The sequence below is a fragment of the Capricornis sumatraensis genome, chromosome 1 (assembly GCF_032405125.1).
Source record: "Capricornis sumatraensis isolate serow.1 chromosome 1, serow.2, whole genome shotgun sequence".
Taxonomy (NCBI): Eukaryota; Metazoa; Chordata; class Mammalia; order Artiodactyla; family Bovidae; genus Capricornis; species Capricornis sumatraensis.
In genome coordinates, this window is record NC_091069.1 from 166070615 (window position 1) to 166142703 (window position 72089).

Here is a 72089-nt window from a genome sequence, read left to right on the forward strand (position 1 = left end):
CGGGAAACAGATAAAAGGCAATAAGGAAGGAAAAGGAAATCATATGATAAACACCCGTTAATCCAAAGGCATAGTTGGTCTGTCTAGACTTTAGGTCACACTTGCTCTAATAAAGCTACAGAGTGTAATAAAAGCTAAGCCTACACAATAATTCTGTATGTAAAATTTCTATTATTATTGGCTACCACTTGAAACAATTTACTATCAAATTTTATGTATAAACATGATGAATTTGGACTCTCCATAGGACCCTGATCCACAATATACTTAATATTAATAATTCTATCCTGTAAGTCACACTTTGGAATTTATTAAATAGAAAATAGTTATTTAATAGATGACTTTTAAAACTTAACTTTGTATATTAAAGTTTAAGGGTTAGTAAAGAAAATTAACAAAATTAAAGCTTAGAAAAATGTTAAAAATAATATTTTCAAAATATTCTCAACTTGAAGCTATGATTATGGAAAAGATTTATTTTTATGGAATGTGATAATTCTACTGACCAGCTTGTACACATTCCTGGGGTCTTAATTTAGGTGTTACCTCCTCGAGAATCTGATGTCCTGTGTTTAAACTTGTCATAATAATCATCACACATTGTAACTAACTGTCTTTCACATAAGACTGTAAATAAAATAGGAAACACAGGTTTTGTCTTATTCACCATTATGTCATTAGTTCCTAGTACAGAACCAAATGAATTAATAGTAGCTATGGGTTAAATGGGGCTTGCCTTGTGGCTCAAACAGTAAAGAATCTACCTGCACTGAAGGAGACCTGAGTTCAGTCCCTGGGTCAGGAAGATCCCTGGAGAAGGGAATGGCTACCCACTCTAGTATTCTTGCCTGGAGAATTCTGTGGACAGAGGAGGCTGGCGGGCTATAGTCCATGAGTTCACAAAGAGTTGGACATGACTGAGTGACTAACACACACATGGGTTAAATATTGGGTATTTGGGTTAAATATTGGGTATAGGAATACCGAATGAATTGTGTTACATCTATTCCTAATGATTAAATAATTCACAATGCATTGAAAAATTAAAGAGCTACATCTCTAAACAAAATATTTTTCAATCTTTAAAGGCCTGATCTTGCAGCTTCTTTCTTTGACTCCTCTTTCCTATTTTTCCTCTTAATCAGTACAAAACTAAATTATCAGAATCTGAGTCTCAAATTTAATAACAGATCACAAAGCCTGACTGGTTTGATCCCGAGGTGGACAGGTTGATCCTTATCTCCCTCTTCAGCAGAGAGTTGGTATGCTAGAATTTGACACACACAGGTCCCTGAAAGAGTTCTGCAGTTCCTAACCAATTGTGTAGTTCTTCTCGGTCTCAGAGAGACTGGATCTGACTACTGTTCCTGAGACAGACCCAACCATTATTTTATTCTTTCTGGAATCCACTGCAGTTTGAATTATCCATGTGGTTACTGGTTTAGTTGTTTATTCCCTCTCCCTCACTAGGTTGTACATGCTATAGAGGCCAATTATTTTGTTCACCACTCTGTACCCAGGGTCTGGTTTAGTGCCTGACACACAATAAAACACTCCATAAATATTGGTCAGATGTGTAAATATAAGGTTTGGAGCAGCAGTTTTCAATCAAGAGAGACTGTAAAATTAGATAGGTAACAGCTACCCCTACTGTTGTTTTCTCTACATTCCAAGTCTATCTGCCACATGGAAGACTTGAAGCTATAGGCACTCTTCTATTATAAATTTTGTTCAATCAATGGGAAACTTCAACGGCAATAGTAGGGAGGCTGGAGGTACAATATCTAGGAGATGCAATGGAATTATAATAAGAACAGCAACCATTTCCAATAAGAAGTTTAGGATTTGAATTCCAGCTTACTAAGTGTGGATCCTAGGGGAACTTACATATTCTCCCTAAATACTCAGTCTCATCTTATTTAAAATGGGGTGGCTTTTGTCTAACATGCAGAGTTTTTAATGGTAATTGAATAAGAGTGTATAAATGAAAGCAACTGATAGTATAATTCATGGCATTTAGGAGAAGGGGCTTACTACAAATTAGTTCTTTGGTGTTGGCCAGACAATGTCTGCAGCAAAATAGAGAGATGATTTGACTAAAAGCCCAGGAATGGACATTTTGGGTAGAGAAAAAGAAAAGAAAAAGGATTTAAAGGCAAGAAAAAAGTAAGTAGATGTGAGGGACAATAACTTTAAAAAAAAAAAATAAGAGCAGTAGGAACATAAAAGCCATTAGAAATGGAAAGAATTTTAACATAAAGAAAAAACTGAGAAAAAAATCTATTAGCTTTTTCTTAGGTGACACACCTTTCCCACATATAAATAAAATAATTACTACAATTACAGTTGGTAGAAAAATCAACTGAAATGTATATTAAATACCTATTAAAGATTTAACAGGAGAAAGCAATGGCACCCCACTCCAGTACTCTTGCCTAGGAAATCCCATGGACAGAGGAGCCTGGTAGGCTGCAGTCCATGGGGTCGCTAAGAGTTGGACACGACTGAGCGACTTCACTTTCACTTTTTACTTTCCTGCATTGGAGAAGGAAATGGCAACCCACTCCAGTGTTCTTGCCTGGAGAATCCCAAGGACAGGGGAGCCTGGTGGGCTGCCATCTATGGGGTTGCACAGAATCGGACACAACTAAAGCGACTTAGCAGCAGCAGTAGCAGCAGAGATTTAACATTCTTCACAGGAATTCACATGCTGAAAACTCAACCTGTGTAAATATAGCTGTGAACTTTATTATTTACTATGATAAGGCAAAAGCATATCCTCTTCTGTGTACTACCTGCAGAGTTGTAAAAAGCAAATGTGTACCAGCTCTTTAGGTACAATTACAGGGCATCAGAATTTGGCCCCTTCTTTGCATTTGTGATTATCATACAGTGGGACTGGAAGAAACTGAATATTATGAAAACTTTATTGAAAATTCATTTTTCATGTTGTCGTTGTTGTCACTCAGTCACATCTGACTCTTTGTGACACCATGAACTGCAGCACACCAGGCTTCCCTGTCCTTCACCATCGTCTGGAGCTTGCTCAAACTCATGCCCATCAAGTCAGTGATGCCACACAACCATCTCATCCTCTGTCATTCCCTCTGCTCTTACCTTCTTTCTTTCTCAGATCAGGGTCTTTTTCAGTGAATCAGGCTCTTCACATCATGTGGCCAAAGTATTGGAACTTCAGCTTCAGTATCAGTCCTTCCAAAGCATATTCAGGGTTGATTTCCTTTAGGATGGACTGGTTGGATCTCCCTGCAGTCCAAGGAACGCTCAAGAGTCTTCTCAAACACCACAGTTCAAAAGCATCAATTCTTTGGTGCTCAACTTTCCTTATGGTCCAACTCTCACATCCATACATGACTACTGGGAAAACCATAGCTTTCACTAGATGGATCTTTGTAGCAAAGCAGTGTCTCTGCTTTTTATTATGTTGTCTAGGTTTGTCATAGCTTTTCTTCCAAGGAGCAAGTGTCTTTTAATGTTACAGCTGCAGTCACCATCTGCAGTGATTTTGGAGCCCAAGAAAACAGTCTGTCACTGTTTCCATTGCTTCCCCATCTACTTGCCATGAAGTCTTGGGATTGGATGTCAGTTTTTTGAACGTTGAGTTTTAAGCCAGCTTTTTCACTCTGCTCTTTCATCTTCATTAAGAGGCTCTTTAGTTCCTCTTTGCTTCCTGCCATAATGTGGAGTCATCTGCATATCTGAGGTTATTGATATTTCTCCTGGCAATCTTGATTCCAGCTTGTGCTTCATCCAGCCCAGTATTTTGCATGATGCACTCTCCATATAAGTTAAATAAGCAGGGTGACAATAAACAGCCTTGATGTACTCCTTTACCAATTGTTCAAGCAACAATTGAACCAGTCCATTGTTTCATGTTCATTTCTAATTGTTGCTTCTTGACCTGCATACAGGTTTCATAGTAGTCAGATAAGGTGCCTTTTAGTCCATCCTAAAGGAGACCAGTCCTGGGTGTTCACTGGAAGGACTGATGCTGAGGCTGAAACTCCAATACTTTGGCCACCTCATGCAAAGACTTGACTCATTGGAAAAGACTCTGATGCTGGGAGGGATTGGGGGCAGGAGGAGAAGGGGATGACAGAGGATGAGATGGCTGGATGGCATCACTGACTTGATGCACATGAGTCTGAGTGAACTCCAGGAGTTGGTGATGGACAGGGAGGCCCGGCGTGCTGCGATTCATGGGGTCGCAAACAGTTGGACATGACTGAGCGACTGAACTGAACTGAACTGAAAGTATCAATTAAGATACTTTTCAGTATCATTTTTCATAATTAGTTGCTTTCATTTTCTTACTACTTTAGTCAAAACTTTTGTCAGCTTCTTCATTAAAATTGTTTTCTGTCTAAGTATTGTCTCTGATGTGTTTTTGTGTGTATTCTTTGGTCTCTTCTCAAAATAAGAAAAAGAATAAAAGGTCTTAGAAGCATTGCATATCAACAGTAAGCACCATGCAACCTCAAAGAATGCCCACCTGATATCAACAAGTTCATTAGAAGAGTTCATTTGAAATTACAACCTTTGTCTACTTGTGATAAACTGACTTTTAAGTCTATCTATGTTCTCTATAAGACTGCCATCTTCATGAGGGCTGGAATCTTGCCTATTTTACTTTCCTTTCTATCATCACCACCCAGTTCAGGGAGAGGCACACAATATACAGCCACTGAATATTTTACCCATTAAGCTAATATTTATTACATCTTTATTTTGAGCCAGTCATTATTTTAGATGGTAAAGATATAGGGATGAACAAAACAGATGAAAATTTCTAATCTCAAGGAAGTTATGTATTTGTGTGAGTAACTGCCAATAAGCAAGGAAAATAATTTGAATGCATAAAATGATAGACAATGGTCAATGCTAAGAATGAAAATGAAGCGAGGAAAGGAGAAATACATTCTAAGGTGGGAAATTTGTGGTTAAAATTTCAGATAGGATGGGTAGTGATGGTATCACTGAATGATCACATTCAGGTAAAGACCTGAATAAATACAAAAATGAGTTAGGAAGGTATCCTCGGGGAAAAAAATACAAACAAAAACATTTAAGCCAAAGGAATGGTAAAAATTCCCCTGGGAGAAGTATTCTCTACTCTTCTCTATAAAATCTTAGAAATGTTCCTGTTAAAACATATTGAAAACAGAAAATATACAAACATATACACTAACAAAACCTTTAAAATGTTTAATCTTTCAATAAATTAAAGTTCTAAAAAGACAGGAAGAAAAGGAATGTGAAGGACAAGGCCTTATGATGTTCCCACAACATCCCGGGGGTATTATCCAATTCAGTAATAATCAGGAAGACTCAGGGACAAAAGGCAGTTGTACAATAATGGCAATCACAGAGAATGGCCATCAGGTAATATGCATGGACTGCGTAGAGAAAGAAAGAAGAAGAAGGAAAAAAAAACAACTCTCTAGGAGGACACCTTCAACAACCTAGATCATGTGGGGGTCTCACAGGTAAAGCAAGCCCCAATTAAGAAGAGCTTACATATCAGAAATATCAGAGATAAAGGAAAGCTTTTCCGTATGAATCAGCAGGCACAAAAGTGCTTTGAGGGCACAGCTTTAAGAACTGAAATAAGAGAATATTAATATCAGAATTTAGTGGGATAAAATATTTAAAATGATAAAAAAATTTACAGAAAGAGGCAAACATAAGAAAAAACATGAAAAAGCAGATGTGATAGGAATAAAATTTATATTAAAGTTAACATTTGAAATGAGGCTACATCACATTAGATGCCAGACAAGGGAAGAATTACTGAAATGAAAGATAATTCTATGGAATTTACCTAGAATAAAAAGATTAAAATGAAAAATTTAAGAAAAGAGATTAAGAAATATGAAGAACAGAATAAAAATATCTAACATACGTCTAAAGTTTAGTTGGGAATGAGAAAATAAAGACAAATAGGCAACATCTCAAAGCAATAATGGACCCTTTTCAAAACTGAGAAAGATATGAAATGTCAGATGTATAAAGCAAGTCTTAAGAATAATAATTAAAAATAAATTCAAACCTAGAGACATTATAATGAAATCTAGAACACTGTATCACTGATGATCCAATCAAAGAAAACACAACTTATAGTGTTTAAAATGAGATAATATGAAGTAGGCAGAAGAGGCTGATAAGTGAACCAAGGTATGGTGACACAACCCAGAAATTTTTTAGCAATGATAAGGGACAGAGGGACAAAATAGGGAGTCCTGGTGAACCAGCTGGGTCACCACAGAGAAGTAGCGGTACTTGGAAATGTAACCCAAGTTGACAAAGGAGGAATATTTTTATTTCCTCTTTCCTCCAGTCAGTTACCAATGATTCCCATTGGATGAGCCCAGGCAGAAGAAAACTGATTTTGGAGCCTAGGAAATTCATCCTGAATTGTCAGCTATCTTCAAAAACAACCAAGAAGAGAAAAGAATGAATTTTAGAGTCACAAAATCCACAATCTGTACAAATACCAAAGACAGAGAGTAAGGACAAATTATGGAGGAAGCGCAAGTAAACTGATAGTTAACACCTCACCAGCAACAACAGTCTAGAAAACAGTGGAATAGTATCTTCAAAGTATTGAGGGAAAATAAGTACCGTAGTTTATACAGTGAATAAAATGTCATTTTAAAAGTGAGAATATCAAAATCAAAACTGCAATGAGACATAACTTCATACCAGTCAAAATGGCCATCATCAAAAAGTCTACCAATAATAAATGCTGAAGAGGGTATGAAGAAGATGGAATCCTCTCATACACTGTGGGCAGGAATGTAAACTGGTGCAGTCACTATGGAGAACAGTATGGGGCTTCCTTAAAAAATTAAAAATAGAGCTACCGTATGATCCAGCATCCCACTCATGGGCAGATGCCCAGAAAAAACAAAAGCTCTAATTCAAAAAGATACATGCACCACAATGTTCATAGCAGCATTATTTACAATAGTGAAGACAAGCAACCGAAATGTCCACTGACAGATGAATGGATAGCAATATATATATAATGTATAAATATAAAAATATAAAATTTAAATTTATGTATCTATAAAGGCTTCCCTTATATATTCATAAGGGATTCCATGGTGGCTCAGATGGTAAAGAATCTGCCTGCAATGCAGAAGACCAGGGTTCAATCCTTGCATTGGTAAAATCCCCTGGAGAAGTGAATGGCTACCCATTCCCGTGTTCTTGCCTGGGAAATCCCATGGAGAAAGGAGCCTGGCAAGCTACAGTCAGGGGGTCACAAAGAATCGGACATGACTTAGCAACTAACACTTTCACAAACTCACAAGTGCTTCCCAGGTGGCTCAGTAGTAAAGAATTTGCCTGCCAATGCAAAGAGATACAGAAGACACATGTTCAGTCCCTAGGTTGGGAAGATCCCCTGAAGGAGGGACTGGCAACCCACTTCAATACTCTTGCCTCGAGAATCCCATAGACAGAGGAGCCTGGCATGCTACAGTCCATAGTGTCCCAAAGAGTCTGACACAACTGACGTTCAGGAAATTCAGGAAACATGGGTTTGATCCCTGGGTCAGGAAGATCTGGAGGAGGAGATGGCAACCCACTCCAGTATTCTTGACTTGGAAATCCCATGGACAGAGGAGCCTAGTGGGTACAGTCACAAGGAGTCAGACATGACTTAGTGACTGAGCATACATGTACATGAACAACTGTATGCTATTTATTTGAGCCAATTATTAAAGCTATTTTAAAACTTAAAGGACATTTTTGTTGAAAATAATACTAGCTTGAGAGGAATTAGAAAACCTGGATAGATTTTTATAAATTAAAATATTACCTAAGCAGTTAGAAATCTAGATAAACACACATACACACATACACACACAGGCACCTACACAAGTCCAAGTATACTTAAAGGCAACACAATAAACCTTTAAAAACCAGTATAGTCTGTTACAAAAACTATACTGCAAAAACTGGAATAGCATCTTAACTTATTATACAAGACTATTAAATATTCATACCAAATTAGAAAAAGGCATTATAAGAAAGGAAAATTATTTTCTATAATAAGGATTAAGAAGTACAACCAAGCAAAGAGCATTTAGGAAAAAACAAAAGGTAACAAGAACTATCATTTATTTAACCTCCACTAAGTGATTTGCAAGAGTCCTGCATATATAATTTAATCTGTACATCATCCATATAAGGTAGAGTTATTTGCATCTTTATCATCATTTTATAAAGGCAGAAAATGGTGTTCTAAGAAAAGAAACTGTCTCAAGGTCATAGACTTAATAAGTGGCAGAGTGTGATATTAGGAGACTAAAGCCTATTACTTAAAGACTATATTTTACTGTTTCTTCATCTTTAAAAAATATATTCAAATGCAACATTGTAATATCTAAATAACACTAAATATAATTTTGAGTGCAATATTATTTTTAGCTTTCAGTAATTTTACTATAATATGCCTAGGCATTGTTTTCATCAAATTTGTTGTGTCTGGGGTTTGGTAAATTCCTTGAATATGCATGTCTTTCAAAACCTTTAGGAAGCTTTTACTTTTATTCTTAAAATACTTAAATAATTTTCCTGCCCATTCTCAACTGCATATATAGTAGATGCTTTAAAATTTTCCTTCAGGCTTCTGAGTTTCTGCTTATTCTTTCCATTCTTTTTTTTAATTACTCTTTTTCAGATTGGATGAATTCGATTTATTTATCTCAAGTTCACTCGCATCCTTCAGCCACATCCATTATGCTATTAATCCTACTTGGTAATTTATTTCAGATAATGTATTTTTCTGTCCTAAAATTTTCATTCTTTAATACAGATACATATTTTAGAATTTCTCTGCTGATATTTCCTATCTTTTTATTCACATTAACCATATTTTCTTTTATTTCATTCAGCTGTTATAATTAATAATTCAGCTTCTTTCCATTTCTTTTCTGATAATTTTAATATCTGAGTCATTTCAGAATTTTCATCTATTGATTTTCTTTCCCTTTGAGAAAGGATTACAATTTACCATGTTTTTTGTATCTGAACTACTTTGGGGTTGTATCTTGGACACTGTCAATGTTAACGGTAAAAATTCTGGATTCAGTTATACAGAAACAGAGAAAGCTGGTGTTTTCGTTCCAGCCAGTCATTAGCTTGGCTAATCTCAAGCTGCAAACTCTGTCCTATTCAGACCTGTTCCAATTGCTTTCAGTCTGCCCTGTGCGTGTATGGTTCTGGGGTCAGCAAAAAAGTGGTAGGCAGAGCTTGAATATGGAATTTGAGTTTTCCCATCTCTGTCTCTTTCTTTCTTTAAGTCACCTCTCACTCTCTGGCATCCCTGTCCCTTCCCATATTCCTCCAGTCTGAAAGCATCAGGCTCTCTTTTGAAGTTTAGTTTCTTTTTTTGCCACTACAACTGCAGACGCTCTCAAGAAAAGCCACAAAAATGTGAAACTCACCCCACCCTCTGCTAATTGCTTAATACAAGTTTCAACTCCCTTCTAAAAAGCTTCCTTCTATTATTGTTCATTCTCCAAAATGCTAATATCATTGTATTTTGTTTTGTTTTTCTTTGGTTTTGTTTCTGGTTAGAGCTTACGGTTGTTATTTGTAGGTGGGTTATTTGATTAGAGATTTATTTCTCCACATCAGAAGTAACTCATAAATTATGCTTAATTCTGGGAATAGAAGGATCTAAATAGGTACCAAGAAGTACAGATAGGATTTGAAGTCAATGGGCTAGAAACACATCACTTGCTTTTGGAAGAGGCTTAAACAATAACACATGAAGAAAGAGGAAAATAAAGTGGATAATAAGCAAATTTAACGAAATAATGTACCACCAAATAGCTAAGAATGCAAGTCAATATATATATACATATGTATGTATATATTTTTTTCCCCACTTCCCAAACTTTTGAGCAATATTTCTCAAAACTTTGGAGGGTGGGAAAAAAATAATGTCAGTCAAATGTCTCAAGACCAACACTCTTCATCAGATCCCAAAACCAAAGTAGGAAAAACAAAAGAAACTAAAAGAATCGTTGTCCAAAATTCTTTGCCAAGATTTACAGTAATCCATAACATATCTCAAAGCTTGAAAAACTATCTCAAGAACTAGTAATAATTAAGTTCCCAAGTAAATTATATTTTTTAAATTAAAAACAAGCACACACTCAAATGCAAAATATTTTTTCAATTGAAGCTAAAGCAAATTCACTTTATAGTTGACAATAGAGCCCATATATTTCTATCATTACAAGGTCTAGTTTCAGATCTTGATGCATTATAGGATATGGTTATATCAGATGGTAAGGAAAGAAAATCCTATTTAAAATTCAGCAAGAATATAGTCTCTACAAGAGATACCTTTTTCTCCTTTGGTATGCTTCTGGATCTAATTCTATTAGGCTACAGCAAAAAACACTGCCCCTACCACCATCAACCATCAGAAGATATGGTCCCACTACTAGGCAGCTGTGGGACTTTGGAAAAGTTCCTATCAAGGCTTGAGTTTACTTATATGAAATATGAGGCTAGAAGAGATTTTTTTTCTACTTTCCCATTGTATCATTCTTCAACTATACAAATAGCCTTGATCTGTTGCTGTTGTTGGCTGCAAAGCCTGTAGGATTTTAGCTCCCAGCCAAGGATGGAACCTATGCCTGCTGCAGTGGCAGTATGGAGTCTTAACCACTGGATCACCAAGAAAGTCCCTAAATAGCCTTATTTCTGGAATTTTCATATTTGAAGACTTGCATGATATCTACAAAACAAGTTTGGATAATTCCTCAGATTTCAGGACCATAGAGAATATTCAAGAGAGACAAAGAGTCCCTTGAAGAAAAGTGGGGGTAAAAATGCAGGCTCTCACATACAATCTCAAGTAAATCATCAACTGACACCCGAAGCTGTCATGCCATACAGAGATAAGAAGCTTGTTTACGTTTACATCAGTACTTCAGATGAGTGGGAGAACGCTGTGAATGGTATATTAAAAATAATTTTCAGTTTGAACATTAAACAAGTGGACACTGACTAAAAATTTCAAGAAAAGATGCTGCATATTAAGATTCTGAAATTTGTATACCTATTATCTGAATTTATCTATTATTATAGAAAATAATAGATAATTATCTGTTATTAATATTATTGTATTAATAATATAAATAATAACATAATCTATTATTAATATTATCTTTATATCTATTCTCTATTATTATTATATTATTATCTATTATCTAGAAGCAAAAACAGGATAAGTAGTACAATGTTGTTTATAACTGCTTGGATTCCGTTCAATCAAACAACATTAATAAGCATTTATTAAACACCTGGGGCTTCCTGGCGCTAGAGGTAAAGAACCTGCCTGTCAATACAAGAGACACAAGAGAAGACATGGGTTCGACCCCTGGGTCGGGAAGATCCCCTTGGAGGAGGGCATGGCAACCCACTCCAGTATTCTTGCCTGGAGAATCCCATGGACAGAGAAGCCTGTCCATGGACAGTGGGCTATGGTCCATAGGCTTGCAAAGAGGCAGACAAAGCGACTTAACATGTATGCACACATGCATTAAGCACCTGGTTGGTACAAGGTGCTGTACTATTCACTTGTAGACACAAACATGTAAGACAGAGTTTTGTGTCTGCCTTTAGAGAGTTAATAATCTACCAGCAGAGATATACGCAAGAATATATACATACAGATATACATATGTACAGAGAAGGCAATGGCACCCCACTCCAGTACTCTTTTGCCTGGAAGATTCCATGGATGGAGGAGCCTGGCAGGCTTCAGTCCATGGAGTCGCACAGAGTCAGACATGACTGAAGCGACTTAGCAGCAGCAGCAGCAGCATACCTATGTAAATAATAATGGTGCATAGAAAGAAGCAGTAAAGACTATGAAGAAGGGAACAGAAAGCCCTGTGTCTCAGGCTTGATTCCCTATAGGGAATTATGGTATCTGGGATCATACTGCAGAAGGTGGTCAACCACACAGCATGCTGGGCATTCAGAGCTAGTCCAGGAAGCAAGAGTCGGAGGGATTGCTGGAGGAATCTGGAGAAACCGCGGCAGAGCAGTGGACCTACAGGACAAACAGTCAGTTGAAGATCTAACAGGTGCCTGTCTCCTGTCTGGATGATAGCATCTAATTTCTGGGCCAATAGCTCAGTTGGTAAAGAATCCACCTGCAATGTAGGAGACCCCGGTTCAATTCCTGGGTCGGGAAGATCCACTGGAGAAGGGACAGGCTACTCACTCCAGTATTCTTGGGCTTCCCTTGTGGCTCAGCTGGTAAAGAATCTGCCTGCAAAGTGGGAGACCTGGGTTCAGTCCCTGGGTTGGGAAGATCCCCTGGAGAAGGGAAAGGCTACCCATTCCAGTATCCTCGCCTGGAGAATTCCATGGACTGTCAAGTTCATGGGGTCGAAAAGAGTCGGACACCACTGAGCAACTTTCACTTTCACTTTCTGGGACAAAATCAGGATCCAAGGATGATTCTGTGCAGGTGAGAGTTGAAAAAGGAAAGCAACAGAATGAGTACTCTGTTATGGAAAGAAGGATGTTCCAAGTTGAGGAAATAACAAGAATAGCAGAAGGATTTTTTTTCCTAGTGTTCTGTCTCATGAACATGCTATGTAAGCAGAAATTATCTGAACAAATAACAATTTCTATCAGTTTACAAATTCTGGCAGGCTAAATTAAACCTGAAGACGAGGACAAAATTACCTTCATGTTCCTATTTATAACTTTCTATCCCCTAAAAGGCTGTTTATATAGCTTATATGTGCAACTGACTTGCATCCTTTCCAAATCATTCTATTCAATTGTGAAATATTTGGAATCAAATATCATTGGTTTTCATTTTGTTTTAAGGGGCAAAAAGAATGAACTAACCTATAATCACACCAATGGCAAGAATAAGAATTTAGCTCCTTCTTTTGAAATGAAGAGACAAATAATTTAGCCAAGAGCTTCCAAGTTTAATTTACAAACCACAAAAATCTATAAACATAAATTATGTAGTGAAAATTTCACTTATTCTTACTTGAATATAACTATAATCTCTTGAATATCAGTTTTAACAAAATGAATAAGACTGCAACAGAGTTCAGATGAAGCTTATTTCTGGCCCAAATCCATATGAATGCCAAATACCTTCCAAGCAGGCTGTCCAGCCACTTAGTATAAATGAATCCTCTTGCTTTCCATTTGAAAAACATTCCTTATATTGGGCACTTGCAACTAACTTACAGTCTCCCTCATCACTGCTTAGCAGTGAACAGAACTAAGGGAGATAGAATGAACCCTTTAGGCCACATGAATACTGATAGCGGACCTCATGTATTATGTTTCTCTAGAGACAAGCTACAACAGCCAGAAAGATCAGGTGTATTATGTTTTACCTATGAATCCTGATTTACAAGATGGGGAAAGGAAGATTGGGAGAAAGGGAACTAATATTTAATTGCACCCTCTTCTGGGCTAGGCACTTAGCAAATATTTTACAACTTAATCTAATCACAATCAGATGAGGTATTAATACCATGCAATACAAAAAGAAGACCATAAAGAAGGCTGAGCACTGAAGAACTGATGCTTTTGAATTGTGGTTTGGAGAAGACTCTCGAGAGTCCCTTGGACAGCAAGATCAAAACAGTCAATCCTAAAGGAAATCAACCCTGAATGATCATTCGAAGGACTGATGCTGAAACAGCTCCAATACTTTGGCCACAGAGATGAACTGACTCAATAGAAAAGGCCCTGAGGCTGGAAAATATTGAAAGGAGGAGGAGAAGAGGATGACAGAGGATGAGATGGTTGGATGGCATCACCTAATCAACAGACATGAGTTTAAGCAAGCTTCAGGAGATGGTGAAGGACAAGGAAGCTGGAGTGCTGCAATCCATGGGGTTGCAAAGAGTCAGACACAACAGAGTGACTGAACAAAAACAATAATACAAAAAGAAATGAGATTCAAAAAGGCTAAGTTACTTTCATGATGTCATGTATTACCTAATTGACATCATGACCTAAGTCTAATTTGACCCTGATGTTTCTTTATTTCCCTTAAATTTATTATTGTTTATGTCCCAGTTTAAAAAAAAAAAGCATACTTCATTAGGGTCACATCTCTGACAGGCAAGAGATTCCTCTCAAGCTGTTTTGGGGTGAACTTATTTGCCAGGGGTAGTACTGTTTGTGTTGACATCCGCCGCCTCTTCAGATCTAGTGTTATGGATCACTGTAATACAAGCTGAAGGAGTATTTATCTAACGCACAACCTAGAGAGTTGACTTCGAAAGTGGTGAGTCTCACTACCACAGTGACGGCAGCAGCCTGTTCAAAGACTGATGAAATTTTGTCTTTGCCCCATTTGTGTCTGCTCCTTAGAGTCACCAAGGGTCACTCTACCATGGGTGAGCCTACAGCCATGGTATCCTTTCTCTTCAGGCTTTTCTCCCTGCCAAACTTAACACGCCAAGTTCTTTGATGTCATAGATATCATCAGGCCCTAAGTGTCTCAAGGCTTCTTTTTGAACCCTTTAACATCTTCTTTTTCATGCAGCCCAAACCCTGTGGCTCATCACTTTATTCTTTTGCTCATACTCTGTGTTCACACTCTGGCTTTCCTCTGTCTCATTTACCTCTACTTCGTTTGGTTAAGATTCTGAGATGAGAATTCTATGTAAGTAGTTTTTTGGAATCTGATCCCTGGAAACACTAGTGAAGGAGGAAAGTGAGACAGAGAAGGGAAATGAGAGAGTCTGTAAAGATCATCGTCAGTGGTTCTAGATCCCTATTCTTACATGTTGCCCACCCATCAAGAGAAAAATGTGTGTTCCCCATCTTGAATCTGGGTTGGCCTTGTACCTTGTTTTGGCTATTATATTGCAGCAGAAGTCACGCTGTGTCTGTTCTAAGCCAAGGTCAGAAGAGTTCTAGCAGTCTACTTTTTTTTGCTTTCTTGGGATGTAGACACCATATAAAGAAGTTCTGACTACATTAATGAATAACTAGAAAGCATGTAGATAAAAAGAAGTTCAGACTCCAGCTATTTCACCCTTTGCACTGAGGCCTCACACTTGTACATAAAGCCTCCATGGACGTTCCTGTCCCAGTCAGACTCCCAGTCAAGTGCAGCTGTATACGTGAATTCTGGTATTATTAGGCAAAGCAGAAGAACTCTCGGCTCAGCCCAGTCACCCTACAGAATTGTGAGAAAAAATAAATCCTACTGTTTGAAGCAACTAACAAACTACCTAAAGAGGTATTTTGTTACACAGCCATAAAGGAAATAAGTTAGTCAATAAAGGGTACATTTATTAAGCAGCTTACTACTATAATGAACTGGAGCTCAATTCTTTTGGGCTATTCTGGCAAACAGTATAGAACATGCTTCACAGTCATCCCACATAAAGGGTGGGGATGCTAGGATGCTGCTGCTGTTGCTAAGTCACGTCAGTCGTGTCCGACTCTGTGTGACCCCATAGACGGCAGCCCACTAGGCTCCCCCGTCCCTGGGATTCTCCAGGCAAGAACCCTGGAGTGGGTTGCCATTTCCTTCTCCAATGCATGAAAGAGAAAAGTGAAAGTGAAGTCACTCAGTCTCATCTGACTCTTAGTGACCTCATGGACTGCAGCCCACCAGGCTCCTCCATCCACGGGAGTTTCCAGGCAGGAGTACTGGAGTGGGGTGGGGGATGCTAGGATATTTATCCACTAACTTGCCACTAATTATTTGCTTAAAGCATCTTCTAGGGACATTAAATCTTTGACACTTTAAACATGGCCAGGACTTGAGCCAAACTTGCTGAATAACGAGGAAAGGAAAACGCTTAGAGAGTCAGAGTATCAGTTATATGACCTCTTCAGTGACAAGAAATGAGTGGTGGAGAAAAATAGAAAGAGTCACAATATTAGTGAAGACCCAATCCTGGAGCAGTCTCACTATCTGCCTTTCTCTATTCGTATATTTCAGAAGCTAAAGATGGTCTCACGAATCACTAACTATAACCACCACTCAGCCTCAGCCTCTCCACATAGCTGGACCCTAAATATTATTTAAAAATCCTTTCAGGTTTCCCTAATCAACTCCCTCTCGACTTCTATATATGACAGCTATTTCAGATCTTTGTTCTTTCCTGAAATCTTCTATTCTACCCCTCCTCTTTCAACATCTGCAAAGAAATTGGCTATCTGTACCAATGAGAAAATAAAGACCATTATGTCAACTTTTGGTATCTCCCTTACAAACAACTGCCTTTATACACTTCTATTTATCCTTGCCTACTATTACTACAGGAAAGGATCCACCTTACTCCAATGCTAATCCATCCACCTCTCCACCAGTGGAGCCCTCTACCTTTGGGATTTTGCCCCTCTTAGGTAACTGCCCCTACTTGTCTCTCTTAACACACAAATTCTGAGGAAATGGAAGGATATGATCTATTAAAATACTACACAGCGTTCCTATTGCCTGAGATTTACTCTTTTTTTCCCCCTCAGGCCTCCCTCAGACTCTTGCTGGGCAAACTCCTCATTATCCTTTAGGGCTCAGCCTTCTATTACAGCCTCTGGAAAGCCTTCACTAACCTTGCCACTTACCAAATCTAAGGTTCCCTCATCACAGTGCTTTGCTCTGTATTGAAATTGTACATTCCCTTTCCTGATATTTCTCCTTTCTCCTCCATTGAATGCAAGGTCCAACAGATCAGGTACTTAAAAGTTTTCAAACCACAGTCTCTATGTTTAGAACACAATCGGTGTTTAATAAATAATTACTGAATAAATAAATGAACAGGCTCCTCTCATTCTCTCCTCACCATACCAGAGTAACTTTAGTGAAAGTCACAAGCAGGACATACCATACTGTGGCCCTTTCTTTGCCATTATCTTTGCTTCCATTTAGTCTGCTATAAAGTATGATAATGTGGTCGTTTTTAATTTGCATGCAGTTTAGTGTTAAAAAAAAAAAAAAAGGCAAAACACACTTGCTTAGAAGCTCAGGAATCCATTGTTAACCTGGAACCTTTTGTTTTGTTATAATGCTGTGAAGAATCAGACTTCAACACTGGATTCTAAAATGGAATTTGTACTTCTCATCAACAGAAATTTGGAACTTTTTAAGTTTTAAAAGAATATTCAGAGGCAAAAATGCATACTTGTATATTCACAATGGGTTGCTTAAAAAATGTTTCTAGAAATGTAAAGTAACTTTCTTTTTTAGTAGTCAGATTGATGGGCTTAACTATATTAGTTTCTATAGGTATGGTTTTCACTTTCATCAAAAAATGAGCCCTCAATTTTGAAAGAAATGAGAAAAGAATCAATTTGGGGTTATGATCACTTCTGATCCCTCCTGTTCAGTTCTGTGCTGTGCGTGCTAAGTCACTTCAGTCATGATCAACTCTTTGCGACGCTATGGACTGTAGCCTGCCAGGCTTTTTAGAGCCTTCTTAAGCCATAAACCAGATTCCCTGGGAAAGGATTTGGAACAAAGAATATATACCTCTTTGCCTGCTCCCTCCTATGTTCAAAACAGCTGAAGAAAGTGGGTTAAGTCTTTCACATAATATTAATTCCACTGCTTTGGTATGCCTGAAATCTGCTCAGAATGATTCCCACCTTCCCCCTTCCCTTCCATTGACATCTTTTGGAAAAGGTGAGGGAGCTGAGGTGGCTTTTAAAAGCTGGTCTTCCGGGAGATAAAGACATTGAAATTCCACTCCAATTATTTTTTATTTCTTACCATTTCAAAACCTGAATATATACTATATTATGAAATATTTGTGTTCTTCATTAAAAACAACCTTCTAATTAAATGTTTAAGTTTAGATTAAAGCAAAATGCAGAAAAGAAGGATGTAATCAGATTACCAAATCATCTGAAAAGCTCTGTCATTTACAAAGTTGGTAGGATGAAGGAAGATGCATGTTTCCCAGTCTGCTTTCTTGGTCTACAGATACCTGGGATATAATTCAGTTTTTCATCTCCTGTTCCCAGAGCAGCTCACTCTGTTCAGCTCCATCTTCAGTCTGGCATATAATTACTTCTTCAGTTCCTGTGCTATTTGGTTTTAAGCACCTCTTACCCCCAAGGCCTCATCGCTCTAAGGGCTTGTTGAATTTAAACAAGCACATTTAAATCTTTGTCTTTAAATGAGTAAAATAAAAGTCTTAACACCTAACACAGAGTACTCTTCTATCCACCTACACTCTAAATGTGCATGTTATAATTGTCTACCAGATCATAATGAGTATCTATCCATCCTCAAAATCAGAGAAAGGAGGACTCATTCTAGAGGCAAATTTACAATAAATGGTTTTATTCTTGATTAGCTATGTGTGTTTGGGGACACAGAGATTGGCACGTGCATAATTTAACTACCTAATAAATATCAGATGATCAGGGATACCTTGGAAATAAAGGTGTGAAAAAGATAATGAAGGAAAAACAAAAGAAAAAAAGCAAGACTACTAACAGAAAAAAAAATAAGACAAGGAAGTAAAGGAATTTTAAGCCTTACCTCTTTTCCAACAAATTTTGCCTACTTACACAACTGCTACTCATACATGTTCATGGATATGTACACACACACACACACACACACACACACACACATTTTAATTATAGAAATGTCAAACTATATGCCTTTCCTGGAGACACACTGTAGGCCTGGATTCCACTACTACCACTGCTAGCAAAACATAAATATTATCTGTGATCTTAATTTAGGCTTGAGTAAATGAGTGATCATGATATTTGTCTTACATTCTTAATTTACCCCAACTACTTTAAATGAATATTGAATGAGGCTTTCATCCAAATACACTGTCAAAAATGCAGCAAAAAGTATTATAATTATGACTATGAATTATAAGAAAAGTTTCTCGATGAAATATGAATAGGTTTTGTAGATCTCAAATGGAAAAAAAGGGATATTTAGTCTAATGAAGGAAACAAATTTTAAAAGTGGAATAGCATTATTTCATCTATCAAGTTAATGAACATTTTAAAAAGAAAAGAACCGTGCTGAAAAGCTGCATTGCAATGGAGGTTTAGATTGGTACAAGGTGCTTTGAAAGTAAACTGGACACTATATATCAAGAGACTGAACAATGATTATATGTTGTGTCAGGTTAGGTCCTCTGGTGCCAAGAACCATTGGGCTTAAGAGATCTTTATCAGGAGAATAACCTGTGAGTGATAAAGGAGGAGGCGCTTAGGCAAGGAATCTGCTCAGACATCGATGAAAGTCTGACCCTTGTGAAAGGAAAGAGGGATGGAAGAGCTTCACATGGAGAGCAGTTCTGAGAAAGTCTCAGCCAGGTTGGTGGGGAGTCCTTGAGCAAAGCGGCCGCTTAGAAGACTCTCCTGTAGTGCAGGGATGCCTCAGTTCTAATACTACTGATATGCTCCTGGGCCAGGAGCCTCACAGGAGAAGCACACCTCCCATGTGAATGTCTACATGCTGTGGCGGATCCAAAGTGTGACAGCGAGAGGTTGTCAATGATCTATGCTCTCCACAACTGCCTCTTTTGACAGGCGATCTAAAAAGGACACCTCTATGGCCACCACATAAGGTTTTATTCCAAATCTAGGAATTTATCTCAACTAAATACTCTAAATTCTAGGAGAAAAAAATGCTGTATGCACAAAGAAGCTCATCACGTTCTTTTCTAAAATAACTGAAAGCTGAAAACAATTTTTGTCCAAGGATAAGAACTGGGTAACTATAGTGTGTGAATGGGTGCTAAGTCACTTCAGTCGTTTCGGACCCTTTGCGACCCCATGGACTGTAGCCTTCCAGGCTCCTCTATCCATGGGATACTCCAGACAAGAATACTGGAGCGGGTAGCCATTCTTTCCTCCAGGAGATCTTCCCAACCCAGGGATTGAACCCGAGTCTCTTATGTGTCCTGCGTTGGCAGACGGGTTCTTTACCACTAGCACCACCTAGGAAGCCAACTGTGGTATATCTACTCAATAGAATACACTACAGCTGTTACATGAAAAAAATACTTATACTTTAAGTAAAATTTACAATCAAGATACAATATAGTATAATCATTAAGGTTAAAATATTCTAAAGATATATATTTTTAAGATTGGAAGAAAGTAAACCAAAATGGTAATAAGAATTGTGTTTTGAGCTTTCTAAAGTTTTCCAAATTTTGTATATGACTCTTAATTGGGAGAAAAAAGTATGAAAAATAAGGAAACAAAGCTTAATATTTTTAAAAATTTAGAATGTAAAGTAAGTAGGGACATGAAAATATACATATATCTGAGAAAACAAGACCAAAATAATTTAAAGAATACTATCTTTAAGATTCTGGAAAACAACTTCATAGATTCAGCATACCATAAAACAAACCAAAAGATAGGAACTGAAAACGGAAGTTTTAAAATTTTTAATTAGGGTATTGAGTACTTGAATGAAAACTAATGTTTCATACACTCTTCTGTGATTCTTCAGTATAGGTATTCTATAATCTCTCTAAAGAATGTTGTCTGCATATTCCTGTGTGTTCATTAGTGTATTCATTTTCCAGCATATAACAATAATTTTTTGACAGTCATCATATGCTAGGCACTGTGCAAGTAAATCAAAGATCACAGTATAATGTGATATAATGTATGCTTTATATCTATATTCTAAAAGTGTTTATAGTAAATACATATTTCAAGTATACTGCATTTCATTGCTTTTTAGATTCTCTTCAATATGGACGTGAGTGACAGAGTGTGATTATAATTTCATTAATTCTTATAAATGAAGAAAACAGGATGTCACCCATTCATTTCTGACTCTCTTCAAACTGTGGAAGGTATCCTATATTGCAGTGTGTCAGAATCTCTCAGGGTAGAAATTTACTTCCGTTCAGTTCAGTTCAGTTGCTCAGTCATGTCCGATTCTTTGCGACCCTATGGACTGCTGCATGCCAGGCCTCCCTGTCTATCACCAAGTCCCGGACTTTACTCAAACTCATGTCCTTCCAGTCGGTGATGCCATCCAACCATCTCATCCTCTGTCATCCCCTTCTCCTCCCGCCTTCAGTCTTTCCCAGCATCAGGGTCTTTTCCAATGAGTCAATTATTCGCATCAGGTGGCCAAAGTATTGGAGTTTCAGTTTCAACATCAGTCCTTCCAATGAATATTCAGGACTGATCTCCTTTAGGATGGACTGGTTGGATCTCCTTGCAGTCCAAGGGACTCTCAAGGGTCTTCTCCAGCACCACAATTCAAAATCATCAATTCTTTGGCACTCAGCTTTCTTTATAGTCCAACTCTCACATCCATACATGACCACTGGAAAAACCATAGCCTTGACTAGACAGATGTTTATTGGCAAAGTAATGTCTCTGCTTTTTAATATGCTGTCTAGGTTGGTCATAGCTGTTCTTACAAGGAGCAAGCATCTTTTGATTTCATGGCTGCAGTCACCATCTACAGTGATTTTGGAGCCCCCAAAAATAAAGTCAGCCACTGTTTCCTCATCTATTTGCCATGAAGTGATGGGACCAGATGCCATGATCTTAGTTTTCTGAATGTTGAGTTTTAAGCCAGATTTTTCACTCTCCTCTTTCACTTTCATCAAGAGGCTCTTTAGTTCTTTGCTTTCTTCCATGAGTGTGGTGTCATCTGCATATCTGAGGTTATTGATGTTTCTCCTGGCAATCTTCATTCCAGCTTGTGCTTCATCCAGACCAGCATTTCACATAATGTACTCTGCATGTAAGTTAAAAAAGCTCACAAGCAAAGGTTTCATAGAAAACATTCATATGTTTTTCAGGTATATTTTAATGACATCTCTGATGTAATACATACCCATCTTCTTATTCAGCCTATGTATACTTTTTTTTCACTTAGAATTCATCCATTAATAATCTGATCTTCAAGTAACTAATTTAATGATTACATGAATTAAAATAATATATGACTCTTTGAAGAAACCAATATATTCTATATTTATGTTACAAAATTGTTCTTGGGTGAATATCATTCATTCCCTGAATTTCATAATGCTTTAAGGACAAACTGTTTCTTCTTTGTAAATCAGTAAGTTGCTCCAAGAGACTGTTGCTTCTCCACTCAACAATGAGTAAACTTCATTCAGGGAGGGATCTTAGGGGACCTATTCTTAATAAGATAGAATCCTATCCCAGTTTGCAAAATTCACTGAATTTCTAACTCATTGTTACTGATCAAGCAATTAATCCAAGCTTGTTATTTGATTGATCTCATAATACTCACAGATCAAATTTGGTTCCATAAAAAAAAATAATAATAATAACATAACCAGAATAAAAATACAAAGGAATCAAATAAGTTGTAGGATAGGAAAGCAGACTTTATCATCAGGCAAACTAGAGAAAATTTGTATCAAAATTGTTTTATGCTTCTCAGCAGTGCTATAGTCATCCACTATCATCAGTACCACTAATGAATGATGATGAGGGTAACAATAATCTCCTACATTTACATAATACTTTTACTTTTAGAAAAGACTTCTATAATGCATCTTTTCATTTGATCTTCATGATGATTTTTTGAAAATGTAAGGTAAATGTTTTAAAATGTCTCATTTTATGAAGGAGGAAATTAGAATCCAAAGAAGATAAGAGACTTGCCTGACAGCAACACAAAACTGGAGCTAGGTTATTGGCCACCTGACTCCTATTTCAGAGTTTGTTTTTTAATACTTTCAAATCAAAAGAATCCATGATCGGCAATATTTTTCCTAATTTTGTATAGAAATTTTGTATAAACTAATTTCTATCAATCATGGCAGTTTTAAAACAGGCAATTGGTTCGGGCGCCACTTGCCGGGGTCCAGCCCCGGTGGATCCATGGTGATTTGAAGGGGAGACGGATAGGCGAGGAAAACTTATTTATTTAGTTAATTAGAAATATAAGATTAGATTAGGAAGAAATAGTATAGTAGGAAATTTAGGTGGAGAAAAAGGTGCTGAATAACTTGGTTTATGGGGAAAACCAATAAAACCTCGAGACAAGAGGTTTGCACCATCTACGTTAGGCCACCGGCGCCCACTTGAATATCGAAGGGTGCCCACCTTAGCTCCCTTTCGCGTGAGTCTTAGAAGCCAGGGCAAGTAAGTAGATGTGGTGAGCCTCCCCGCTCCAGATGGGAATTCATCCGGAAAAGGGGAGAAAAGAAAGACATGGGGAAGCCCATCATCGGTGCAAGACTCCAAAGACTCCACTTTCAAAATCAGCTTATATACCCCAAGATGTACATAAACAAATAATGGAATATGCAGAGTTATGCAGGGGCAGCAGTCCTAACCCTCATTGAGACCAGGCTTTCTTTTTGCATATCTTCCTGTATACAAAAGGTCTCAGGTGGTTTACATGATCTTCTGGCCAAGAGGCCTGTTAACATTTTTATGGCTCTCTTCCTGGATAATTGTCTATCAACCAGAAAACTCCTTTTCCCTAGAAGTGTTTTTTCTTTACTCTGCATCACCCTCAAAGTACTAAATAAAGTTACATTCCTGTAGAACAAAGGTGCAGTGGGTTATAACAAAGAAAGTACTTAACTCAAAGATCTAATGTTGCTAATACCAGGGCTACTACCTGTTTTTCTATATACCAACTATATCTACAAATAAAAGATATGAAAATTTGGCAGCAAGTATTGGCTCAACAAATGAAACCTTTAATCAGTCCTATTCTAACGATTCTGACTCCTCAGAAGCCCCTACATTCCTAGGATGTTTTAAGCTTCCTGTGCCACCCATGGCAGGGAGGCTGCAAACAATCACATGCACAGCTATAGAGTCCTGCAGGCAGGCTAGAAAGTCATCAGAGGGGTTTTTGGATTGAAACACCCTTTCAAATGCAGAAGACTAAAGCTCTGAGTTAACTTTTTCCAGAGTGTGTCAAAAGCGTGGAAAAGTACAAGGCAGGCAGATTCTTATTTTTGGGGTACATGCTCAGGAAATACCAGGGGGAAAACCTGAGGCTTGACTCGCCTTGCCCATCAGGCCTCTGCCACGTGACCTTGTCACGGGTGGGATTCCTCACGCTGGCTCCCGGCAATAAACAATTTACAAGTTAGAAAGGAGGCTATGTATCTAATTAGCAGGGCAAAAGGGAAGATAAGTCAAAGATATCTAAACATTCTACAGCACTTGGAATAATTAATTAGTACCTTTACTTATTTTCATTGTTTCAAAATATATTCAACTTGTGAGATCTTCATCACTGTAAAATACAATGAATTATTAATAACAAAAAAAAAAATCTCTAGTTGTCTAAGTAGGTATGCTCATCTAGGTCCTCACTGTTCAACTTCCATTATAATTGCTTCATTTTACCGAATTTTCCAGTTCCGGATCTCCTAGGACAAACACTGATATGTATCTGTTGCTACTGGTTTTACTAGTTGAATATTATATTATATCTATATATATATGGAATATTACATTATATATGGTTCATTTCAAGCTACATATATGCAGATCTGATTTTAATCAGTATACAAAGGAAATTGAAAACTAAATTAACATATTAATTGACCACTGTACACATACAGATCTGAAAAAGCACTGAAAAAAAAACTGGCATTGAAACCATAGAAGGCAGCTTTTAACTTGTGACCTCAACCTAATCAGATTAATTACATACTAAATAAAACAAAATTACCAATATTCTCTATAGAATTTAAATTAGATTCAAAATCTTATAATGTAAAAAAGTCCAGGTTGCAATCCAAAATTACTAGGTATATGAAGAACCAGGAAAATCTCAACCCACATGAGAAAAGATAATTAACAATCACAAACACTGAAATCAGACAGATGTTGAAATCATCTGAGAAAGATTTAAAATTAGCTATCATAAAAATGCTCCAACAAGGAATAGTCTTGAAATATAAAAATACAATCAACAACAAAATCACTCAATAACAAAATAAAGATGATAGAGAAAAGAGTCACTGAGCTTTAAAACAGGGCAGATTCCATATGAACCAATAAAGAATAGTATAGGCTGAAGGACCTGTGAGATTAAGAAAAAACCAGCACTCATGTCATCATAGTATCAGAAAGAAAGGGAAAAGAGTTTAGTGCTTAAAAAAAATTAAAAAATAAAAAAATTGGAGAAACCACAACTAGAATCTTCCCAAATTTTGTGAAATACATAAATATACAGGTTCAAGAAGAATGGCACACTTGAAACAGAATAGAAACAAACAAACAACAATAACAACAACAGCAATAAAAACCTATATCTGGATACATGAAAACTAAACTATAGAAACTGAAAATAAGGAAAAATATCTTAAAATCATCTAGAGAAAATTACACATTACCTATGAGGGAACAATGATCCAAATGACCATGGGTTTCTCATCAGAAATCACAGAAGCCAGAAGGTAATGATATGCTGTTTTTTTTTAAAGTGCTGAGAGAAAAGAACCATCAACATAGAATTCTATATACAGTAAAAAATAGCTTTATCAAAGTGAAATAAAGATATTGTCAGGTGAAAAAGAACTAGGAAAATTGGTTGCCAGAAGAATTGCTCCAAAAGAATTGCTAATACAATATTGTAAAGTAACTAGCCTCCAATTAAAATAAATAAATTTATATTTTTTTAAAAAGAATTGCTAAAGGAAATTCTCCAGACAGAAAGAAAATGATAACAGAGGAAACTTTATACATCAATAACAAAGGAAAAGCAAAAGGAAATGAGTTTACATGAGTAAACAGAATGAACTGTTCTCCTCTTAAGTTCTTTAAAATATGTTTGATAGTTGAAAGAAAAAAATCTCAACATTATCTGATACAGTTTTCAATGTACATAAAGATGTGGCTCAGACAGTAAAGAATCCACACACCTGTAATGCAGGAGACCTGGGTTCGATCCCTGTGTTAGGAAGATCCCTTGGAGGAGGGCATAGCAATCCACTCCAGCATTCTTGCCTGGAGAATCCCCATGGATTCTGGTGGAATCCTGAGGAGCCTGGCAGGCTACAGTCCACGGAATTGCAAAGAGTGGGACACAACTGAGCAACTAAGCACACATATATACAAAGATAATATATAACAACAATACTGCAAAACTTTGAGAGTAAAAGAACTTATATGGTGACTAAATTTCTACATTCTGCTTGAAGTGACAAAAATTGATTCTAAAAAGGCTGCGAAAAGTTACATATACATATTATAACCTATAGAATAACCCGTAAAAATATACAAAGATAAATAGCCAAAAGCACAATAGATAAACTAAAATGAATGATAAAAAAATGTTCACATAACCTGAAAACAAGACAAGAAATGGGAAACAGAGGAATGGAAAACAGAAGGAATAAACAGGAAACAAAAAATGGTAGACATAAATCCAAATATACCACATTATATACATTTATAATAAATGTAAATGTAATTTTTGATACAGATATTTACAATTTCCTGGAGCCATATACAGCTGATATCCACAGGTTCTGCATCTGTGGATTCAAACAATCACACACCCATCAAAAATATTTTTTAAAATTTCCAGAGATGATCTAAAGTATAAAAAGGGATGTATGTAGATTTTATGCAAATAATGGGCCATTTTATATAAAGGATTTGAGCATCCTAGATTTTTATATCCTTGGGAGTTCTAGAACCAATTCCCCAACAGATACAAAGATAAGACTACATGCTAAGAAAGAAAGAAACACTGTGCCATGGTATGAATGATCTAAGAAAGTTGCTTTGAAGAAGTATCATTTAAGCTGAGATTATGGAGTCTAGAAAGATCCATCCAAGAAAAGAGTGAGTTTAAGAAGCACCAGTTCCAGCATGCTTCAACAGAGCACTGAGAAAATGTGAAAGTTGAATAGTCACAGTCTTCTTCCAAAGCAAGGTAAGATTTGCAGGGCCAATTCATTGGAAAAGACCCTGATGTCAGGAAAGACTGAAGGCAAAAGGAGAAGAGGGGAGGAGCAGATGAAATGGTTAGATAGCATCACTGACTCAGTGGCCATGATTTGAGCAAACTCTGGGAGATTGTGGAGGACAGAGGAGCCTGGCATGCTATAGTCCTAGGGTCACAAAGAGTCAGATATGACTTAGCGACTGAACAACAACACAAATGCCCTCAACAGCAAATACTGTTAGAAACCAAGCTCTCCCTGAGGGAAATATCAGAGTAATGGAAAAACTTCACTGGGTCCTGTCTGGAACAAAATCCTGCGGAGATAGATCCCACTCTGCCCTGGCTGATCGTGGACAACAAGGGAAAAAAGATGCTTTCACTTGCAGCCATCACTGCTGTGAACAAACCTCCTAAAGCACTTTGATCATGGCCATCAAGAAGTCTGGAACCCTGCTTTATCCCATACAAAAATCTCCCCAAGGTAGGTGTGTTTGAGATCAAGCATTCAGCCCCTCATCAGCCAGGGTAATCAAGCATTCCATGACTGTGGATGAATCCTGACAACTCCAACTCCAGTATCTCATGGGCAACTTCCTAAATGGCAGTAACCGGTGACAAAAAAAGAGCCTCCTGCTACCCACCTTTGCACACTAATGAACAATCAGACATACTATTCATATGCCAAGGGGTTAGGACCAACATAAACAAGATACAGTTTCCTCAGTTCTTTTCACACAGCTTTCCTGGAAATGTTTTGCTTTTTCTCTCCACCTTGCTTTTCTTCATTTTCAGCTTTTGGGTTGAATTCACTTGTTAGCTGCACTATTGTGCTTTGGGTTTGTCCTCTGATCTTGGCTTCACTGACTTAATGACAACTACTCTCAAAGGACTTGAACAAAATTTTAAAAAATTACTGTTTCTTTTCATGCTGCCCAACTCAAGTGGGACAAGTCTTAATTATCTTAGCTCTTGTACTCAGCCCTGACATCATCCACAAAGATGTCTCACAGGTAACCTTTTTCTCATTGTAAGGGATGGTTATGACACTAGTAGTTCTCCTTCCTCAAACAAGAAATGGTGGCTCCAAATGAAGAAAGGAAAAGAGAACTGTCACTCCATCACTCCATCTCTAACTTTGGCTTTCTATGAAGTCTGTTTATCTGGGCAAAGTTGAACTAAGAGTTGGAAAGAGGAGAACACATTTTATTTTGTTTAGTCCATAAATAAATGCATCTATTTTCACAAAACAATGAGTGGAAAGTAACTCGGAAAGAATTCTAGAAAGTGAAATAAGAAAGGGCAACTTTTGTGACATACTAAGTCAAATTGTTTAAATCTCTTTTAAAATTTGGTGCCAGTTAGTGTTGTTTTACTTTATAGATGCATCTGAAGTACCATGTATAATGATAAATATTTAATACTAAATGTGTTCTACTATTGCAAATAGGACCAAGGTCTCTAAACACTATACTGACAAAGAGTGCAAAAAATGCTAATAAACTCAGCTCATAGGATGAGGAAATGATTGCTATGATCTCACTCCCTAAATATAAATCTCCAACTCAAGGCATTCTGCACTCGTCACTGGGTCAACACAACAAAAGCAAGAGATTAAGTTAAATCCTGGCCTTTTCAGTCAAACAGATAGACAAATACTCATGAGAACAGCACATGGATCAGGAAGATGATAGAAAATTACCCATGCTCAGCTCCCCTCTCCGTGACTAAACCCTGTTCTGTAGGTTTTCTTACGACTTTAGAGAACAGGGTAGGTATCCTAAAAATAGGCAAACAATGGATCCTCATGAAGAAGACATACTGAAATCATTAGGGCAGCTTTGTTTCCCCAAATTAACCTTTCTCTCCTTCAGGTGAGAATAGATATAATTGGTATAATCCCTTTAGGTAAAGGATATGAAGAAAATTAAGGTATAACAGTAGGCTTGCCATCAACGTCAGTGACTCAATGGACATAAGTTTGAGTAAACTCCAGGATTTGCTGATGGACAGGGAGGCGTAGCGTGCTGTAGTCCGTGGGGTCACATAGAGTCAGACACGACTGAGCGACGGAACTGAACTGAACTGCCATCAATAACTATGCCGATCAAAAATAGTCTGACAAACTAATACTCTGACAATATTCTGAGAAGCCAAGAAAGTTGGTTAACTTTACACAACCATGATAAATTAGACACTGCACCAAATCATGGAGGCTATTTGACTCCACATTTGCCTCAATCAACAATATGCCAGGGAAAGACCCAATATGCCAAGTCACCAACCCACAGTTACAGATGACTCACTCTGACAGGAAGAGCAGAGAGTTTCACTCTCATCTCACTGAACTTTGTACCTTTTCACATAACACCATGTGGTTTCTAATATGTACCACAGGGGCAACTTTGAGTCTTTAGATCCAAATGCCAGCAGTGAGCTGGGGTAGTGCTCTCTGTTTCCCTTCCCTAGCTATTACCCCTATCCCTTCCCTATCCCTCAGCAACAGAGGGGCAAGGTGGCTATTAGGCCTTATATCAGGACAGCTGGCCATAGGCCCAGGCCTTTCCCCCAAAGAAATCTGGACCACAGTCTCATATGGAAATTCTAAACTCTGCTTAGAATAAAAGGAAACCAAGGCATACTAAGGCAAGTTATTTTGTCTTTTATCCTGATCTTACTAGGAAATTTAAAGGCATCTAAAACAATAAACACATGAAAAGATGCTCAACACCACTCATTATCAGAGAAATGCAAATCAAAACCACAATGAGGTACCATTTCACACCAGTCAGAGTGGCTGCGATCCAAAAGTCTGCAAGCAATAAATGCTGGAGAGGGTGTGGAGAAAAGGGAACCCTCCTACACTGTTGGTGGGAATGCAAACTAGTACAGCCACTATGGAGAACAGTATGGAGATTCCTTAAAAAATTGCAAATATAACTGCCTTATGACCCAGCAATCCCACTGCTGGGCATATACACCAAGGAAACCAGAATTGAAAGAGACACATGTACCCCAATGTTCATCGCAGCACTGTTTATAATAGCCAGGACATGGAAGCAACCTAGATGTCCATCAGCAGATGGATGGATAAGAAAGCTGTGGTACATATACACAATGGAGTATTACTCAGCCATTAAAAAGAATACATTTGAATCAGTTCTAATGAGATGGATGAAACTGGAGCCGATTATACAGAGTGAAGTAAGCCAGAAAGAAAAACACCAATACAGTATACTAACACATAAATATGGAATTTAGAAAGATGGCAATGATGACCCTGTATGTGAGACAGCAAAAGAGACACAGATGTGTAGATCGGACTTTTGGACTCTGAGGGAGAGGGAGAGGGTGGGATGATTTGGGAGAATGGCATTGAAACATGTATAGTATCATGTAAGAAACGAATTGCCAGTCTATGTTCGATACAGGATACAGGATGTTTGGGGCTGGTGCACAGGGATGATCCAGAGAGATGATATGGGGTGGGAGGTGGGAGGGGGGTTCATAATTGGGAACTCATGTACACCTGTGGCGGATTCATGTCAATGTATGGCAAAACCAATACAGTATTGTAAAGTAAAATAAAGTAAAAATAAAAATTAAAAAAATAAAAATAAAATAAAATAAATAAAAATAAACTGTCCAGTGGTCTTGAAATTAAGATAGCAGTTTTAGACTTTAAAAGAAAAGGAAACATAGAATAGGATAGAATGAGATAAAATTGACAGAATGGAAAATATTGGTATCATGGATAGAATGGAAAAATGGTATCATGCACAGAAAGGGTAAATATTGTAAAATTTTTGTTTTGTGTATATATATCTATCTATGTGAGCATACAAACTCATGATTTAAATGCATTTCTTTGTGTGGTTTATGAAAATGCTTGAAAACTACTAACTCTAAGTGATACCTCTCTGATTGCCCAAATATTGTCTTTGAGAGCTGATTATGCCACCTTTTAAGTAATTAGTCCACCTATTGTAGGACTTAAGGTCATGTCTTTTCCCTATCTACTAAATTCCGATAGTGCTTCCTGTCATTGTAACAACCACCCATTTCCAAGTGCTACCTGGGAGGTGATGTCCCCCTCTATAAAGAAATGTGAATTTATAGATCAAAGATCTCTAACTCAAGTCATACCTGCTGAAAAGAGTGTTTCCAAGTATCCTTTCATATGGAGAGCTTCACTTCCAATGGAGATCACTTTGTAGGCCCTTATCTGGAAAATACACACTGTTCTACTTAAACTGCAAATTAAGCCTTCTGTTCCAAGCACCCATCAATCTGATACTAAATTCATTAGCAAAATGAAATGAAAAGAACACAACATAAATTGCTATTAATGGAGTTCCACGTATGTCACTCCCCACACAATGTACTAAAAATGCACAAGTATCTGTACTTTTTAATACATAGCATTCCAGGAGGGAGGTTTTCCTTAAGGCTACAAAGACACTTTATAAAGCTCCCTTTCAAGGCTAGACTTTAGGAATTTTCACCGTCAGTTTATGTTGACTGAGTATTTATTTTGGTGGATTCTCTCTTCTATAGACAAGATCCAATAAGGAGAAATTATGGTCTCTGGCCTAAAGAACTGAAATTGTAATATTTTTTAGAGTCCAGATATTTACTTCCTATGACTTATTTTTAATGACAGTGATAAACAGCTCATAATGCTTCATCTGTCATTCTTACCCACAGAATCTAGGAACAGTATAATATATAAAATTTTGAAAATAAAGACAGAATCTGCTGGTAACATCCCATTGAAGCATAATATTTACATTTGCACTTGAGTGGGGTAATTTTTTCTTCTCTGGAGCAGAGTATAGTCTTTACAGATAAATTAGCTCTCCCAAGTTTTAAATAATAGATATTTTGAAGATATCAAGAGAAATAGTTTAAATTTATAAATTACTCAAAAATGGTAAAATTGCATTTGAATTTTTCACAAAATTTCCAATCTCTGGCTAGCTGGGGACCAAACTACATGTAAACCCAGATTTAAATAGACCAGAAGCTAAAATTCACAACTACTCCAAACTACCCAGCTATTTTCCTTCCAGGATCCCAAGAGGAACTGAATAGAATTCTCACTTTCCTCACATCTCATAATGAGCACCAAAGGACGATTAGTTAGAGATGAACAAACAAACCCTAAAGGAGTGTTTTTAAAACAGAAAATCACACAGCTTACAGCTTACCTTCAAATATTTTATTGGATAAAATGTGAAGAAACAAAAAGATGGACATGAAGGAAGATAAAAGTGGAAATGGAGAATAATATACTGTATATTTAAATGATAAAATGAACAAAGAAATATGAGGATAGAGAGACCACTTAGTTGTTTTAAGTTGAAAGACTGCTCAAATGAGTATAAGAAGACCACATAGAGAAAGATCTTGGGGACAAATCGAGATAGACTGCACATTGCAAATGTGCAGTAAAAATTATTCAAATTGAGAAAGGAAATCCATTAGTTATAGATAAGATTAAATAAATAAAATCCATAAGAAGAAAAATGAAGCCCAATTTGCAGAGACAGCAACACCAAAACCAAGTGAGTATTCTTTTATTGCTCTTATTTCAACTTTGTCTGTTCATTTTTTTTACACCAATGGACTAAATCAGCTAGTAGTACACAGAAATTCAAAGATATTTTTATTAAATTAATATAAAAATTTATACGCATATACTAAGCAAATACATACACCCATACACACATGCATATGGAAGGCATTAAATAGATTCCCATGCCTCAGATGTATTTGAAGCAGACAAATTTAGAGGTTCTGGATTCAAAATAATGACAAATACAAAGCTTGTCCTAAAATTCATTAATAAGTTAAACACATATAAATCACTAGCATTACATTGTATCTGACTAAGTAGAAATCTGTCCTGAATATCTAACTAACCTGTCTCTAAAGTGGCCATTTTTTACAGAGAACTGAAAATACACTGGCAATGCAATCTAATCACAAAAGAAAGGGTTTAGAAGCAACCTTGTTAACCAAAGACAAAGAAGGGAAATATGCACAAAACTGTTAAGACACTTGAAAATCTTAAACCTCACTTGGTTAACTGAGACTCTCACATCTGGGTTTCCTGTGGGGTTAAATAAGCATTGGTTAGTGCAGTAAACATAATATAAAATCTATTCACATGTTAAAAAATATTTTGATCAACATTTCAAAGAAAAAATGTGCAAAAAATTTTAAGTAAACACAGAATTAGGAATACATTTGTATATTTCCACACACATGGAACTATAGGAAGTAAACAGGAAGTAAAATGTGAAGTGTAGATGTAAAACAGATAAGACAGGCAACCATTTGTATAAGCTTTGACTATGTAATTCAAAGTGATAGCCTCACATCCTTTCCAGTTCACTGACCTCTTCAGTAGTAAAATATGAAGCCACAGCACCATGGAATCCTGAGGAGCTGGTATGGCTCCTCATATATATAGATTAAGAAACTGATGGCCTAATATTAAAGCATAAACATCAGGAAGATTTTATAAGATGTACAAATTAGAACAAAAGTTATGTTGTTCATAATACAAAATGAACAACATTTTGTTGTTCAAAAACAAAATGAATTCACCATAAGAGTTCGCTGGGAGGCATGTGGTTGACTATATTACTGTAATAAAGAATGGGCTTCCCCTGTAGCTTGGCAGTAGAGAACCCATATGCAAAGCACAAGCCACAGGAGACGTGGGTTTGATCCCAGGATCAGGAAGATTCCCTGGAGGAGGGCATGGCAACCCATTATAGTATTCTTGCCTGGAGAATATCATGGATGGAAGAGCCTGGTAGGCTACACAGTCCATAGGGCTGCACAGAGTCTGACACAACTGAAATGACTTAGCAGGCAAGTATGCATAATATGTGCTGTGCTGAGTCACTCAGCCGTGTCCTATTCTTTGTGACCCTATGGACTGTAGCCCTCCAGGCTCCTCTGTCCATAGGGATTCTCCAGGCAAGAATACTGGAATAGCTTGCATGTTCTCCTCCAGGGGATCTTCCTGATCCTGGAATCGAACAAGGGTTTCCTACATTGCAGGCAGATTCTTTACCAGCTGAGCTACCAGGGAAGCCATAATAAACAATACAAGACTGTATATTTAAATATAACCTTTGAAAGATGATCCCCCCCAAAAAAAAGACCTTAAAATAATTACAGTACATCCTCTAAAAACATCTCAATGTGTTATGGCTATACCAACACCAAAAATACTGGTTATGGATAGAAGAAGCCTGTTGGACCAGACTTTAGGATCACCAACACTTGACAACTGGATATCAGAAAAGATGCTGACAAAAGAGATATCAAGGGAATAACAAGGGGCTTAGGAAGAAAGTCAGAAGAGACTGATGCCGTGGAAAATAGGGCAGAATGCATTTCAAAAAGGAGGAAGTAGTCAGAAACATGAAACGCTCAATGAGATCTCAATAAGAGTTACACTAGTGAAGTGATACAGGTCTTGGAGGCAGATGGGGTGAACTGAGGATTGCACTGGTGAGGAAATGGAAACAATATAAACATGTCTCTGGTGAAGTTTGAGTGTAGATATGGAAGAGAGAGAGCAGTAGCTAGTTGCATTTTCTGTCTTTATATATGAACCTTTCATTCACCAAATCCAAGAAGTTGGCTTATTTATAACTCCTCCACCATATTCCAAACCCACTTGATCATCATATGGATCATTGTCTTTCCACTCTTAAGTACATCATCTTATACTGGTCTTCCAGTGGCTGATCAATAGTGACAGGATAAAACCCAATCTCCCTGGTACAGGATTTAGGGCATTTTATAGTCTGACCAACATTACCCATCCAATCTCACTTCTTACTTCCACCCTAAGATGCAACCTTACTAAACCAGTTGCCATTTCTTTTTGAGCCAGACTCTTTCATTCCCCAGGGCATTCACGCATACTGTTACCTTGTCCTAGAATATTCTTCCCAGTGCAACTACCCATCCACCCCTACCCTCTGTCCACCCCTTCACCTATCAAATCTATTAATCTCTCAAATCTCCATTTGAATATGATCTTTGTAAATCCTTCCTTAATCTCCCAAGTAGATCTTATGTTCCCATTATAACTTTTTAGGCCCCTCTTAAAGTATTAATACTTATAGAATTTTTTTGTGTTTGAGACCTCAGCCACCCATAGGTCTCTTGAAAGCAGATACCCTATATTTTCACTTGTATATCTCTAGGCTTTGCACAAAGTTAGCACTAATAATGTTTTGCGGTGAATGAAAGGATGCAATTATTACCAAAGATGTGTTATACCAAAATATAACTAGCTTTAGATTAGGTCATAGGAGGGAGATATATATATATATATGTTGTTGGTTCAGTCACTCAGCCATATCTGACTCTTTGCAACCCCATGGAATGCAGCACTCCAGGCTTCCCTGTCCTTTACTATATTCCTGAGTTTTCTCAGATTCACATCCATTGATTCAGTGATGCTCTCTAACTACCTCATCCTCCATTGCCCTCTTCTCCTTTTGCTTTCTATCTTTTCCAGCATCAGAGCCTTTTCATATATATATATATATACACACACACATATATATATATGTGTATATGTATAATTGGTTGCTAAAGAAAATTAGTGATTTTAAGTCACCGGTGAATTTACTTCCTTGAAAATTATATATGTGAAAGTTAAGATGAATTACATTCTGACGCAAAAGAAGTTTACTGAACTACCTTTCAATTTGGTGGCTCTCCTCAGTGACCTCAGCTTCTCTGCATTTAAGATGAGTTGGTACTGCATACCTGTAATATCCAGAACACTGAAGAGTGCTCCCACACACCATAATCTGGTCAGAATTTAAACATTCAAATATATTCTGCTTTGAACCACCTTCAAGTGCTATTTGGGCAATAAGTACCTTATAAGTAGCAAAAAAGGTATATAGTGAACCTGTATAAAATGTTCAGTTCGGTTACTGTCCCTAAAATGAAAAGACATTTCATTCTAGAGTTTAAAGCCAAGAAATACCATGAATCTCAACAAGGATGATCTCTCCTATTTTAAATAGGTTTTAAGTATCCCCCCATGTAGAGATGGCAGAATGGCCACAGGTAAAATCACTTTGCCTGTCTTTCTAGCATCCAATTTAAAATGTATAATTGAAAACATGAGAAGTTAAAAATATGGAAATAATTTTAAAGGATTCAGTTTAAGTACTTCAAGATACAGAAAAGGTCCTTCTCTATTGCTGTGCAAGATAGATGGGTAATTAGGAAAAGCTTAATGATTTTTTGTGGCTCATTCAGAAAACTTGGCCTGTTTTATATGTATTCAAACCTCAAACTTGACAGTCTTTGTTGTTTTTTTTTTTTCTTCTTGAACGTTTATGTGTTATTTGGGGGGGGGGTGCTCTTTTTTCACTGAAATCCAAATTCTGTCTCTGTTAACATAAAATAGGAAGATATGACAAGGATAGAGGAAAATTCTGTGATTTAAAAACTGCTATTCAGTTTTCTATATTTAAACTTCAAAAGATTAAAAGCAGCCTAATTATCAGTTGGTAAACTGTTTTCTAGTATTTTTGACTCTCAGATAAGCATCTATACACATAATTGTCTACTTGGGGAAGGTTAATTTCAAAAGACCCCACAGGTGGTAGTTTTGATCTCTACTTTCTCCACTTTGAGAATCACTGTTCTCCTTATTCAGGCAGCTGATGTATTGCAGCTGTGGTGATTCACCTATATTTCTTACTTTCAGATTTAAAATTTTATCCTAAACTCTAGAAAAAATAAATACATGGCAACTGGTCAGGTTTTGAACACACAGTTCCTGTAACTTTAAGAGATGATTAAATATTACCCATAGTCAGGCTTTTTTTCCACCCTAATTCCCAGTCATACCTGTCATAAGCCTGCCACGTACATACGTGCTTACTTGCTCAGACATGTCTTTGTGACCCTTTGCACTGTAGCCAGCCAGAAGACCTCAAAGGAACTTACTTAGAGCTGTCCTCTTTTAGGATGGAAGAAAAAAAAAAACAAACAGGCATCTGGATTCCAGTACAGGTATAGACCTTGCAAGTCATCTGTATTTTGGTTTAATCAGAGATTTTCCCAAAGTCTGAATATGATGATACATCTTTTAAAAAAATAAGAGAACCATACACTAAACTTTGCTCTGTAAACCACAGGAAAAAGTATCTAAAGAGATGCCTTATGGGGTCATTGTTTCACATGATAAAGCAAGAAGAAGAGGGGGCCAAGTCTCAGAAGTCTTAGATCATTAGAATTATTCTAACTAATGAATCTTCTTCGAGGAAAAAAGTGGGCTCCGTTTCTGTTTTTAAAAATCCAGAGTGTCTGTAATAGTGCAACTAATGACAACCTTCCCGTTATTCTCACTTAAGAGGAAACCCTATAATAAGAGCTTCCCAAAATGTCAAATAATACTTGTCTCATAACAGGGTTTCTTTGTTCATTCACCACGTCTCTTTTGATATGCACAGATAATAAAAGTTCATGTAAAACTAAAGGTAATATAGAGCAGAAGCCAACACTAATTCTGTATAAATATGTCTGATTAATAAGAGTGCCATTGTTATGGTTATTTCATAATGTCTCGATTGCTACAAGAATGGAGGATAGAAGTACTCTTACTCTTGCTGTTTTTGTTCATCCTCTGTCAACTAACCAGTCTGTGAATTTTTGCTCAATGAGGGAAATGAAGGATAGACTTTTGTCCATTAATTACTTCTATTTCATTAGTTCATGTCATAAGCTGTGAAACTAACTTTAAATTCAGGGGAAAAATTAGGGGTTTTATTCTAAAATTAAATCTCACATTCTCTAAAAAAAAAGAATACATGCTCCAGGCTTAATTTCTAAGCTCTCTTTTCTACATATACAACCACTATATCACTCTGGTGCTCACCAATGATAAAATTTAGCATGCTAGCACTAAGACGTTCCTGTGGGCCTAACATGTATTACCTAAAGTACGGTTTAAATACTACAACCATAACCAAGGTTGTATGTGAGATTCAATTCCAAAAATTAGAAAAACCCCACCCTGTTAAGTAACAAGAAAGTCCAGAAATGAGTATATGGTTCCTTATTGGAATGGTGATAGAAAACAAGTAATAGATAATAGCACAAATTCACGGCAAACAGACAGGATGATAGAGTTTAAACATGTGTCTTAGGCTGGTAGGTAAGTTTGTATTGTCATTACTTTTCTTTTCTCTTTAAATTCTTATCTCCTACATCCTAGCTTCCCCCCTTGGGGCAGCAGTATAATATAAAAATGTAACAGTTGATCTTAAATTTAGCTGACATTTTTATATCCTTCACAACACACTCTTTAGATTGCACCCAAGAAGGAGATTATTAAATAGTAGCAGGAGACCAGTTACCAAACCATTTTGACTGAACAAAAAAAAGCATTGTGACTTCTTACTGACAAATGAAACAACATTTATACAATCAGTATAATCAATTTAATAAATAAAGAGCTATTAACAACTAGAGGAAAACAGGAAAGAAATCCTATTTCTCCCAAGTTCCTTCATCCTCTCCTCAAACCCCACATTAGTTTCAGCAGTGGAGGAGGTTATGCATGACATAGAAGGGACTTGGCTGAACTGGAGTCTCCTGTGAAGCAGATGCTGTCAGTCAGAAGGCAAGGACACATTTCTGTGATTATTTCAGCCTTTGTTTTTTTGGTAATGATTAGCCAGAGTTCCATTTTGCTGGGGCTGGCATTGCTCACAGCTCACTTTTTTTTTTTTTTTTTTAAATTAGGCTTTTCTTTCCTTTTTATAAAGTAAATTTACATATTTTCAGTCTCTCAATCCCCTCTATGTTTTATTTATGAATACAGCCCTTCTTGATGGTAACTTTAATGTGAAAGAGGTAGTTATTAATGTCCCAATCTGCTAGGTTAATCCCTTTCCACATTCTCTACAGAGAAGTTTAAGGTAAGTAACAGTTTACAGTCAATATTAGGTTTAATTATGCTTAATGAGAGTTGGTGTCTCTGTTTACTAACTGCATTTAGGTGTGTGGATCCTCGATGAATTTTCCCTTGGCCTCATTCTGATTTTTTAATAGCGCCACTGTGTGCTGTATACGCAGTGCTTAGATCTATAAAGCTGCTCCTGGAGAACAAAGTGGAGAAGACACCTGTTTCACTTGAGACACCATTAAATGAGTACAGCCTTAATACAACTGCACCTTTCTTTGGGAAGGGAGTTCTTATTTTATAATGCTTTCCAAACAGATCCATTTAAGAGGCTAATTATTGCCTACGTTTCAGATCCTGGGTAAGTCAATACAAAGAAAAAGCTGTTTCATACTAAGTACTATCATCACTAGTGGATAGTGTAAATTTAGAATATTTCCCTGGTGGCTCAGATGGTAAAGCATCTGCATACAATGCGGAAGACCCAGGTTCCATCCCTAGGTCAAGAATATCCTCTGGAGAAGGAAATGGCAACCCACTCCAGTACTCTTGCCTGGAAAATCCCATGGATGGAGGAGCCTGGTAGGCTACAGTCCATGGGGTCGCAGAGAGTCGGACACGACTGAACGACTTCACTTTCACTTTCAAACACTTCTAAGACTAGGAATCCTTTAGTGTCATCAAGTATTAAGATATAAAACTTCTTTGACAAGTCACTGGTTTGGTTTGGTCTTTCTTTTTGTCACCTAAAAAATGTGTTTTGTCTTAAAATTGAATTTAAATTCATTGTAGCATATAGGACAAAACCGTTCTTTCCTTACTGAGCTGTTACAATAAGCATGAAAACAAATGCTCAGACCTAGAGGGAATCCTGTAGCAGTGATCCAAAGGAAATTTAGTAGACATATATTTTTTTTTAGAATCCTTTTTTTGCTATGCTTGTATTGTGGACAAATTTTAAGTAGAATCAATTACTACAGTTAGTTTCTTTAAGTCTATTGATAGGTTGATCAATTCAATAAACATTTATTAAGTATCTGGTCTGAGCTAAACAGAAAGAATGAAGAAAGCATATTCCCCTCCCTCAAGAAGCTTACTGCATGGGAAAGGAAACATACATAGTTGGTGAAATAAAAATTTGCTTACAATTAGCTTCAGAAATTTTTTGTCTTTCAAAAATTCTACCCTTAGTTAATATAACTTGACTTAATTTTTGCTTTTAGAAAAAAAATATAGAGGCAACTATTTCCTTAAAAACCACAATTTAATGGGTTTAAAGGAAAATAGTGCAATCCAAACTATATGCTTAATTAGAAAAAGACTTTCTACTGCTTAGATCCTGTTTTAAAAGTAATTTAGAAATAACTAAACACATAGTTTCAGAGAAGGCAATGGCACCCCACTCTAGTACTCTTGCCTGGAAAATCCCATGGACAGAGGAGCCTGGTGGGCTATACAGTTCATGGGGTCGAGAAGAGTCGGACACGACTGAGCAACTTCACTTTCACTTTTCACTTTCATGCATTGGAGAAGGAAATGGCAACCCACTCCGGCACTCTTGCCTGGAGAATCCTGGGGCGGAGCCTGGTGAGCTGCCGTCTATGCGGCTGCACAGAGTCGGACACGACTGAAGCGACTTAGCAGCAGCAGCAGCAAACACATAGTTTATGATAAGTATTTGCCTATTTTTGGAATATCAATTTCCTCTTTTGGAGTTTCTATAAAGTAAATATTTTTTTCTTTTAAATCTTAAAGTACAAGGAACATACAGGGAAATATATTTTCTAGGAAAAATTTTAGCAGCAATACTATAGATCCTATAAGGGTCACACTCCTTAAAAGGTTTTTATTTTCAATGTCATCATATAAATTAACTTTTCTTATGAAAAATATCATGCTAAACTTAGCTAGAGAAGAATCTGACCAAAACCAAATTAACCATTTTTTTAATATACTTGAAATACAAAGGGATGGTTATGTACCTTTAAGAAAAATATTCAGATGTTTTTAAATAATTATCTCTCCATGATATTTTAGATTTAATTTTGTGAACTTAGCAGCAAAAAACCTGGTTTAGTACAAAATGAGAAGATAACTACTTTGGAAGTGAAGAAATCATCCAATATTATTAGATTTTTATTAAAGAGGAACAGAAAACCATATGCTGAACTATTTTCAGATATATACATATCTTCTTTTTATACCATAAGAAGACACTACATTCCTCCATTTCAAATACGGAGGATACCAGCAAAGTACACATATCTGGATGTCTTCTTGCACTTACTTAAACTGACCTTTCTGCATGTACTCTCCATCTCAGTACCCTGAGCTATGCACATTTGAAAACCACTGACTAGTTTATCAGAGAAGACAATGGCACTCCACTCCAGTACTCTTGCCTGGAAAATCCCATGGATGGAGGAGCCTGGTAGGCTGCAGTCCATGGGATCGCAAAGAGTCAGACACGACTGAGTGACTTCAGTTTCAGTTTTCACTCTCATGCATTGGAGAAGGAAATGGCAACCCACTCCAGAGTTCTTGCCTGGAGGATCCCAGGGACGGGGGAGCCTGGTGGGCTGCCGTCTATGGGGTCGCACAGAGTCGGACATTACTGAAGCCACTTAGCAGCAGCAACAGCAGACTAGTTTATATTCTCCCTCACGATGCTATGTAGAACCATCTTGATGACTTTCAAATTGCTAACAGACACTGGGCATAATACATAGGCAACTAGTTCTGTATCCTTGCTCAACACAAAGAAGGGAAAAACCTAGAATCAATTAGTAATAAAGTTCCTCTCACCCTGCTAAATATTAAAAATTCAGTCTCATTCTGACACCAGTTAAATAAAATAAGTATGGTCTTAGTGTTAACTCATAGGTTATTATATAAAAATAACTATAGTTATGTATAATAGACTTCATATATAAATATACTTGAATATACCATGTATATGCAGAACAGCTACTTGTTATATTTGAATGTATGTATTTTGTATTTATATTACTGTTTTTACATGTCAACATCTTTCCCATAAAGTTAAAAGGAAAATACTTAAACTGTTTTCATAATACAAATTCTAACTGAAATAAAATGTTCTTTAAAAACTGTAATTAATGGCTGCTGTGTCAAATAGTGAACCAAAGGGTCAAACCTTATAATTCACAGTTTGAGAGGTCATAGCTTAAATTATAACTTTAAAAAACTGATTATCTGTGAGTAATTTGACAAATCCAACTAATATACTCTGAATGCATATAAAGTCTTTTTGAGAGTAAAAAGAATGCATGTCCAAGTGGACAGTTGATGGAGGAAATGGCCTTTTTACCGAACAAGGCTGAAGTCCAGCATAATGACTTGGAATGACTTTGAATGAGCATGCAAGGCTGGAAGGCCAAGTTGTATACACATCCAAAGGGAGCATAATGAACAATCTGATCTGCAGACAAAAATATTCCACACACATGTCCAAAGAACGGAAGGAAAAAATATACACTTCTATCACTTAGTCTTTCATCATCACTACTACTACACAATTTACAGATAAACTCAAACTATGGAACATTAATAAATAATGTTTAAAGAAATAATTTTTATAATTTAAAAAATACTAGAAATTCCCATTGTTTTTCAATCTGAGATTGAAAATACTTATGGAGGTAACCTATATTATATATAGTAAGCCAGATTTATAAAATTGCTTTCTTTATGACTCACCTTGTAAGTAAATATCATTGCACTATCTTGATCCCAAGGCCAACCACCCTTCAAGACAAAATCTGAAATAATTTTGCCTGCCTATATTTTTTAAATCTAGAAGAATTCCTCTATTAAGAAGGCACGCCATTGAAGACCAAATTTCTTAACCCATGTCAGAATTCAGAAGTCCATAAAAATAAGTCATTTTTATATCTTTTTATGTATACAATAAGTCAGTTATATATCTATGTTATAATGTTTACTTATGTGTGTATTTTATTTTCTTCCCTGTGGCTCAGCTGGTAAAGAATCTGCCTGCAATACAGGAGATCTGGGTTTAATCCCTGGGTTGGGAAGATTCCCCAGAGAAGAGAAAGGCTACCCACTCCAGTGTTCTGGCCTGGAGAATTCCATGGACCATATAGTCCATGAAGTTGCAAACAGTCAGACACAACTGAGCAACTTTCACTCATTCACCCTTTCTTATAAGTCCCCCAAAGGGGAAAAACTATGTCTCATTTTTTTCTATAGCTACGTCTAACTCCTAGGAAGTTCTTGGCACAGAGCAAACGTTCAATAAATATTTGCTGGAGGGTGGAAGAAGGAAGAGAAGAAAGGCAGGAGGCTTATAGTTAGTTAGTCTCTTCTAGAATTATGTATGTTATGGTGGGAAGAAAAATCCAAAAAATAATGTATACTCTATTTACTCAGTTTACCTACCCAGCAATTTGCTGATGCATGCATCTATTCTAGAAACCAAAAAGATTTAAAACAGCTTCCAAAAGTACATATTAAAGATAAAATAAATGAAAAGGATTGAAAGAAGACTGGGAAATAAGATGTTTATGTATGCATGCAAAGACAATTACAGGAAAAGAAAGGAATTTGCTGTTTTAATTTCTTCAGTTTAAATCTTATTATAACCACTTATTACAATGCTTTTATTACAATAAAACATTAAGGGAGATTTACTAATTCCTCATCTGTTCATGTACTATAGAAACATTACATAACCAGATTTTTCATATCATGAATCATAGAATCTATGAAAGAGACAGATATTCAAGTATAATAAAGTGTAATAAGTAAGTTATAATAGTAGAAACATAACTTTGAGAACAAAAAACTCTTCTCTGAACCAGAAAAAAATGTTTGCTGCACAGTAACTGCTTTACTTCAATGCTACTACTATGTCCTATTACACATCTCAGAAGAGAGACTTTCATAAACATTACTGGCTCTTGATGCACAAGGAAATATATGCACTCAAATGTTACTGGTACAAAGGAGATCCAAACATGTAAATCATTATATCATAAGAAAACACATTTGAAAAATATTCTTTTTTCTTATAAGTGAAAGCCAAACTCTGATTCCACTTAGCCTTTTAATGTTTCTCATTCCGTTGGACCAGCCCACACATACTGGGCTCTGGATAGGTCCTGGGCTCAACCATCTGGCCCTTTACTTAATTCTTTTTTAACACTGACAAGTGTATTAGCAACACTTCTTTGATTGCTGGTAAATATAGAGCCACCACACAACTAAGATTTTCCCTAATTCTGAAAGTCACTAATTAGTTGTGGGTAGGGGTCGGGGAGTATTACAAAGATATGTTGAGCAGTACTACAATAAGTAATCTAATTCCCAAGAAGAAAGTATGTTAATCTGCTTCCCACTTCATTAGAGGAATAAAAAACATCTTGTCATCACTAAAGGATACAAAGGAGACCTGGATATTTAGAGAAATGGTAGGTAGGGAGGAGAAATGAGTGCAGCTTTTCATCAGGAAAACCCCTGCACTTCGTGGACAACAGTCATGGTTTTTCTTGGTATCCTCTGATTACTCTACTTATCATTGTGTTCCATGAGCGTAGTTTATTCAGTTAATAAAAATACAATCTTCCAAAATAAACACATATGGTAAATGAATCCTATTTAATAGAACTGATCATTCTACTGGCACTTAACTTATACATTAAGCAACTCTGGAAACTACCTTAATAGTTTCAAACCAGTAAGGTCTCACTTGCCTGACCTTGTAGTATAAAATACTGTAGGTTTAGAGGAGAGAACGCAATTTCTAAAAAGTCATTTACAGAGAATATATGGTCTAATTTGTTTGTTTGTTTTCCCACTGGATAAGAGATAATCTAATGCGGTTTATTTTCCTGTAAGGTTTAGATTTGTCAAAGAACATCAGCATCAGGCTTAAAATATCATAACTCAACTCCCTAAATCTAAAGATTCTAACTGTGTAAGGCTGAATTGGTTGTCCTCATTTCTAGGATCAAACAACTTAACACCAAGCAAAAGTCTTTTAAGGGGCTATTTCAGGTTTTAGTCTATCTCCTTTGTTCATCTGGGGAAAAGATGATTTTCTCTTATAATACTTACACCAAATAACTATAATCTCAACTAAAAACTTACAGAACTGTGGATTGTGAGGCAGGTGTAAATATTTCCAAATCTTACAACTAATGAATAAAATTTAATTGGCTTATATGCAGAAGTAAATTTATGAGAGGCTGAAGGGGGGGGAAAGTACATTGTTTACTATGTAATTTAAGAACTGTCAGAGAAGTGGGGCATGTCTTATTTACTGGTATATGAAAAGAGAAGAATGAATGCTTTTGCATACAAATAAATGCAGGTATAGAAACATAATAGAAGCTTCATGTTACAATGGAACTTAAAACTTCTCTGGGCAGTGATCAGCTAAGGAGAAACAGAGCTGGTTACAATGCAGTGATTAACTAGCTGACAGATCTATTATTCATGGCAGGTATGTAAGCAGTCAGGGCAGCAATGTTGGTGGCCTCTCCTCATCAAGCAGCTTTGCCAGTACAGACTGGATGTCTGGAACCAGGCAAGACACAACAACAATAAAACCTAGCGCCAGCTAAGGGAAGATTCAGCACAATTCATCTCCAATTTTAAATAGTACTAGAAATCTTCATTGAAGAAGGTTTTTCCCTGGGATCGGCAATGTATTGTATTTATAGGATGTAGACCAACCCTCCCCTCTGATTTATCTTACTGCACTTAGCAACATGCCTAAAACACCTACCCAGAAATTTCCAGTATATTACAGAAAAAAAGGAGTTTTTAGCATTAGCTGGCAAAAATTTCTGTTGATAGGTATGACCATCATGTCGTTACATGAACAGATGGTCAAAATGAGTCCATTTCACTGACAGTATATTGTGTGGGTCTTTTCATCTTTGAATAACCAAACCAAACAAAAGCATAGCGCGGAAGAGGTCCTTGTGCCTTCTCTGATTTGCTTGGTAGCTTTATCTTTGAAATATGAAAATAAAACTGACATGGACTATAATCCTCCACAGTACCATTTCTGCATAATATTTAATTGTCTATTTAAGTATTCACATTCAAAAATCATCCAGATATTTGTGAAGATGGAAAAACAAATCAGATATTTTTAACTTTCAATACCATAATCTCCAGTAAAAGGAGAAAATATAAAGTAGCCATATTTCTTATTCTTTAATTTTATCTAACCAACTGTTAACCAACTGTTTCTTGGCAAATTACTACTCTTTTTTGGTATTCAGGTATTTTAAGGAAAGATAAGGGAAAATGTATTTTTAAAAAGCAAATGTCCATAAAAAAATCTATTTTCATTTGAAAGGCTGTGTTCTATATGTAGATTATTTTTACTTAATAATGTTCAAGTATAACAAATGAATATTCATAACCAAATAAATTAATAGTCTAGCAGGTAACCAATCACTAGTTACTGCATTTTGCTTTATGAGATACACACACACTACTATTTGGATGCTTATTATGATAGCTTCATCAATATAACCAACTCAAAATATAATTTACTTTGATTTTTTGAAGTAAAAATTAATAATACTATGAGGCAAAAAAAGAGAAAAAATAAGAATATATGTATATCTATAACAGCTAGTAGTCAAAACAACAGCTTCAAATTACGCTAAAATGCATCTACACATGTGGCTGTGAAAACTTAAGTGCAAGGAATATTCTGGTTACCCACCTCCAGAAGGAGCTGATGAAGTATGAAGTTTAAGAGTACATCTTTAGTACTTCTGTACCTTAAAATATTGCCGAGTATTAATTTTTCATCAAGTTGTCATTTTCTCTGACATTTGGTTTTATTAATCAAGGCATTTATCATTAATTTGTAGAAAATATCATAATTAAGCCAAATAAAATAAAATCCTTAAAAGGTTAAAATTAGAAAGCAGGTGAATGAGAACTTTGACATTACCCTGTTGACATACAGAAGCTTTTTGAAAGTATGGGAATCAAGTTTATGAAGTGAGTTTGGTGCCTCAATCTTGGGGCTGGCTGGTTTTTTTTTTTTAATGTTATAAAGATTTGATTTAAAGCTCCCTGACAGTTTTGACATTCAGGTGAAAGTACTGCTGCTGCATTTGGAACAATTTGCATATCCCACTGCTAAACGGAATGTTTGAGGTGTGCACTGGTGTAAAGAAATTAAAAACAAGCTATCACACATGCTTAAGTGTATGTGTTCACAAAACTGATGGTTGGATCACACCACCCCTATCCCCCCCAATGTAATCTGTGATTTACTCCTCTGTAATAAATTACCCTACCATGTTATTCTTGCTGGAAGATCTAACCATGCGTGTAAGAAGCAAAGTAATTACAGCCCCCTCTTGTATCAGAAACTTTCTTCAAACCCTACGAGCTCTTTATACACAAGGTAGCAACACATCTATTGTAAACTTCTTGCCTGAAATTCTGGATTTCTGACTATGAGTAGCCACTAAATCTTGTCTACATGGTTTTGTTATCTCCTCAAAAATGTATTTTTATTTCTTATAGTTAGTTGTAAAGCTCTTCCTAAAAAGGGATAGGTACTGACTTTTTTACTTTGAGCCAACATGTCTATTTAGGAAAAGGGCAGGGCATAAGATCAGAAGAGTTCCAAACTGCTTCAAAAATCAGGGGAGGGACCATAGTACATTCCCAAATAGAAGGCTGAAGGGATACAGCAACACCTACTTAGGCTGATATATTCTGAGACAACAAAAGCTTTTTTTTTTTGACTCATAATGTTAGATTATTTTTAGGTATACATAGAAATGTTTATTTAATGTGTTAAAGGGAAATAAAGAAAAGACCTGAGGGAGTAAGCTGAAGGTCATTAATACTACGAAACTTTTCAGGAAGATGAAAACCTATCGAACAAAATATTGGACATTACCTTTAGCCTTCAGAGCCTCAAAGGGAAATTCTTAATACTTCTTTTTGTGTGACTGTAAAAGAGAAATACTTAAAATTAGGAATTACATTTCCATAATATCTTTATGATTAGTCATGAGACATAGGTAGTTGAATATGTATATTTCAACTAATATCTATAGTTTTAAAAAGATAAATAAAGGCTAACATTAATTTGTCTATGTGCAGAACAAGTACTTGGTAAAATATAGCATGAGTTTACAATGGAAACCACTGTACAGGGTTTAGCTGGAGAACAGAATATTTATTATAGCATTATTAGAAGCTTTATTACTTGATACAAATGTTTTTACATTTATATCTTAAAGTTAAAACACTAATATCAAATAGTCTGTATCCCATTTATTTGTTTATTCTTAGTTACCAGAGATCTAGCAAAAATCTACTACATATAATACACTGGTAAGCAGGTTTTAGAAAAGGCAGAGGAACCAGAGATCAAATTGCCAACATCTGCTGGATAATCGAAAAAGCAAGAGAGTTCCAGAAGAACATCTACTTCTGCTTGATGGACTATGCCAAAGCCTTTGACTGTGTGGATCACAAGAAACTGTGGAAAATTCTGAAAGAGATGGGAATACCAGACCACCTGACCTGCCTCTTGAGAAATCTGTATGCAGGTCAGGAAGCAACAGTTAGAACTGGACATGGAACAACAGACTGGTCTGGTTCCAAATAGGAAAAGGAGTACGTCAAGGCTGGATATTGTCACCCTGCTTATTTAACTTATATGCAGAGTACATCATGAGAAATGCTGGGCTGGATGAAGCACAAGCTGGAATCAAGATTGCTGGGAGAAATATCAATAACCTCAGATATGCAGATGACACCACCCTTATGGCAGAAAGTGAAGAGGAACTAAAAAGCCTCTTGATGAAAGTGAAAGAGGAGAGTGAAAATGTTGGCTTAAAGCTCACCATTCAGAAAATGAAGATCATGGCATCTTGTCCCATCACTTCATGGCAAATAGATGGGAAAACAGTGGAAACAGTGTCAGACTTTATTTTGGGGGCTCCAAAAATCACTGCAGATGGTGTTTTTAGCCATGAAATTAAAAGACGCTTACTCCTTGGATAAAAAAGTTATGACTAATCTAGACAGCAGATTGAAAAGCAGAGACATTACTTTGTCAACAAAGGTCCGTCTAGTCGAGGCTATGGTTTTTCCTGTGGTCATGTATGGATGTGAGAGTTGGACTGTTGAAGAAAGCTGAGCGCCGAAGAATTGATGCTTTTGAACTGTGGTGTTGGAGAAGACTCTTGAGAGTCCCTTGGACTGCAAGGAGATCCAACCAGTCCATCCTAAAGGAGATCAGCCCTGGGTGTTCTTTGGAAGGAATGATGCTAAAGCTGAAACTCCAGTACTCTGGCCACCTCATGCGAAGAGTTGACTCATTGGAAAAGACTCTGAAGCTGGGAGGGATTGGGGCAGGAGGAAAGGGGATGACAGAGGATAAGATGGCTGGATGGCATCACCGACTCGATGGACGTGAGTTTAAGTGAACTCTGGGAGTTGGTGATGGACAGGGAGGCCTGGCATGCTGCGATTCATGGGGTCGCAAAGAGTCTGACACGACTCAGCGACTGAACTGAACTGAAGCACTGGTAAGTTAGGATGTATACAAGATAAGATACAGGCCCTATCCAAAAAATATGATTGCAGTGGGAAAGATTTTCATAAAGTGCATAATCTAAAGAGAATAAAAAATAAATGGGAAGAAAGAAATAGGGAGTAGAAGGAAATACATTCAGTAAAGCTTGAACTGGTCTTCAGTACCTAACGCACTGATATTAGAATGTGGCTTTATGTTCCCAGTCTCAGCAAGCAAGGTTCTAGGAGGGTCCTACAGAGATATGAGCTTTCCAAGTGGCACACTGGTAAAGAATCCATCCACCTGCTAATGCAGGAGACACAAGACACGCAGGTTCGATCCCTGGGTCAGGAAAATCCCCTGGAATAGGAAACGGCAACCCGCTCCAGTATTCTTGCCTGGGATATTCCATGGACAGAGGAGCCTGGTGGGCGACAGTCCATGGGATTGCATAGAATTGGGCACAACTGCGGTGCATGCACACACACACACAGAGGCAGGGAGGTTAGCCAAATAGATCAGTTATTTTCCAACCAAATGCATTTGATAGTATAGAATCCAAACTAGGACTGGGAGCAGTAAAGCAGCCAGATGCTGAGGTGATTTTAACGCCAATTTGGTGAGCTAAAATATAAAAAGAGTTAATTAGAAACAACTCCCCTATTAAATACTGAGTTTGATATTGTAAAAGTAATCTCTCTAAATTTGTTATGAAATCACACTGAGAACCTTGATGTCATATTTGCTAATAATCCTCACAGACCTTCAGCCATTCAAAGTCTCAAAAGCAGTCTTACTAATGGAAAAACATACATAAACATAAGCAAATCCTGTAAACCAGTACATCTACAGTAAAATTTTTATTAAAATGCAGACAGTCTAAGGTTTTCAACTGACTAGATCTTTAAGATGCAGAAACAAAAGGGAAACAAAGAACCAAACAGCAATCCATACCAGCAATCCTGAGCTTATGATGTACACATAAAAAAAGGATCCAGAAAAGGAAGGTTATAGTTCTGCCATAGTAGGGTACCTGAGTAATACCACACTTATTCTGTAACACTGATCTTTAGAAGAGGCCCTAAAAATTTGAATCTGCTAGGAGGAGTGAGATAATACCCATTAAGCATGGATAAGCAGAGGATAACTTGAAATGGAAAAGAAAAAGATACTGAGCTTATGGGGATGAAGTAGGGAAGGATACTTCAGAGAAAATTAATTTAGCCATTACATATTATGTTATAAAAGCGATTTTTATTTATTTTTTGTCTGTCATCCCTACTAGAATGGAAGTTCCATGATGTCAGGCCCTGTCTCTTTTACTGTATCCCCATGTACATGAATAGTGTCTGCCACATAGTATGAGATCAATGAATATTTACTGAAGCAAAGAATCAACAGCCTGACCAACCTATGAATGAGGCACTAAGTCTACATCTATTTACAGATGAAAAAATTTAAGCTTAAAGAAGTTAAATGTTAGTTAAACTTTAAGCTTTTATGACTATCAACTACTGCAACTCATTTTTCATAGTCTTCTACTCAATATTCATCCTAGCAGGGGAATCAAATGATTAGCAAATAAATTGCTAAACTAATAATGTCCTATAATTTACACTACAAGGACAAACAAAGCAAGGTAATAGCATTGACAGTTACATGGACTGATATTTTAGATAGTTCTGGACAGAAAAGCTTCTCAGAGAAGGCAACAATAATAAAATTGCTGAGTGAAGTAAGGGAAAATGTCTAAAAATATCTGGAGGTTATGTGGGCTATTACAAGGGTTAAAGAAGATACACATTATGGCTTGCAAACAGTACTCTCAATAACTATTATTTTATTTTATTTTATTTTTTGTTTTGTTTTCTGAATGTTAAGTTGTTTTGTGTTTTTTTTTTAACTTTATTTTACTTTACAATACTGTATTGGTTTTGCCATACATTGACATGAATCCACCATGGGTGTACATGCGTTCCAAATGTGAACCCCCCTCCCACCTCCCTCCCCATAACATCCCTCTGGGTCATCACTGTGCACCAGCCCCAAGCATGCTGTATCCTGCATCGGACATAGACTGGCGATTTGATTTTTACATGATAGTATACATGTTTCAATGCCACTCTCCCAAATCATCCCACCCTCTCCCTCTCCCTCAGAGTCCAAAAGTCCGATCTACACATCTGTGTCTCTTTTGCTGTCTCACATACAGGGTCATCATTGCCATCTTTCTAAATTCCATATATATGTGTTAGTATACTGTATTGGTGTTTTTCTTTCTGGCTTACTTCACTCTGTATAATCGGCTCCAGTTTCATCCATCTCATTAGAACTGATTCAAATGTATTCTTTTTAATGGCTGAGTAATACTCCATTGTGTATATGTACCACAGCTTTCTTATCCATTCATCTGCTGATGGACATCTAGGTTGTTTCCATGTCCTGGCTATTATAAACAGTGCTGCGATGAACACTGGGGTACATGTGTCTCTTTCAATTCTGGTTTCCTCGGTGTGTATGCCCAGCAGTGGGATTGCTGGGTCATAAGGTAGTTCTATTTGCAATTTTTTAAGGAATCTCCACACTGTTCTCCAAAGTGGCCGTACTAGTTTGCATTCCCACCAACAGTGTAGGAGGGTTCCCTTTTCTCCACACCCTCTCCAGCATTTATTGCTTGCAGATTTTTGGATCGCAGCCATTCTGACTGGTGTGAAGTGGTACCTCATTGTGGTTTTGATTTGCATTTCTCTGATAATGAGTGATGTTGTGCATCTTTTCATGTGTTTGTTAGCCATCCGTATGTCTTCTTTGGAGAAATGTCTATTTAGTTCTTTGGCCCATTTTTTGATTGGGTCGTTTATTTTTCTGGAATTGATCTGCATAAGTTGCTTGTATATTTTTGAGATTAGTTGTTTGTCAATTGCTTCATTTGCTATTATTTTCTCCCATTCAGAAGGCTGTCTTTTCACCTTGCTTATATTTTCCTTTGTTGTGAGAATCTTTTAATTTTCATTAGATCCCATTTGTTCATTTTTGCTTTTATTTCCAGAATTCTGGGAGGTGGATCATAGAGGATCCTGCTGTGATTTATGTCTGAGAGTGTTTTGCCTATGTTCTCCTCTAGGAGTTTTATAGTTTCTGGTCTTACATTTAGATCTTTAATCCATTTTGAGTTTATTTTTGTGTGTGGTGTTAGAAAGTGATCTAGTTTCATTCTTTTACAAGTGGTTGACCAGTTTTCCCAGCACCACTTGTTAAAGAGATTGTCTTTACTCCATTGTATATTCTTGCCTCCTTTGTCAAAGATAAGGTGTCCGTATGTGTGTGGATTTATCTCTGGGCTTTCTATTTTGTTCCATTGATCTATATTTCTGTCTTTGTGCCAGTACCATACTGTCTTGATGACTGTGGCTTTGTAGTAGTGCCTGAAGTCAGGCAAGTTGATTCCTCCAGTTCCATTCTTCTTTCTCAAGATTGCTTTGGCTATTTGAGGTTTTTTGTATTTCCATACAAATCTTGAAATTATTTGTTCTAGTTCTGTGAAAAATATCGTTGGTAGCTTGATAGGGATTGCATTGAATTTGTAAATTGCTTTGGGTAGTATACTCATTTTCACTATATTGATTCTTCCGATCCATGAACATGGTATATTTCTCCATCTATTAGTGTCCTCTTTGGTTTCTTTCATCAGTGTTTTATAGTTTTCTATATATAGGTCTTTAGTTTCTTTAGGTAGGTAAATTCCTAAGTATTTTATTCTTTTCATTGCAATGGTGAATGGAATTGTTTCCTTAATTTCTTTAATAACTATTATTTTATTTTGTTGCTATTATTTTTATAAATGGTGAACAGCCTGATAAGATTATAAGTTTGTCAAAGACATCCATTTTTCTTTCCCTACAGCTCCTTAAACAGTGCCCAGCAAGAATTCTCAATAAACATTTATAGAACTGAAAATAGGAAGACACAAGTATCAGTTCACTAATTAGAAAAACAGACCATATGAATACAAGAAAGTTACCATATTTCATAGGCATAAATCAATCCAATTCTGTTAATGTCACTTAATAATCATTTATGGATTAAAAAGAAAGAAAAAAAGGGAAATATAAAATGGATATAGCCAATAAGTCATAGATTAAAAACGAAGTAAGAAATAATCAGAAAAAAATGAAGGCATTGATACTAGGTCACTATCTTCACCATTCACAAGCTCTGTCTGCCTCCATCAGGTTAATACACATTTCTAGTGCAAGAACCCTTCTGCAGCAAAGTAGTAGAGAACATGGTTAACTTTTACCACAGATTGAAATATATGTGACAGTGTGACAACTGTCATTGGTAGAGACAGATGTGTAGAACAAATCACAGGGACTTAGTACGGGGTAAATATTACAAGTTGCATTTCCACAGTGCTGAGATGGTTGAGTAATTAAAAGACAAACAAATTTTGTTCCCTACCTTTTGCCATGTACCAAAATAAAAATCAGAAATATATATTAATATAATAAGTAAAATAATCGAAGAGCTTTAATAAAATGTATGTATATAATTTTCTAAACTTGAAGGTAAGAAGGCCTTTTGAAACACACAGATAATATTATATAACATAAACACAAAGATTTCTTAAATTGATTAATTGAAACAAAATTTTTTTATAAATCCAAAGATATCTTGAACATAATTAAGATGCCCACAACAAAAAGATAAATATTTTTAATGTACATGATATTCATAGGGTAAATAGTCTTTAGGAGGAAAGAAAACAAATATCTCATTTTTTAAAATGAATAGGCAATTAACAACAGAAGAGCATAAGGTATATATGAAACAATATTGATCTGTAATTGCAGTGAAAGAAATGCAAATTAAAATAACCTAAATATTCCATAATAGTGAACTGGTTAAATAAATTATATGTGATATAATAATAACCTTCCATTAAATATGCTGCTGCTGCTGCTGCTGCTAAGTCGCTTCAGTCGTGTCCGACTGTGTGGGACCCCATAGACCGCAGCCCACCAGGCTCCCCCATCCCTGGGATTCTCCAGGCAAGAATACTGGAGTGGGTTGCCATTTCCTTCTCCAATGCATGAATGTGAAAAGTGAAAGTGAAGTCACTCAGTCGTGTCGACTCTTAGTGACCCCATGGACTGCAGCCCACCAGGCTCCTCCGTCCATGGGATTTTCCAGGCAAGAGTACTGGAGTGGGTTGCCATTGCCTTCTCCGCAAGTAAAAATTTACAGTACACCATTAAGCTTAAAATGCAGATTGTAAAATGGTCATGATATTAAAATAGCAATTTTTAACAATTTGTATATATATAATATACATAGGCTATGCAAATTTTTGGTCATATGCATATATAAATGTTGATCTGTATGTATGTGTGAGTGCATATATATTAGAAAAAGCATATGTGCTATAAAAAGCATGTAAACACTTTTACATGGGCTTCCCAGCAGGAGATGTGGTTCATCCCTGGGTCGAGAAGACACCTTGGAGAAGGAAATGGCAAACCACTCTATTACTTTTGCCTGGAAATCCTGTGGACAGAGAGGCCTAGTGGGCTGCAGTCCATGAGGTAAATGGCGAAAGAGTTGGACTTGATTCAGCAACTAAACAAAAACACCAAAGCACCTATATACTAAATTATTCCTTGGACTTATCTCAGATATTAAGATATAATAAGTGCTTATCTCAGATATTAAGATACAATAGATATTTTTGTTTTTACAATTTCCTACCAAATATTGTTGTTGTTGCTGTTTAGTCACTAAGTCGTGTCTGACTCTTTTGCAACCCCACGGATTGTAGCCTGCAAGGCTCCTCAGTCCATGGGATTTCCCAGGTAAGAGGACTTGACTGGGTTGCCATTTCCTTTCTCTAGGGATCTTCCCCACCCAAGGATCAAATCCATGTCTCTTGCATTGCAGGCAGATTCCTTACTGCTGGGTCACCAGGGAAAACTGTACCAAACAGTCTACAATACATAAAAATGACTTTTCATAAAAACAAAAGCAGTAAAAAAAAAAAAAAAAACTCAGTCTACAGTGCAGAAAAAAATTAGGTAATATATCATTAAATTTGCTGAATGTTAAGAAAGCCACATGGAAATGTCTATCTGTCCTACTTTTGGTGAAGGCCACCTCCATTAACTGTATACATTTTTAAAAAAAAATAAATAAAGTAGATGGAGTGATAGAATGGAAAAAAGAGAACAACAAAGCAAGAAAGGAAAGTAAAAGGAAATAAAAATAATATTTCTTTTAAAAAATCACTCATAATAATACCTATTAGATTCCTAGAAGCCACATTTTAAATGTTTACATCTCTGATCAAATTTTCAAAGAAAGGCACAGCCTGGAATGCAGAAAATGTAAGAATTTTGACATTATATTGATACACTAAGCATGTTATTATAAAAGAAAACAGATAAAACATGTATTAATTTTAGCAATAGGAACACTACAGAGAGACAAACAAAATTTGCCATGAGAACAAATGAAGCAGTTTTGGAGGTAGGAGTAGCATAATTTTGAATAAGTAAAAATTCAAACCAAGTAAACGACATGTTGGGACAAAATGAATAGAAACTGTTAAAGACTATTCACTATCAGTAATTACAGAAAACAAGCATTCATCATTAAATAAAAAAAAGAAGTACAAATTTTGGTTGTATCTGATCAAAGACCCCAAATGAAAACCAATTTACAATACTTAAATAACATCAGAAAGAAAAAACCTATACATACATGGTCAAGAGGATAAGATATATTCTAAGACTAGAAAACACTAATTTAGTTCCAGTTAATTCATAATGGTGCTTCTGAAGGTAGAAGTATTCAATCTGGCTTTGCGTATTATCAGAGTTTTTAAAACACCAAAAAAATATGATAAGTCCTATGATAGGCTTCTCCAAGAATCCATAAAAATGACCTGGCTAAATCCTACACTAAAGCCATCTAAAATCAAATTCCAATGAGCTTGAGCTCTAGGGCAAGAACAAAAGGTCATTCACTTAACCCAATTATTCTTTCTCTTAGGTATTTCAGTTTCCCTTCCAAATAGAGGGGAGAAGTTCAGAAAGATTATGTACTAAATACTGCTTTTAACCCTAAAATCCAATCAATTCCTTTTTCCCCTCACTTGTCTCTTTAAAAGTAACCCAAGCCATTTCCCTTATTATGGATAGCTTCACTCTGTTTATTTTTATTTCCCAATAGCAGAATGCCTTAGATAAATTCTTAAAAACCAACACACCAACAAATAAATAAATTAAAACTCCATGACTATAAAAAGTACATAGTCTAACCTGCTTAATTATTAACAGGTAAACAGAATGCATTTCTGAATTATTTACTTAATCTCCTTCAATTAAAACCTTTAAAGTTTTTGAGCTTGGAATGTGTACCTTTTCTAGGGATTCATAAAATAATTATTTTAAAATATTCTATCAAGCCATTTTAATAAAAGCAATTAAAAACACCAAGGTAAATGTGAATTTAAATATTTGCATAAGTACATAGGAAATACAACACATTTTGAACATTTCAGAGTCTAGTAAAATTCCCTTTCTTCCCACTTCCCATTGTCCTGTTTCAGATACTTTATTCCACAGTATGTTTGGACAGAATGAGTAGAAATATTCTGTACTAAATTACATTAATGAGATTGATACAATAATGGTTTGAAGCAAGCATTCATATAATGCTTTACTTCTAAGTATAAGAAATATATAATTATGAAAATACTGCAAGTGTTAATAATTCTGAAACTATGATAAGAAAAAAGAATGAACAATAGACAAAAATCACCATTTTCTCAGGACAAAATACATACTCAGCTGATATACTGAAGAATGATTGTTGCCTGACACAAGTAAACTTTGATTACCTGGAATTCTGGTTAATTAAAATTTCTGACTAGCTAAAAGTTCACCAGAGAGAATAAAATTTTCATTTTGATCCTTTTAAACTAAAAATCTAAAATATACTATAAGGTTTTGCTGCCTCCGTAAATAGGATATCACACCTTTATCTTCACTGAAGACAAAAAATTTATTTTATTTCAGAGGATGGTTGTTACTCTTTGGGGGATCATAAGTCTCTCTGAGATGATGGTAAAACCAAGAATCTTTTTCTCTCAAAAAGTGTATATGTTCACAGAATTTTGAATAAAATTTCTAGGAGTCCACAAACCCACATAAAGACCACTTGTCTTCAAATTTTACAGAATTCTAAGGAGTCAGACATAGGACATGTTATTGTGCCCATGTTTGCATGAAATGTTCCCTTGGTATCTCTAATTTAGTGCAAACACATAAGCATTTCCTATACTCAGGTTTTGTTGTAAGTACTTTCTACATATTTACTTAATGTAAAAAAAAAAAAAAACAACACTTCTAGGAGGTAGCTACCTCAGTATCAGATATATCTCTATTTTATTGATGTGTAATCTGAAACACAAAGAGATTAAGACATTTGACAAAGATCATCTCTACTGAGCGGCCAAACTAGGATTCTCACACATTCAATCTTTCTGCAGAGTCTGTACTCCTACAAACCATACTACATTTCCAGGTTTCAATTCTTCATGAGCTTAAAGGTTATTTTGTGTGGTTTTATATTTAGCACAAGTCCATCTTTTCACTACCATACAAGAAACATTCACAGTGTTGTGCCCAGAAATAGTCATTTTGGAAATTGTTCGTAAGTTGCTGACAAAACTGATACCACTTTTGCGACAGTTATACACCCTTGTAAATATCCCAGAGTCAACTACCTAGAGGAAAAATAAGACACCATTACCTCAGTAAATGCAGAACCCTACAGCAAAGGCTGATCCCTCATTTCCTTTTTGGAAATAGCTCTGATGAGATACAAAATTGAATGATTATGCATAGTGAGGGCCAACCAAGGCAATAAGAGAAGTGGGTTATATTATCATAATAACAGTTCCCAAAGGGAAGACTGTCTGTTGTTCCTAAATTGTCTGAAGAGAGGAACAAACCAAATTATATGATTTTTACTTTCTAGCCTGAAAATAGTTTCTCTGAAATAGGAATATTAAAGTAAAATGTATATTTAGTGAGGGCATTCAAGTTTCTGTCCGTGGTCAAACCTGCCACAACATGAAAATTGTCTTGGCATATCTTTCTCACTGACAGATTGAGTGTTCCCAGAGATAGCAGCCACTTTGTCTCTCAGGATTTGCTTTGATGTATCAACCTTTACATTTTCAGTAGTTCCATTAAAAGCTAAGGCTGATAACTAATGAAAGAAAGAGAGGAAGGAAGGAAAGAAGGAAAAAAAAGAAAAGAAAGAAGAAAATCCCATCCTTACAGTTTGCACAGGAATGTTTTCCATTATATACTTGTTCCATTTAATTTTTATTGAACTATTCCCTACATATAAATACAATCAAGCTGGTACCAGTGAGAGACAAATATAAAAGGATGCAATAAGGCCTTTCAGAGTCCTGAAAAATGGTTAAAGATCAGATAGCTAGGAAAGAAGGTACAGCATAAGGCAAATAAAAATACAGATGCAAGACTACGTAACAAGAAAGAACCTTGGTAACTGAGTCAGCTTTTCTTTATTGGACCCAGGGACTTTTGTGAAGTAATTGACTGCAATGTAGCCAAACCATGCTGAGAATGAGAACCTGGTTAAAATAGAAAGTATTCCTGGAATAAAATATCATCCTTGGTTCCTTTCTCTTTAAAATATCCTACATATCATAATAAAACAAATATTTGGAAATCATCCAGTTATGATCTTATTCCCTATAATGATTCCCAACCACTTAAAATACCAATTCCTTTGTTCTTGGTTTTCAGAATCCTCATAATCTGGTTCCATTATGCATCCTCTTTTCCAAATATTACAGAAATCATACCCTCTAACCTTATCAAATAAGAATTCAAAACAATATAAATTTATTCAGCAAATGTTTATGTGAGCCTACAATGTGTCTAGGAGTTTTCATGTAACTGAAATCTACACAGTCTTAGAACCAAAGAACCAAGTTGTAACCTTCAGTTTTTCCAAAATGCTATGTGAATTCTTCGCCCTTCCCACTCTGCTCTTATTCCTATCCAGATACCTACACATGATCTTCTGTTGGATTCCACCAATATTGATTCAAATAAAATGAACTTAATCACTATATTTTAGCTCAAAAAAATGACATATCTGTTTAGAAAGTACTGATTTCTTTGGGTACCCAAGAAACAGAAGACTACCCTGTTCTACTAACACCCTTCCACAGACACAAAACATGGTGGGTCTTAACACAACACACACACACACACACACACACACACACACACACACACACACACACTCTGTCACTAGTGTTGTCCAGATACACTGATCTTCTTTCTGTTACTTTGTGAGGTCACAACTGTTTGGGACTTTTGAACTTGTTCTTCTAAAAGCTCTTCTTCCAGATCATTTCATGATGGCTCCCCCTTCTCACCATTCATTCTTAACTCAAATGGCACCTCGTTACTCTTCACTCCACTATCCACCCTTTCTGACCCAAATCATTCTTTATCTCTCTGCTCCCTTTCTCTTTTTATTTATAAACTCATTCATTGCCCACACATTCGGAACCCTATCACTTAGCTACACACTTTCCAAGTGGCACAGTGGTAAAGAATCTGCCTGCCAATGCGGGAGACACAAGAGATACAGCTTTAATCCCTGGGTCAGGAAGATCCCCTAGAGAAGGAAATGGCAACCCACAGCAATATTCTTGCCTGGAAAATCCCATGGGCAGAGGAGCCTGGTGGGCTACAGTCCAGGGGCTTAGCATGCACGCATGGTCATGGTCTACACACTTTTCACTGCCAAATCACTTGCTCCAGGGCATTATGCCTGGCACACAGTAAGCACTCAAATATTCGAGGTATGAATAAACAAACATAAAAAAGCAATTATGAAGTTAATATTCAAGCCATAAATATTTATCAAGCATCTACCATGTACAGGTGATTTTTTGTTCAGTTAAATCACAAGCTGAGGAATGCTCTGCTCCCAATATAAGTACATTGGGAGAAAAGTCTAAAATAAATTTGATGACACTTATTTTGCAATATTTCTAAACAAAATAGATTTTAACAGAATAAGACTTAAAATGTCTTGATACTTAACACAAACAATATTGTTTTTCTCAGTCATTGCTCCTCTCACATTCCCCCATTAAGCCTATTGCTATATCATCATCAACTTTAATGATATCGAGCACGGTTGAATGGAACTTAGTGAAGGCAGTGACAGTGTCACATATCTCATTTTGGACACTCCTGAAATGGATGAAACACAGAAGATTTAGAGTAAAACTAAACCCTGAGAGTAAGTGACATGTACAAATTCACTTCCTCCTTTATACAATTATAAATATTCTACCTATGCACAGACATGACAACAATTCTAATGCTTCTAAGGGTTAAAAAAATTTCATTTAAACCAGGAGTCAGAAACTATCTGTAAAAGGCAATATGATCCATATTTCGAGTTTTGTAGGTCATATGGTTTCTGTCTCAAATACTCAACTTTGCATTGGAGCAGGAAAGCAGCCAAAGGCAATGAATTTATAAACAAGGATGCATGTATTTCAATAAAACTTTATTTAAGAAATAGAGAGTGGGATCATCAAGGAAAATGAAAATCAAAACTACAATGACATTCTGTGGTGGCACCCACAAATACCAATGTCCACATGGTGGAAGAAACTCCCAGGAATGGCTGCTGATAGTGTTTACATCCCCAGGGTGAGCTGTGGTTGCTTCCTGCTTCCATGGGAAACTTTCAAGGCCACAGGGATTAAGGGCCCCACCCAGGTGGAGGATAGTGACATCATGCTGAGATCCTAGACTAACACGAATCAGAGGTTCATGACTGAGATTCCTGGACACCACCCTGTTACCTCATCACCAACCAATCAGAAGAAAGTCAAAAACCTTGAAGAGATCACACTTTAAATGTACCTTTAAAGACTTCCCTAAAAATCATCATGAACTTCAGGTCTTTTGAGAATATGCCACCTCTTCTCCTTGCTTGCCCCTTGCAATAAATTTTTCTGCTCCAAAAGAAAGAAACAAACAAAAACTCATTGAAATATGTCACAGCTGTCAAAATAGCTATTATCAAAAAGGCAAGAAATAGTAAGTGTTGGAGAAAAGGGAACTTTTATGCATTGTTGATAGAAATGAAAATTGGTATAGCCACTAAGGAAAACATGAAGGTTTCTCAAAAAATTATAAAAACAGAACTACTATATAATCTAGCCATTCCATTTCTGAAGGTAAAATATGACCAACCTAGACAGCATATTCAAAAGCAGAGACATTACTTTGCCAACAAAGGTCCATGTACTCCAGGCTACGGTTAGTAGTCATGTTGGATGTGAGAGTTGGACTATAAAGAAAGCTGAGCACTGAAGAATTGATGCTTTTGAACTTTGGTGTTGGAGAAGACTCTTGAGAGTCCCTTGGACTGCAAGGAGATCCAACCAGTCCATCCTAAAGGAGATCAGTCCTGGGTGTTCATTGGAAGGACTGATGTTGAAGCTGAAACTCCAATATTTTAGCCACCTGATGTGAAGAGCTGACTCATTTGAAAAAAAAAACCCTGATGTTGGGAAACATTGAAGGCAGGAGTAGAAGAGGACGACAGAGGGTGAGATGGTTAGATGGCATCACCGACTCAATGGACATGAGTTTGGGTAAACTCTGGGAGTTGGTGATGGACAGGGAGGCCCGGTTCATGGGGTCGCAAAGAGTCGGACATGACTGTGCGACTGAACTGAACTGATCTATAGGAAATAAAAACAATACCTTGAAAAGGTATCTGCACCCTCATGTCATTGTAGTATCATTTACAACAGCCAAAACCTGGAAACAATCTGAGCACTCAACAATGGATGAATGAATTTTTTAAAAACTGGTTTATATATACAATGGAATGTTATTCAGCAATAAGAAGGAAATTGCCATTTGTAACAACATGAATGGTTGAGGGCATTATGCTAAATGAAACAAGTCAGACAGAAAGACAAATATCATATGGTCTCATGGGTATCTTATGGAATCTAAAAGTTTTACTGTAGATAGAGAACAGATTGGTAGTTGTCGGAGGTTGGGGCTGGGGTGGTCAAAATGAGTGAAGGTGGTCAAAAGATACAAACTTGCAGTTATAAAATAAATATGACCTGGGAATGTAATGTATGTCATGGTGGCTATATGGTTAATAATACTGTATTGTATACTTAAAACTTGCCAAGAGAATGTATCTTAAAAGTACAAGGAAAAAATTTGTAACTATGTGGGATGATGGATGTTAATTAGACTTACTGTGGTGGTCAATTTGTGATATACACAAATGTGTGTACAAGTGTGCTCAGTCATGCCTGACTCTTTTGTGACTGCATGGATAGAAGACCACCAAGCTCCTCTATCCATGGAATTTTCTAGGCATGAACATTGGAGTGGGTTGCCATTTCCTCCTCCAGGGGATCTTTCTGAGCTAAGGATCAAATCCATGTCTCTGGCATCTCCTGCATTGGCAGCCAGCTCCTTTATCACTGTAACACCTACAAACAATTACGTTATACACCTGAAAATAATATTATATGTCAAAGTGAAGAAGAACTAAAAAGCCTCTTGATGAAAGTGAATGAGGAGAGTGAAAAAGTTGGCTTAAAGCTCAACATTCAGAAAACGAAGATCATGGTGTCTGGTCCCATCACTTCATGGGAAATAGATGGGGAAACAGTGGAAACAGTGGCAGACTTTATCTTTTTGGACTCCAAAATCACTGCAGATGGTGACTGCACCCATGAAATTAAAAGACGCTTACTCCTTGGAAGAAAAGTTATGACCAACCTAGACAGCATATTGAAAAGCAGAGACATTACTTTGTCAACAAAGGTCCATCTAGTCGAGGCTATGGTTTTTCCTGTGGTCATGTACGGATGTGAGAGTTGGACTGTGAAGAAGGCTGAGCACTGAAGAATTGATGCTTTTGAACTGTGGTGTTGGAGAAGACTCTTGAGAGTCCCTTGGACTGCAAGGAGATCCAACCAGTCCATTCTGAAGGAGATCAGCCCTGGGTTTTCTTTGGAAGGAATGATGCTGAAGCTGAAACTCCAGTACTTTGGCCACCTCATGCGAAGAGGTGACTCACTGGAAAAGACTCTGATGCTGGGAGGGATTGGGGGCAGGAGGAGAAGGGGACGACAGAGGATGAGATGGCTGGATGGCATCACTGACTCAATGGACGTGAGTCTGAGTGAACTCCGGGAGTTGTGATGGACAGGGAGGCCTGGCGTCCTGCGATTCATGAGGTCGCAAAGAGTCGGACACGACTGAGCGACTGAACTGAACTGAAACTTCAATAAAGACAAACAAAACAGAATAAGAAATATATTGACCACTGATCTAAAGCCATAAATAAAGCCTCTGGAATTCTTATATAGGGAGAACATGTGAAAAGTGAAAGTCCTTCATTCGTTGCAACTGAATTCTTTGCGACCCCATGGACTGTATAGCCCATGGAATTCTCCACGCCAGAATACTGGAGTGGGTAGCCAGTCCCTTCTCCAGGGATCTTCCCAACCCTGGGATCGAACCCAGGTCTCCCACACTGCAGGTGGATTCTTTACCAGCTGAGCCACCAGGGATTAGAAGGGACTCTTGGAGGACTCGTATTAGAAGCCATTGTGATGTGATATGCACGTTGCTTTTACATGAATTGTATGGGTACTTGGAGGGATCAATAGAGATAATGGGGGACCCAAACCTTTCAGGACAGCCTTGTCCCTGCCACGTTTTTCCAATTTGGGTATATTTTTGGCACTACATTTTGGCCTTATGTAGACTCACTGTCTTTCCATAAATATTTAATCCCTTGTGACTGGTATATACATGCTATTGATACTATATATAAAACAGACAACTCATAAGAACCTACTGTATAACTCAGGAAGCTTTACCTAGTGCTTTATGGCGACCTGAATGGGAAGGAAATCCAAAAAAGAGGGGCAAATATATATGTATAGCTGATTCACTGTACAGTAGAAACTAACATGACACTGTAAAGTAATGATACTCTGACAAAAATTAATTTAAAAATATTCAATGCATTAGACTATTTGTATCCTAATTTTTAAGTTATTTTTGAAAAGCTACAACAAATTTTTAATCGAAGTTAAAAAATGCATTCCTTTTATCCACACTAATTCTGCAATTCTATTTTAACAACTATTAATTTTGTCAGACATGATTTGTTTGAAATAAATTCATCTTGTTCATTGCTCATGATTCCTTTGTCTTCACGATGTTTACTGATTTTTCTTCTAGTACTTTATTGAAAATATTGTCAAACCATTTCAAGTTACATTTTCATTACATTCATTACAAGAATTGTTTCTTACTCAAAATCTTTTAGGTCTTCTAAATTTCCCAATTAAAATAAACCTCCCTAAAACCTCCTTTACCTGATTCTGGATGATAGCCATCTCAAAATGTATTTTAAACTCATTTTATACTTCTCAAAATGGTATTCCAGCATTGAAGTAGCAACACAAATAAAACTTGGTTGTCAAACATTCAAAATGATAGTACATTGTTCTACATTGTCATGAGATGCATTATTTATTAATTAGTAGCATTATCACTTGCTATTCTCTGTACTACAGTTGCTATGATAAATTCTACTGCCAATCAGCTTTCATTAGGTTATCAGCCCTTCTGTTTGTGATAACCAATAAATTGCACTCTATCTTTTCACCATCCAATTCTGCTTTATCTGTTCTGACCACATAAATCTCTAGAAGCTATGGTGTCAAAATATTTTTAAGCTTCAAATAGGCTTTTGCACAAATGTTAAAGTTATAATGTTTAAATGAAAGTTGACAGTTAAGTTACATCAGCATGTAGCATGTCATATAATCATGAATTTTAAGACATAATATGAAAATATTAGATTTTAGACATGTTATAAAAGCTGCTTCAATTGGAGTCAGTATTCAATAAATGAAAACACTTGAGAATCCTAGTAAAAGTAAACCTTGAGACGGTTGAAATATCCTTTTTAAATAATGGGAACATTTAGGTAATTGTCTGTTCAAAACAAAGATGAGGCTTTTTGAGGTTATAAAATGCTTGACCTTCCCAGGTAAAATGAATGGGGAAAGCTTACCACTAAATCACACAATAGGAATAAGATTGTTGAATCTATCTGAAAAATAACATTTTCAAAAGCTCCATAAAGTAACTGATTCATTAAATAAATAATTGGAAAGATTTTTTTCTCTTTTCTGATATGAAGGACAATCACAAAATGTTGCAATATTTGGAAAAATGGATGAAATGTTCAAGTCTCACTTGTGAAACTTGAATTACTTTATTATTCTTGCTACATATAGAGAATGTTGAAGAAAAGCAGTTCCGAAAGAACACAGGTTTGCTGATACTTGGTTCCTGTTAATATCACATGATAGAATAGGAGCTTTCACACACAATCAAGCTGACAGTCACTTACTCTGCACTCAGAGGGAACAATTTTCCTCCACAGACACGAGTACAGTACAAATTGTAAAGTGCCAAAAAATTAAGTGTAAGTGCAAACCTCTCAACTTCACTCAGGTATTGGCAAAAAGCACCAGTTTAGCTGCATGTGAAAAGAAGTCAGATTTAATGAGTTGAAGGGGAGAGCAGATTGGAATTAGAATAGATTATTGCCTCTGCTACAGTTCATCTGCCTCACTGAAAAGAATTAAACCAACCTTGCCAAAGATTTGTCTTGTTTAGGTACAAGCTGTCTTATCAATACAATCTCGCCCACTCCCATGCTCTTTCCCGCTCCCCTCCTCTCCTAAACTATCTTTTTATTCATTATAGTCTAATAGTCTCTTTTTCCACCTAAACTCTTTAACATCTCTCTTTATCTTCCTCTACCTCTCTTCCACTACACACACACACACACACACACACACACACACACACACAAATACTCATTGCATGATGTTAACTATTAAAGGATATTCTCTTTGAAAAAAATTTCATATGATTATTGATACGATAGAGAAGTATGACAACCACTGAAGAATTAGGGCAACATGATTCAACTTAAGTGCTAGACATATTAACATAATTACTGTACATTTTCTATGAGGGGATAACCATGCTGTAAACAACTTTGGACATACTAGAAGTAAAGACAGTTTATTACGAAATGCTAATAATTTCAGTAACTATGGCAGATTCCACTGATGGGTTTTTCTCTCTCTCTCTCTCACTTCAAATACACAGATACTTAGGGCAATTTTGATAATTAACAGCTGACCAAACTAGATCAAAGATAGAAAAGGAAATCTCTAAGTGTTAGAAAAGAACAGATAGCTCAAAGCTAGAGCCCAGGGTAGAATTCAAGCCTTACTGAACCCTAGGACATCATACACACATATACTGAAATATCTGGGATGATTTATGGACAATTAACACCAATGTGTGGACAACAGACAATATCTAAAGCCAATGAGAGGGTGAAGCAGCCAGTAAGGGGGTGGAGTAGCATCTGAGACATGTTGATTAGTAAACTTAGGAGTAGAAAAAAACATATAGACTGCCTTGAAGTAGCAGTAAGAAAACTTAAATTCTTCTTAGTGCTCTGGGTATTTAAAATAGTAATAATCAAAAAAAAATATGTTCCATGGTCACCACCATAGGAATCAGCATTTATACTGTATTTTGGGGACAGAAAATCCAAATTTAAACAATAACACAAAAACAATCAGGATTTCCTTAGGTTTATGGACACAGATCTAAAGATATGGTATAGAAGAAAATGCTATATCACTGAAAAGACCATCAAACTCTCATAGAAAACAATCTGCTTCAATTGAAAATGAGCTCCCCTTAATATCAAAAACTGCTATGCTTTTGTTCATTCAATCAATAACTATATATTATATGTCTCTTTTAGACAGGTAATATTTGAGACCCTGCCAAAGAAAGGCAATGCCAAAGAATGCTCAAACTACTGCACAATTGAACTCATCTCACACGCTAGTAAAGTAATGCTCAAAATTCTCCAAGCCAGGCTTCAGCAATATGTGAACCATGCAATTCCAGATGTTCAAGCTGGATTTAGAAAAGGCAGAGGAACCAGAGATCAAATTGCCAATATCTGCTGGATCATTGAAAAAGCAAGAGAGTTCCAGAAAAACATCTATTTCTGCTTTGTTGACTATGCCAAAGCCTTTGACTGTATGGATCACAATAAACTGTGGAAAATTCTGAAAGAGATGGGAATACCAGACCACCTGACCTGCCTCTTGAGAAACCTATATGCAGGTCAGGAAGCAACAGTTAGAACTGGACATGGAACAACAGACTGGTTCCAAATAGGGAAAGGAGTACGTCAAGGCTGTATATTGTCACCCTGCTTATTTAACTTACATGTAGAGTACATCATGAGAAACACTGGGCTGGAAGAAGCACAAGCTGGAATCAAGATTGCCAGGAAAAAATTCAATAATCTCAGGTATGCAGATGACACCACCCTCATGGCAGAAAGCAAAGAAGAACTAAACAGCCTCTTGATGAAAGTGAAAGAGGAGAGTGAAAAAGTTGGCTTAAAGCTCAACATTCAGAAAACGAAGATCATGGCATCCGGTCCCATCACTTCATGGGAAATAGATGGGGAAACAGTGGAAACAGTGGCAGACTTTATCTTTTTGGGCTCCAAAATCACTGCAGATGGTGACTGCAGCCATTAAATTAAGACACTTGCTTCTTGGAAGGAAAGTTATGACTAACCTAGACAGCATATTCAAAAGCAGAGACATTACTTTGCGCACAAACCTCCATCTAGTCAAGGCTATGGTTTTTTCAGTAGTCATGTATGGATGTGAGAGTTGGACTATAAAGAAAGCTGAGTGCCAAATAACTGCTGCTTTTGAACTGTGGTGTTGGAGAAGACACTTGAGATTCCCTTGGACTGCAAGATCTAACCAGTCCATCCTAAAGGAGATCAGTCCTGAGTGTTCATTGAAAGGATGATGTTGAAGCTGAAACACCAATAATTTGGCCACCTGATAGGAAGAGCTGACTCATTTGAAAAGACTCTGATGCTGGGAAAGATTGAAGGCAGGAAGAGAGGGGACGACAAAGGATAAGATGGTTGGATGGCATCACTGACTCAGTGGACATGAGTTTGAGTAAACTCCGGGAGTTGGTGATGGACAGGGAGGCCTGGATTGCTGCAGCTCATGGAGTTACAAAGAGTTGGACACGACTGAGAGACTGAACTGAACTGAACTGATTTTAGACCCAGAACATAGAGTAGTAAATAAAACTCTCTTCAGCAAGTTAATGCTGTAGTAGAGGAGACAGTGAACATATAAATATAAAATATAATATCCAGTACTATTAAACACCACTAGGAAAAAAGCAGGATAGGAGAAAAGAGACTGAAGATATGGAGTAGAAGATGTGTTGCCACAATGTTGACAGAAAGGCTTTCTAAGAGTGTGAAATTCCACCGGAACACTGAACAAAGTGAAGAAGGGAACCATGAAGCCAAAAAACACCTCAAGAAGTAAGAAAAAATGAAACTAGTAAAGATAAAGAAAATTTAAACAATATAATTAATAATTTTGAACTAAATTGTGTGTAGAAATTTTTCCCCAGGGACTACATATTCTTTTTAAGCTATTGTGTAGCATTTCTAAAATTCAATAATTATTGATCCATAAAAGAAGACTCAACAAACACCAAAGAATTCATATCATACAAACCATGTTATCTGATCATAATGCAATAAAATTAGAAATTAAAGCAAAATTTCTTACATAGGTCTACCTATGACTGATTCTTGTTGATGTTTGGTAGAAACCAACACAATACTGCAAGCAATTAACCTTTAATTAAAAATAAATAAATTTTAAAAAAGAACAAGGACCTACTAGATATCACAGAGAACTATATTCAATATCTTGTAATAACCTATAGTGGAAAATAATCTGAAAAAGTATGCATATACATATATATATAGGTCTTCCCAGGTGACCCAGTGATAAAGAATCCACTTGCCAACGCAGGAGACATAAGAGATGCAAGTTTCATCTATGGGTGGGGAAGATTCCCTGGGGAAGGACAATGGCAACCCACTCCAGTATTCTTGCCTGGAAAAATCCATGGACATACGAGCCTGGGGGGCCACAGTCCAGGGGATTGCAAAGAGTTGGCCATGATTGAGAAACTGAGTGCACTTGCACACACTCACATATACACACACATACATATGAACATATAACTGAATTACTGTGCTGTATACCTGAAACACTGTATATCAACTATACTTCAATTAAAAAAAATAACTAAAAAGAAAAAAACAGCTATAAATAATCCATGAGTCAAAGAAGAAAATCATAATGGAAATATTAAATATTTGATACTAAACAACAACAAAGATACTATATATCGAAACCTGTGGGATACAGCTAAAGTGATACTTAGTGGAAAATTTATGACCTCTAATGCATAGATGTGATATTAAAGAAGTATAAAATTAATCGGCTAAGGATCTAATTTAATAATCTAGAAAATAACAGTAGAATAAACCAAATAAAGAAGGAAATAAATAATGGAGATTAGAACAAAAATTAAATGACAAAGAATAAACATATAATAGAATCAAAACTGGTTCTTTAATAAGATAAATAAAATATTAGGTTGAACCATATGAAACTGCCAAACAGTCAACCTATAATATAGCATATACTGATCAAAATATTATTAACTATTAACTACTAAGGAAGAAAAAAGAAACTAATTAGAAGCTTTGGAAGTGAAAGGATAGATCTCTAAAAATAGAGGAAACATTAAAATATCTAGGAAGAAATACTGAACTACTAAATGACAATCAATTTACAAATCAAATGAGACAGGAAATTTCCTAGAAAACTTTAACATATGGAAATCAATACAGCAAAAAATAGAAACACTGAATAATGTTATGATCAGTAATTGATAGTGAAATTGGTAGTAAATGTAGGGAGCATGAAAAAGGAAAAGTATATTCTGATCTCACTTAAGAACTTAGATGCAAAAATTCTAAATAAAATAAGAACAAATCAAATAAAGCAATGTACATATTCATATGTATGTATACATATAAATCAGAGAAGGCAATGGCACCCCCCTCCAGTACTCTTGCCTGGAAAATCCCATGGATGGAAGAGCCTGGTAGGCTGCAGTCCATGGGGTCGTGAAGAGTCGGACAAGGTTGAGCGACTTCACTTTCACTTTTCACGTTCATGCATTGGAGAAGGAAACGGCAACCCACTCCAGAGTTCTTGCCTGGAGAATGCCAGGGATGGCGGACCCTGGTGGGCTGCCGTCTATGGGGTTGCACAGAGTCGGACACAACTGAAGCGACTTAGCAGCAGCAGCAGCATACATATAAATACACAATAACTACAGAGAATTGATTCCAGGAATGTAACAACTGTTCAACATCAGAAAATATATTAAGTATACACACCATATTCAGAGATTAAATTAGTAAAACTATTGTTCTCTCAATATAAACAAAAAGCGAAAAAGATACAAATAAATGGAAAGATATACCATGTTCACATATTAGAATAACTAATATTTTTTAAATGCCCATACTACCTAAAGCATCTAGAGATCTAATGCAATCCTAATCAAAGTACCAATAGCATTTTTCACAGAACTAAAACAAATAATCCTAAAATTTGCATAGAACCACAAAAGGCCCAGAATAGCCAAAGCACTCTTGAAAAGAAAGAATAAAGCTAGAGTTACCATGTTCCCTGATTTCAAATTACACTACAAAGCTTACTTTAGACACTCCATTTTGATAAGGACATTGCCATATTAAAAAGCCTATGGGTGTGTGTGGGGAAACGTGGAACAGTGAGAAGCCTTGAAGTCGTGGGGTCAGCTGACACAACTAGGGAGGGATGGCTTGAAAAAGTGGAAACCAAGAGAGATCTCTAGCATCAACATATTCTTCATAGATTATCAGGTAGCTAGAGGATCAGGTAGTTATAAAATCACTGAAATATTATAGGCTAGATCTCCAGGACTGACTGCTAGGACCACATTACAGAATCTTTGGGGTGGTAAAAATATTCGAGAATTAGATTATGGTGATGTTTGCACAACCTTATGAACATATTAAAGGCCACAAAATTGTATACTTTAAATCATTAAAATCTTATGGCATATGAATTATTCTTAATTTTCAAAAAGGTACCCATTAGGTTTAGTGTAATATAATCACAAATGAAAAGTCAAGAAAAAGGAACAGTACAAACTGTGGCTTCAAACAGAGAAAAAAGAAATAAGGTAACAGAGTTCATCTATCAGTACTAGCAATGACATACTTATGTCTACATTTAAGTGAACTAGCATAAACTTTCTCTTATATATACCCAACCCTTGATTGTTCCTAGGAAGAAATGATATCTTGAGTGGCCCTTTCTATCTCTTGTCATTTCCCATACATCAAAAAACCACAAGAGCCTATACTTTAAAATATCACAAGTGCTATAGGATTCTGGAAAAAAAAATACACTTTAGTGTTTTACAGGTTTTTAAAAA